Source organism: Molossus molossus, unplaced genomic scaffold (assembly GCF_014108415.1).
Source record: "Molossus molossus isolate mMolMol1 unplaced genomic scaffold, mMolMol1.p scaffold_m16_p_14, whole genome shotgun sequence".
NCBI classification, from domain to species: domain Eukaryota; kingdom Metazoa; phylum Chordata; class Mammalia; order Chiroptera; family Molossidae; genus Molossus; species Molossus molossus.
This window is the reverse complement of record NW_023425349.1, coordinates 30230526-30302614: the sequence shown is the minus strand read 5'-3', so window position 1 is coordinate 30302614 and position 72089 is coordinate 30230526. Positions and strand designations below refer to the sequence as shown.

At 39.8% G+C, this 72089-nt stretch overlaps 1 protein-coding gene across 1 annotated transcript; it reads left to right on the top strand.

Annotated features, from left to right (window-relative positions):
- Positions 1 to 13966: 13966 nt before the first annotated feature.
- Positions 13967 to 65572, top strand: TGFBR1 (transforming growth factor beta receptor 1). The gene is made up of 9 exons (XM_036260432.1): positions 13967 to 14058; positions 42237 to 42482; positions 45849 to 46079; positions 50674 to 50904; positions 53293 to 53460; positions 54126 to 54282; positions 56047 to 56171; positions 57668 to 57798; positions 61104 to 65572. The coding sequence occupies exons 1-9, from the start codon at positions 13974 to 13976 to the stop codon at positions 61227 to 61229; spliced, it is 1500 nt and encodes a 499-aa protein (XP_036116325.1). The 5' UTR covers positions 13967 to 13973; the 3' UTR covers positions 61230 to 65572.
- Positions 65573 to 72089: the final 6517 nt, after the last annotated feature.

The window sequence follows — 72089 nt, the reverse complement described above, 5'->3', positions numbered from 1 at the left end:
AGAGAAACCCTGACCCAAAGGATGGGCATCTGACCCCAGCTGGGCCAATCAGAGCTGATTCCTAGGATTTTGTTTAAGAATGTCTGGCAGGCCAGGGTGGTGTGGCTCAGCGGATTGAGCATCATCCCATGTACCAAGAGGTCTCCAGTTTGATTCCCACTCAGGGCACATGTCTGGGTTTCAGGCTTGGAACTCAGTAGGGGGCATGCAGGAGACAGCCGATTGATGTCTCTCACATTAATGTTTCTATCTCTCTCTCCTTCTCCTTTTCCCTCTCTCTAAAAAAAAAAAAAAAAAAAAAATGCAGCAAAAAAACTAAGATAATTAGGAGTAAACTTAAACAAAGAAGTAAAGGACCTGTTCTCGGAAAACTATAAGAAATTGAAAAAAAAAAATAGAGAAAGATATAAAAAAAAGTGGAAGCATATACCTTGTTCATGGATTGGAAGAATTAACATCATTAAAATGTCCATACTACCCAAAGCAATCTATAGATTCAATGCAATCTCCATTAAAATACCAATGACATATTTCATGGAATGAGAACAAATACGCCAAAAGTTTATAAAGAAACAAACAACAACAACAACAACAAAAAAAACAAACACACAAAAAACACCCGAATAGTCATAGCAATCTTGAAAAAGAACAAAGTAGGAGAGATCATAATACTGGATATCAGGTTATACTACAAAGCCATTGTAATCAAAACAGCCTGATACTGGCACAAGAACAGGCATATAGATCAATGGAACAGAACAGAGAACCCGGAAATTGACCCAAGACATTATGCTCCATTAATATTTGACAAAGGTGTCAAGAGCATACAATGGAGTAAAGACAGTCTCTTTAATAAATGGTGTTGGGAAAACTGGACAGCTACATGCAAAAAAATGAAGCTAGACCACCAACTTACACCATATATAAGAATAAACTCAAAATGGATAAAAGACTTAAATGTGACTCGTGAATCCATAAAAATCCCGGAAGAAATGTAGGCAACAAAATTTCAGACATCACATGCAGCAGAATTTTCACTGATACAATGCCTAAGGCAAGAGAAACAAAGGAAAAACATGAGTAAATTGGGACTACATCAAATTAAAAAGATTCTGCACAGCAAAAGAAACAACCATCAAAATAGAAAGAGAACTCACTATATGGGAGAACATAACTGTCAATGATATATCAGATAAGGGGCTAATCTCCAAAATATATAAAGTACTCATACAACTCAACAAAAGGAAGACGAAGAATCCAATTAAAAAATGGGCAGAGGACCTAAATGGACACTTCTCCAAACAGGATGTACAAATGGCCAAGAGACATATGGAGAAATGCTCAACATCACTAATCATCAGAGAGATGCAAATTAAAATGACTATGAGGTATCACCTCACACCTGTCAGAATGGCCGCCATCAACAAATCATCAAACAACAAGTGTTGGTGAGGGTGTGGAGAAAAGGGGACTCTAGTACACTGCTGGTGGGAATGCAGACTGGTGCAGCCACTATGGGAAACAATATGGTGTTACCTCAAAAAATTAAAAATTGAACTGCCATTTGACCTAGTGATCCCACTTCTAGGAATATATCCTAAGAAGCCTGAAACACCAATCAGAAAGAATATACGTACCCCTATGTTCATAGCAGCTCTATTTACAATAGCTAAGATCTGGAAACAGCCCAAGTGTTCATCAGTAGACGAATGGATAAAAAAGCTGTGGTACATATACACAATGGAGTACTATGTAGCTGTAAGAAAGAAAGATCTCTCATCCTTTGAGGAGACATGGAGGAACCTGGAGAGTATTATGCTAAGTGAAATAAGCCAAACAGAAAAGACAAATATCACATGATCTCACTTATTTGTGGAAAATAATGAACAAAATAAGCTGATGAACAAAATAGACCCAGAGACATAGAAGTAGAATACAGACTGACAAACCTCAGAAGAGGGGGTGGGGGTGGGGCAGAGGGAAGAAATTTTGGAAAGCAGCTTTAACTCTCTCTATTCTTCCCAAACATCTCTCCATATTTTCTACAAATAAGGAAACAGGTCCTGAGAAGGACCACAGAGCAACTTAGTGACAGAGACATACCAGATGTCAGGTCTCCTGTCTCAAAGCTCAGAATGAACAGCCTACTCTTATTTAGTTAGTTAGTTATTATTTATTGATTTTAGAGAGAGAGGAAGGGAGAAGGAGATAGAAACATCGATGAGAGAGAACATCGATTGGCCACCTCCTGCATGCCCCCCACTGGGGATTGGGCCCACAAACTGGGCATGTGCCCTGACCAGGAATCAAACTGGTAACCTCTTGGTGCATGGGTCAATGCTCAAGCATTGAGCCACACTGGCCAGGCAACAGCCTACTCTCATTTAATAAGCTCAAATGTATATTCTTTTAAAAATTTTTTAATTGATTTTTTTAGATAGAGAGAGATAGAAACATCAATGTGAGAGAAATATTGATCTGCTGCCTCCTGTACACCCCTCAACAGGGATTGAGCCTGCAACCTGGGCATGTGTCCTAATCAAACTAGGACGTCTCAGTTCATGGGATGATGCTGAATCCACTGAGCCATACTGGCTAGGCTAAGTTCTTTCTTTCTTTCTTTTTTTAAATATATGTTTTCATTGATTTTAGAAAGAGAGAGGAAGGGAGAAGGAGAGAGAAACACTGATGAGAGAGAAATATTGATCAGCTGCCTCCCCACCACCGCCACCACTGGGGATCAAGCTTGAGAACTGGGCATGTGCCCTAACCTAGAATCAAACCTGTGACCTCTCAGTACATGGGATAACACTCAACCAACTGAGCAACATTGGCCAGGGCCAAATGTAAGTTCTTGTCCTTGGGGGTAGGGGTGCACTTATGTCCTTAATATGACATTGGGCACTCAGGGGAATACTAAGTTACACAAAGAGGAGGTTCAGGTCCTCCTGGAATTTTCAAGCTGTTTGGGGCCATGCTGGATCCTGTCCGTATGGCTTTAAAGTGGGATATTCAGATGCAACTGGAGACACAGGCATCCAAGCTAGGGGCAGAGAGTGTCGAGCCTGTGAAGGTTCACCCTCTTTCTTCCTACTTCTTCCAGTTTAGGTAATGTAATGGCTTTCTAGGACCTCCCATTTCCTCTGCAAAAGACCATCAAGAGGCAGTTAGCAGCTCTCTTTGGCCCAGAGAATTTTTAGAGGCTCCCTGTGGTCCAGACACTATAATTAGATGGAGATGGGATCCTTTGCCCGTCCCCTATAGGTAGGAAGAATTTATGCAAGGCTGGGGCCTGCCTGACTTAGTTGGGTGGAGGCTGCACTGGGGGCAGTGGGAAGCCTGCTTGCTTTAAGAGCTATCCGTGATCTGGAGCTGTAGGGAGGTCTGGTCCTCTGTCCCCTCCACCTTCCCACTCTCCACCTCCACCCTGTTACACAGACAAACTGAAAAGTCACTGTCAGTTCTCTCTTGCAAAAGAATGCAGTCTTAATTGCTATAGATATCAAAGGGAATTCAAACAAAAGCTATTGGCAGTACTGTACAAGAGAAATTCAGCTTCTGATGTTATCTCAACTTCTCCAACTGTGAGAATATGCTCACAGGCTGTCTCTCTTCCTCCCTCTTTCAAGCTGATCTTTCCAAATGCTTGAGTTGCTTTAGGAAAATTTTAAGGTGCTTTTGAATATTTTATTTTGTTTTGTTTTCACTTAAACTTTTGTTAGGAATGTCCAACTTTAAACACACTAGGGACACAGGATTTATTCTCTCCTGTTTGTGCTTTGGAGGAATTTCTTCAAGTTTCTTAATTTATGATCAATTTTGTAACTATACCATGGATACCGGAAAACAGAGGTGGGCTCTGCTGGTTGCGCATGTGAACCTGTGTGTGTGTGTGTGTGTGTGTGTGTGTGTGTGCTTAATCTTGGTAGTTTTCCTTGCTTGTTTTTTAACTGCTAGATCTGCCAAATCAAGTTGTATTTAGCCCTCCCCAGTGATGCTGCTGTATTTCATTTTAATTCTCTCATCAAATGTGAACACTGTTGTTTTAGATGTATAGTTTTAAATGTGCATGTGAATTTGTGTGTGTGTGTGTGTGTGTGTGTGTGTGTGTATGTGCTTGTAAAATTAAACTTGTGCAGGTCTCCTACAAAGAGGCCACATGGGCATGCGTTTCATGTTATCTGGCCTTTTTCTTTCTTTGTACTTTTTCAAAACATATGATTAAAGGGAAATTTGAGCCGGGGGAAGGGGTAGTGGCGACCTACTGAATACCATCAATTTGTCTTGACCACAGGAAATCTTCCTGGCTGACCAGGAGGAAAGATAAGGCAGACCAACAGGAGGGAGGGTATAGGAAGGACCATTGTGAGACAATGAGACTAGTCAGGCTGCAACCAAAGAAAGAATGACAGATGACATGCAGGCAGTCAGCTCCAGAGATTCTAACAAGGAACAAGATGTTTAGATAGAGAACAGCAAAGGGTGCTTCAAAAGTAGAGACACCACATTAGGAGGCTGGTCTGCACAGAGCAAACAATCATCCACTGGTCTCAGTTCAGGCCAAAGATTCAGTCGTGCAGGGAGAATGATAAAAAGGAGGCTGGGCCAGATGGAGGCATTGTGGACAACATGGGACACAAGTGCTGAGGCCTAGACATGGGAACGTGGCAGAGACCTAGTTGTCAGCCCACAGTAGGGTGAGTCCCAGAGAGCGAGACTGGGATGGGTCAAGGTCAACTGTGAGGGCAGGGCTGGTGCAAACAGAGCCACAGACTGTAGCTGTGGGACTACTTCTCAAGGTCAGAGCCTGCTAGCCCTCAGCCCTAACTGACAGGACCAGGGAGTCGACATTACTCTTTAGTTCTATGATGATGTGAGGAGGGTGGTGAAGACCACAAGATGTGTCTCCGGGGAAACAGGGAAAGCAGTGGGGAGAGCTTAATGCACCTCTATCTGTCTTTATGATTGAGCAGTCAAAATTGAGCAAAGATTACCCACCAGGATTAAATACACGCACACACACTCACGAGTTTGCACTGTTTTCCAGTATCCATGGGACACTGATCAAATTAATCAAAAGCTAGTAAATAAATAAAATCCCCAAAGCAGACAAAGTATTTATCCATAATGTGTTTAAAATTAGACATTCATAACAAAAGTTTATGAGACAACAAAAACAATACAAAACACAAAACAAAACATTTTCTTAAATAACCCAAGCATTTGGGGAAACCAGCTTGACAGAGACAAGTGGGGATAGACAGCCTGCGAGCTGTTTTTAATGTATGAAAAGCAGCGGAGACAATGCCAGAAGCTGAGTTTCTCTTGTACTACATTGGCAAAACAGCTTTTGTTTTGATTCCTTTTGATACCTATAACAGTTACGGCAGTATTCTGCTGGAACAAAAAATTTGATAGTGATTTTTAAGACGTATGTGAATGGAGGAGGTTAGGTAGTAGAAGTTTCATTCCTGATAATTGGTGGATTGACCCTCCCACAGGAAAACAACAACAACAACAAAAACAACGAGAAATGCTGGGGAAATATATCTTTCTAAATGTACTTGTAAGCTGGCAAGAAAGTAAGAGATTCTCAGGCCAAAATACTAAGTGACAGAAGGAACTCAGCCGGGTGACTGGAGCACCACAGCTGGCTGTTGCTCTGGGGACATTTATTGAAGCAGATGAATGTGAGCTTCTGTTGTCTGGCCTCTGAGAGTACAGGGAATCACAGAGTACAAAGATCAGGGGCCATCCAAGGCCCCTGGACACCTCCCCCATAAAGTTGAGACTCCAAAGGTCTACACTCCCAGTAAAAGGGTGAATGAGAAATAAGTACTAACCCCATTACCCACCAGGGGATTGCAAGAACCTAGGTGCTGAGTAGGAAAGAAAAAATATCATCATTGAGAATCCAGAACCATAAACTATCCCTCATGTAATTTGAAGTCCAAATTCATGTTACCTGTGTGTTCTAAACAATAAACAAATTAAAAACCAAAAAACTCAAGCCAATAATTGAAGTTAGAGTAATCTGAAACTGGTAGTGGTATAGATTACAAGAACAAACGCAAATTATTTTTTTTCGGTGGTACGCGCCCTTAGTGGAAACCGAACCCAGGACTCTCTGGTCCGCAGGCCGATGCTCAACCGCTGAGCCAAACTGGCCAGGGCCCAAATGCAAATTCTTGATAGAGAACCCTACCTTTATCTCAGGCCTTAAAAAATTCCCACAAATAAAATCTCAAGACAAATGCACAGTTTTCAATAAGAAGTAACTATACTTACACAAAGGCACTGTAAATGAGAAATAATAGACAACAGAAATAGACCCACAGGAATTCAAGTGCTGGAATTTTTATATACAAATATGACTATGAAATAACAGGTTGATATGTTGTTTTTTAAACGGGACCAATTAAAATACACAAGTTGGAAACAGGAACTGTAAAGGAAGACCAAGCAGACTTTGAAAAGATCCAAAGAGAACTTCTACGAATGAAAACTAAAATAATTAAAATTAAAATGTAATGGAAGCAACAAACAATTAGAAAATAAAATTTAAAAATCAATTCCAATTCCAATACATTAAAATTTATCCAGAAATAAATTTTAAAATGTTGTGAAAGACTTCTACAGTAAACACTACAAAGTATTGTTGAGAGAAATTCAAGACCTGAATAGGTGGGAAAATATATCATTCTCATGGATTAGAATAATCAATATTATAAAGTTTTCAATTTCCCCCAAATTCTTGTAGATGTTGACAAACTATCAGTAAAATTTACTGAGAACTGTAAAGGTCTTAGAATAGGCAAAACAATGTTGAAGAAGAACAAATTTAGAGGGCTTACTCTACCTGATTTTAAGATTTACCATAAAATATAGTAATCAGGATAGTGATGTTGGCATTAAGATAGACAAATAGACCAATGTAAAGGAAAAGAGAGTCCAGAAATAAACCTACAAGTATACAGTCAATCATTTTTGACAAAGTTACCAATGTAGTTTAATGGAGAAAGAAAAGTTTTTTTCGACAAACTGTGCTAGATCAACTGAATGTCAGCATGGAAAAAATTGAACCTTGATTCATACCTCACATCCTACATAAGAGTTAATTCAAGATGGCTTTAAGAATTAAATGTAAAAGCTAAAACTACAGATCAGTTAGAAGACCATGTAGGAGAATATCTTTGTGATTGTGGGTAGGCAAATATTTTCTGGGCAGAACATAAAAAGAACTAACTATAAAATAAAAAATAAAACTACTGCTCTTTGAAAACAACATCATAAAATAACAGAACAAAAATATTTACCATATACACATCTGCAAAGAACTCAAATCCAGATTATATAGATAACGTGCCTATAAATCATTAATAGAAGACTAGAGCAAAATAACTGAATGGACACTCACAAAGTATGATACACAAATGAATAACAATGTTCATTATTTCTTCTGAGTTGAGAAGGTAGAGATCAATGCTCAGAGAGCCTGCAACTGCTAGAATTTGCAAGGCAGAGTTCTGGAGAAAAAGGAGCTATGCAGAGTTTTAGAAATCTGCATAGGAGTTCCTTTGAGTCTTTGGCTGAATACTAATCTATGCATGTATAGAGAGAAACACCATAAGGCCAGCAAGAACAACTTTGGAGGGAAAAAAATTACTGAGAAGCTATAAAATAGACAATTCTCAGAGTTCAGACTGGGTCAGGAATTATTTGAGTTCCCTCCAGCCAGAGTAGAGAGGCCCTGAATATACAGAGCATTTAAAAGAGATACCAGAAAGACCATATCTTGCAAGTAAGGCAAAATTAGTCTTAGAATAATGGCTTCCTTGGACTTGTCCTAAAGATTTTTAAAATAAGCATCAAATGGATTGAACTAATCTGAAATATCTAACTCACTGCCAGAAAACGTTTAAGACTCTTTAAAGGAATACAACAAAATCAAGCATTCTACACCCTATAATTTACAATGTCTGACATCCAATAAAAAATCACTAGGCATAAGAAGTAGCAGGAAAATGAGAATACAAAATATCAGTAAACAGAAGCAGACCCAGAAATCACAAAGATGATGAAGTTATCTGACAATTACATTGAAATAGCAAGTACAAATATGTTTCATGTGCTCAGGGATATAAAGAAAAATGTGGATCTAATGAGAGGACAAATATAAACTTTTGAAAAACCAAATGAATCTTTTAGAGATAAAAAATTGAATAAATAAAAGCAGCTAGATATGAAACAACAGGTACCCCTATTTATTGCTAGTGGGCATGTAAAATGATTCAGCCACTTTAGAGGATAATTTGATAGTTTTGTAGTTTCTCACAAAACTAAACATACTCCTATCAGATGATCCAGCAATCATGTTCCTTGACATGTACCCAAATGAGTTAAAAACGTATGTCCATACAAAAACCTGCACATAAATGTTTATAGCAGTTTTATAATGAAAACTTGGAAGCAACCAAGATGCCCTATAATAAGTGAATGGATAAGTAAACTTTAGTAAATCTATACAATGGAATATTATTTAGTACTAAAAAGAAATGAGCTATCAAGCCATAAAAAGCTACAGAGGAAGCTTAAATGTGTATTACTAAATGAAAGCAGTCGATCTTAGAAGGCTATATACAGTATGATTCTGACTATATGACATTCTGGAAAAGGTATAACTATGAAGACAGTGAAAAATCAGTGGTTTCCAAGGGTTAGGAGAGGGAGGCAAGAGTAGGCAGAGCACAGTGGATTTTTAGGGCAGTGAAACTACTCTGTATGATACTACGGATATAGCTACTTGTCATTATACACTTGTCCAAACTCATAGATTGCACACCAAGAGTGAATTCTAATGTAAACTATGGACTTTAGGTAATAATGATGTGTCAATATAGTTCATCAATTGTAACAGATGTACTACTGTGGTGAGGGATATTGATAAGGGGAGAGGGGCTGTGCATGAGTGGGGGCAGAGGCTATATGGGAACTCTATGAAATTTCTGTTCAATTTTGCTGTGAATCTAAAAAATAAATGTTTTTATTTATTATTTAAAATTTTAATTTATTTACTTATATTTTCTTTTAATTTTTCTTTATTGATTTTAGAGAGAGAGGAAGGGACAAAGAGATAGAAACATAGATGAGAGAGAACATCAACTGGCCGCCTCCTGCATGCCCCCCACTGGGGATTGGGCCCACAACCTGGGCATGTGCCCTGACCCGGAATTGAACCAGCGACCTCTTGGTGCGTGGGTCAACACTCAACCACTGAGCCACACCAGCCAGGCTTATATTTTCATTTCTACAAAATAAAATCTATTGTAAATAAAGCAGACAGAGAAAAGACAGATTATCTACAAAGGAGAAATAGATTAATATCTGATTTCACATAAATAACAATGGAAGCCAGAAACAGTGGAATGACATCTTCAATATTTGAGAAAAAACAATTATCAACCCAGAATTCTAAATCCAGTGGAAACACTGTCCAAAAATAAGGACTACATGTAAAAACTAAGATTGTTTGCCACCAGTTGACTCTCATTAAAGGGAACTCAAAAGGGTATATTTTAGGCAGAATGAAAGTGAATCGAGATGGAAAGTTTAGAGATTTTTTTTTTTTAATTAGAAAAAGTGGTAAAAATAGTTTGCAAACATGGCCACACTTACTAACTCTATTTGTCTCCGCACCCCTTTGCAATGTGCTTTTGTGAAGAGATAGAGCCTACTTCCCTACTCTTTGAATTTGGCCTTGACGCAACTCATGCCCAATCCAATGGCATGTGGCAGAAATGATGTTGTGCCAGTTGTAAACTTCTATTCATTATCTTGGCCCCCTAAACTATCATGTTAACAAGCCCAGGTTAGCCTGCTGGAAGATGAAAAACCACACAGAGGAAATGTCTAGACCATTATAGATCTGTTTAGTTCACAGTTGACTTGCCACCTAACTGCAGACTCATATGTGAGCCTAGCTGAGATCAACTTAAGTTATTCTAGACCAAAAAAACTGCTCAGCCTACCCACGGTCTCATGAGCAATAATATGTGGTTATTATTCTAAACCACTAAATTTTAAGGTGATTTTTCATTCAGTTAGGAGCACCAAGAGTTAACAATAGATAATAATGGTATAAATCAACAATACCCGTGGGTTAAAAAATAAGATTGAGCCCTGGCCAGTTTGGCTCAGCGGTTAGAGTGTCGGCCTGCGGTCCAGAGAGACCCGGGTTCGGTTCCCGCTAAGGGCACGTACTTTGGTTGCAGTTTGTCCCCAGCCCTGGTTGGTCGTGCGGGTGGCAGCCACTCGATGTGTCCCTTCACGTCGATGTTTCGCTCTCTCTCTCCCTTCCTCTCTCTCCCTCCCACTCTATCTGTACAAAAAATGGAAAAATATCCTGGGGTGAGGATAAAATAAATAAATAAATAAATAAATAAATAAGATTGAAATAAAATATACAACAATAACATATGGCCAGAATTGAAGTGTCTAAAGTAAAAACAAGAACATTTTTTTTTCTCATATAATAAGAACTCCAGGGGTAAGCATTTTAGAGCTGGTACAGTTGTTCAAGGAATTTATCAAGGCTCCAGACTCTATTTTTATCTCTGCTGTTTCTAGTTATGGTCATCATTATCCTTAAGTTCACAAGATAGCTGCTGCATCTCCAAGCATTGCAGTTGTGTTCCAGGCAGAAAGAAGGTGAGAAAGTGATGAGTCTCTCTTCTTTATGGGGAAAACAATATCTTTCCCACAAGCTCTACCTGATAAATTTCTACTTATATTTCACTAACCAGAACTCTGTCACATGGCCATATCTAGGTACCTGGAGCCTGGGAAATTGAGATTTTTATCTAGATGAACTACTTTCCCAAAGGAAATGAGGATTCTGTTACAAACTGAATGCACGAATGGATATAGGTTAGGGCAACTAGCAGTCTCTGCTCTCTAATTAGAAAAAAACATCTTATTTAAGAGAATAACCCAAAGGAAAAAGGAATCAACGTATAAAAGGGCATAAAGACTGAGAAGTAGTATTGTGCAGGGAGCAAGGCATTGGTGTGAGTCTCCTAATCCTGGCTCTTCAGCTGCTGAGCTGGGGTCTGGTTCTGTTTTTTCCCCTTTAAATCAAGATGTTGGAGTCAACATCTATAAGCCTTTTTGAGAGCCTGTAGAGACTGTGAAGGGAATTAACATTTATGATAGATTCTTCATGTGCAATAGCTCATTTAGTTCTTACAACAAATATATGAGCTTTACACTGGGGGATGTGAAATTTCAGAAAGATCAAGTAGCATGCACAAATTCCAGATCTAGTAAATGGCAGAGTTCCACTTGGGGTCTGCAGACCTCTAAGCCAAAAGCTTCTTCCATTGTCCAACCTTTCTCAAAAGGTGAAATAAGCACATGCATTTTTATTTACTGAATTTTAAGGTCACACTTTCTAAACTGTGCCTTTCAAAGTGTGGCCTGGTAACACCTGCAGCAGAATAACCAGGGATATTTATTACAAATGCAGACTCCTGGATCCGCTTCAGATGAACTGAAGCAGACTCTCTAGGGCTGACACCCAGGAATCTGCATTTTTAAAAGCTCCCCAGGAAATGTGAAGACATTTTGAAGTTTGAGAACCACAATTTTAAACTTACAATTTATTGTTCCTTTTAATGTAGCTTTTTTATGGGTCTGTGGCTCATGGAATTTCCAACTAATATTAGGAAAATAACATGTAAAAATAGTTTGTTTCTTTTTCCTGTTCCTCAGTTTCCTAATGAACACACTCAATTCCATGGAAAATGTTAAGGAACTAAAAGTGTGTCATAGAAGATGTCCTTACACTGATTAATTGAGGATCTGTAAGGAAAAGGCACAGATGACCATGAACATGAACACTGATTAGAATCGTGCAGAGCTGGAAGGGGATGGGCAAAGAAAATGACATTAACTAAATATTTGTTATGTTCCAGATACTTTTCCAGGCACATTATGTCACGTAAGTGGCCCAAGACATGTGATTCAATCCCTTTTATTTATAAATGGGGTAGGTTCTATTATATTTCTATTTTAGAGATGAAGAACCTAATGATGAGGAAAAAAAACAGTCACATGCCTGAGCTGAATCATTCATTCATTCATTCATTCATTCATTCAATAAATATCTCTTATGTAAGGTACTGAGAACAGAGCAGCGAGAAAACAGTCTAGAGACCTCAGGTGTCACAAGGCCCTGACTCACCCACCAAGTCTCCATTGAAGAAACTGGAAATGAAAGAGCAGATTGGGACTGGAGCCTGCCAGAAGTCCCTCCAGGTTTGGTCTGCCTGCTGCAAGGGGCAAGAGGAGAGCTTGCTGCTGGTGGTCTCCAGCAGCTGGAGAGCAGGAAGTGCTTGGTTTTAGCAGTAGGTGCATCTCTTGTTATTCAGTGTATACCAGGCCCTTACCTGTCCAGGGGAGAGGAACAGATCAGGGGTAGATATTATTTCCATTATTTAAATGAAGAAATGGATTCTCAGAAAGGTCAACTGACTTGATCAATAAGTGTCCTAGCCAAGAAGAGAATAGGGCAGGTTCCAGATTCTAGCTCCAACACCCCCACCCTTCCCCTCTACAGCTCAGGAGGGACGTCTTCACAGGCAGGTGAAAGTAATTTACAAGCCAACATTGGAGGCTGGTTCTGATTCCTACTATCAGGGTTTATTTCATGCCATGTTCGAATCACACAGAAAATAAAGTTTTCTCCTTTAAAGGTTCTGTGGAAAAATATTCTCCGTTCTATGTTACAGCCTCCTAGACTGTTGTTTGTGTCTGAAGAGAGGACTAGTCTGACAGGAAGAATTACAAATCTGGAGCTCATTTTGGCATCCCAGAGGGAAGGTGGGTGGAGCGTCTCACAGTCTCACAGTAAATTAGAAATTCAGAATGAAAACGTAGTCGAGTTTATTTGGGTTTCTAGTGACACCTCAGAATTATTGTGCAGGCTTGTCAGAGACAGCTCAAAGTAATGACTGCTCCCCCTCCGCCCCGGGGGTGCTGCATGCTATTAAGGGGAATCCTCCTAGTTTGAGGGTGGAGGTGGGACCTTCCCTTTTCCCACCTGAATCAGAAAGCGGTGAGAGGGAAGGAGCGTGGTTTAGAGTCCCGTTCTGGGTCAGCTCTGGCTATTCAGGGGTATGAGTGAGTTCAGGATCTTAAGTCTGAGGCTGGGATATAAGGCCAAGATTTGGGGACTTGCTGGACCTGAAATTGGGGGGGGGGGGTGAGGAGGGTGCCTAGGCTGGGGATAGACGCTGACCGCGGGAGGAAACAGGAGACAGAGTCGTATATGAAGGATCTTAGGAGGGATGGTGAGAGCTGAGGCTTGGATCTGGGATCTGGGGAGAGGAAGTTGAAGCCTGCCTGATACTGCGGATCTGGGCGAATGCATTGGAGATTGGTGGTGGCGGGGTCAGTACCAGACAGATCTTAGGTACCTAGAGAAGGCTAGAAAAAAAGAGCGTCCAGTGGCCACAGTCTTTTTCTTTTTCCGAAAGCGACACACATCCAGACACACCCATCGTTCAGCTCTGGCCCTCCGGGAGTGCGGGGTTGGCAGGATCCGGGCTCGTTTGGACCCTGCCCCCACCTGGTCTCCGGCGAGCGCGGAGCTGCTCTGGATGGGGCAGGGGTCTGGCTGCACAGCCCCCGGGGAGTCTGGGGGCGTGGCCAGCGGCTGGGCGCTCGTGGCTCTGGATTGGCCGCCCCGAGGACCCGCGGGCGGGGCTCCGGGCTGGGTCCCGCTCAGCGGCTCGCAGACGGGCGGGAGGCGGGGCCGGCGGGAGCCCGGCAGCCAATGGAGGCGCGGCCCCCGAGCAGTTACAAAGGGCCGGAGCGAGGCCGCCGCCGCCGCGGGGGAGGTGGGGCGAGGCCAGGCTTGCTAAGGCGAGGCGGCGGCCGGGCCGGGCCGGGCCACAGGCGGTGGCGGCGGGACCATGGAAGCGGCGGCCGCTGCTCCGTGTCCCCGGCTCTTCCTCCTCATGCTGACGGCCGCAGCGACGCTGGTTCCGGGAGCGACGGGTGAGCGGCGATGCGGCGGGGCTGGCAGGCGGCCGCGGGGCTGGCGGGCGGCCGCGGGGTGCGCGGGCCCGGCCCGGCCTCTGGCTCGCTCCTTCTCTTTCTCAAACATGGCGCGGGGCCGGGGGCGCAGGTGGCGGCGCCCAGGCCGGGGCCGGGCTTTCCCGGCGCGGCTGCCGCCACGCGAGCTGCGGGCGGGGTGGGGAGGCGGGGCGGGGGCGTGTGTCCGAGCGCGGGTGGACGTGCCTGGCGGCCAGCGGCCGACCCCGCTCTCGCTCCCCGGGGGCGGTGGCGTTGCGGGAGCCGTCCGAGGTCGGGGGCTGCCCTCTGGGGAGCGAGTGGGCGCGGGCCCGGGGTGCGAGGCCGGCCAGGCTGGCCTCTGCCAGAGCGCTGTGTGGCGGCGTCCCGGGCGCCCCACCCGGAGCGGGTCGGTGCGCGAGGCTCCCGGGGCTCGGGGCGGGGTTGGGGTCCGAGTTGGAGGAGGCTTCCCGCGCGGGCTGTGAGCGCTGAGCGGTGGAGGGGCGGCGTGTGGTGGGCCCGGGGTCAGCGGGGCCGCCCCGCCGAGAGGGGCCGCTTCTCCAGCCAGCGGTGCTTCGGAGGAGGAACTGCGGAGCTTTGTGTGCGGAGCCCGAGGCGCGGAGAGCGCGGAATGTCTCCTTCGTGCGCCTGGGAAGTGTTGAAGTGAATCCAGCCACCAGAAGGCTTCGGATTGTTTTCGTAGTAGAAACTTGAACTTTTGTTCACTCCGCTGGGTTTGGAATGTTTGAATGGGAATGGCTCTGTGAATTGATCACACGCTTTTATTTCCTCGAAGTAACATCGCTAGTGAGGTTCCTTTTCCTGAGTGACAGTTAGTTTGAATCAGTCGTCTGCGTAGCTGGTTTTCAAGGGAGAATGCTTTGCTCCGGTTTCCAAAATATTAAATCAGGAACGGAGTATGTGGTCATGGCCTACCACCGAGGAGTGAAAAACCGTGGTTAGCATCCACACTAAAATATTCACAACGAAATCGTAGAGCCTTAGTGTTAGCAGCTAAAATACAGTCAAATGACATTTCTTCTGCTTCTGAAATTGAATAACAGATGTTTTTAAAAACAAAAACTCAGGACCGAGGGGGCCAGTTATTAGTAATAGCTACTGTTTACCAAGAGCTTACTCTGATGTAGATGTGTAAAAAGTACACCAAAGTACGTTATCTGATCCTCATAACAATCAGGGCTCCTAGCATTTGCCCCATTTTATACGTGAAAAACTGAGGTATGGAGAGGTGGGGTTTTTTTTGTTTTGTTTTGTTTGTTTTTTAACTCAATTACCAAGAGCTGGAGTTAGAATTTGCACCCAGGGTTCAGTGTTTCCAAAGCCTGTACACCTGTCTGGTTTAGTCCATTTGTCTTTTCAGTCCTCTAATGAGCAATTGATCTTTATTATTCACTTTTAGATTTTGCCCTCACAGTTTGAAAACAAGATTGACTTTCTGACTCCTAGTACATTCCTGGAGTCCCCTCACATTAGGCCTACATTAGGGGAAACAAAATATTTTTGACGTTGGTCTAAGGAGGAGGGCAACATAAATGTGTGGACAGGTGGGAAAATCAATATAGTTATGCCTCAAGCGTAAGTTACATTTCCACACCACTGTTAACTCAAATAACAGTTCATTCCGTTCCATGTAGCCTAGCACACAAAGTTTTCATGGATTCAAGTAATAGTATTGGAATAATGCTCAATTACAGAGCATTGCTTAGTCCAGGCTCTGGAGTTTACAAACTACCCTGACATACATTATAATACAAATCTGATTCAGGTGCTAATACACCGAAGTATATACTACTTCAACTGGTCTTCCTGCCCTTGTTGGTTATGTTGATATTTTAGTCCATCCTTTTATACATGCTGAAAAAGCTCAATGCTTCTTCTGTTTATAATTTGTCTTCCTTTTTAAGAGCTCAAAGTTCCTTATTAACTGGGTATCAGTTTTGTTTTTCTCTGCCCAGCTTCTGCTATGTTCAACATAGATTTCTCTAGGGAAATTGGTTCCTGATCCCTAGTACACAGTTTAGTACCACTATCTCTATATGTGTATCTCATGTGAGAATGCTGTTTACTTCCTTTCTGCCATTTCATAACTTTTTTCTTTGAAAACATGCCTAAAACCCAACTCTTCTTTATATTAATACCTCTTGGATGTCTCTTTCTTTGTATGCATCTATCAGTTTAGTCCTTCCTGTTATCCCTCAAATCTAGTTGCTTTCCAGTGTTTCTTCTAGGCTTTTCTGTAGGCTACTGCTGAGCTAATCTTCTTCAGCCATCCTACAAAGGTTTTACAAGATTTCCCATTTGTGTTCAGCTCTTAGAGCAGCACTTAAGGCTTATGATTAGAGCCATTTCTGCTTATCCAACACTTCTCAAACTCTATTGCAAACCCTCAATTCCCACGATTTCTGTTTTCCCTGTGACTTGACTTTCAGTCTTTTCACTATATACTTAATTTTGCCCCTTTTGAGAGTGAGGAGAGAAGTTCTCAGTCCTGACTTCCTGTACTTCTTGTGCTCTATTCCTTGAACTGTACAGCACTTCAGTTTTTGTTGCCTATTTCTATCATCCTGCACTGCTATTTTAACTATATTCTTGAATGTGATATAGATAACCAGAGGGCCAGGGTTATGCCTTTTATTTTCGTTATGCTCTCAAAAGCTAGCACTGTGTTTTATATTCAGTTCCACTTAAATACTTGTTGATTAAATAAGTTCCATTTGACTGAGCATTCATGTAATATACTGGTATAGTAATAGTTATACAATATTAGTTGATAATTCTGTGTATATTCAGAACAATGTATATTCTGTGTATAGTGAAAGAAGCAGTTGACTATTAGATTTGATTTTTAGTCCCAACTTCACCTCTAGTTAAGCAGAAAATGGGGTGGATACCTACTTTTCCTAATTCATGAGATTGTGAACATCAAATGAGAAAGTTGTTTTAGAGTTTGAGGTTGCTATTTGGTATTGGTAGTAATAGATGTTCACGGAGCAGTTCCCAGTGGCCGTATATCCTTTCTGATTGGTTGGTACCATTGTGGTGCCAGTTGTTAAATATTTTTAATATCACTCCCTGCAGAGAGGCATCAGTATTCAAAGAAGGGAATGATTAATGTAGGCTGGAGTAATTGGGGGAGGTTTCCTGACCACTTTAGGACTTAAACTGATTTTGAAGGGTGGCTAGGATTTGGATGGGCAAAAAGGGGGATTTGATGAGTGCTAAGCTCTCTTTGCAAACTGTGTCCCCTAACTGTCCCAGGGCCTACGTCAGTGCAGAAACCAAAGCATTTATTGCCTGGCTGGCAGGTTACTCTTTAGAGTTAAGTTCCTTATTCTGTGCTGTGATTTGGATGTATTAACTACTATTATTTTTTTCTCAATTCTAAAACCTCTGTAATAAGTGGTTGGAAACAAATCAGAAAGGTATTGTGAGTGGGATAAGTGAGGGAGAATAATATTTTGGGATGCCCATCAGGATTAGGCATTTTAATGGTGAAAGTCATTAAGTCACTTCAGTTTATACATGGAAAACATGACAGAGAGGTAAGTAAATATCTCAGGGTCAGGCAAAACTGAGATAGGAACTTTGATTTTCTGATTCCAAATCATGTGTTCTATATGGCATTTTAAAATGTGAAGGACTTGAGGGAGGAGGGTGGTGGGAACAGGGTTAATGGAGTTGCTGGCAGCAACAACAGCACCGGGTGTTTGACTAGTGGAGTCAGACTGGACCTCTGTTCAGCAATCTCAACCAAGACTCAAACTATATAAGAAAGTTTATGAGAAAGTCACTGAAGTAGAAGAAGCGAGCCATAGAAGAAATGGGCTCAAGAAACAAGTTACCAAGGCAAAAGAGGTGGGGAGAGGGCCACTGGGTCCTCTGTCCTAAGGGCGTTTAAGGGTGGAGATTTTAGGGTGTCCTCTCAGGGTCATGGTCTCCACTGATTGGTCAGCACTAGGATAGGGGGTCATTAGTCAATGCATCTGTCCCTGAGCCTGCTATTCTGTCCCTGGAGCTGAAATACAACTGAGGCCTAGATGTAGTTGATGCTGGTCAGAACCTTGTTGTCCTGGGGGCTTAATGCTTAAGGGTTATTCTCTGGCCCCCTTGTTCATCCTCCCTCTAAGGGGATCTAATCCACATGTTAGTGACATGTCAGAGGTGGAGGTGTGGGATGGGGGGGGGTGTCCAAACTGCATAACCAGTGATAGGAAAGATCGGGGTTCTAAACTGAATGACCAGTAATACTCTAGGGAAGGAAAGGTTACCCTGGGGAGTAGGTCCTTGTTTTCCCAGTTTTGTCTGTTGCTAGGCACCTAGGGCTCATGTCTGTCTAACTGCCCATGCCAGAATGACTTTCCTAAATGAAGTTATCTTGAATTTTAGAAAACTTAAGAAAAGTGACTTCTGTAGGTGGGAGGGATAGAGAACGATTACAAGTTATAATGTCCTCAAGAGAACGTCAGTATCTTTTTTATATTGCTGATGAAAGAATCTGGTGTAGTGCTTATTGGTTGAGAAACTAGGCTTATCATACTTTGCAAGATGGTGAAACAGTTTTGAGGTTAATTGAAATGGGATGTCATTGAAAGGCCTTGCAGTACATGGTTAGGTTTAGAATTTTAGATGATCTACCTTGTTATTGAAATTAAATGGGGAACTGACATGATCAAAATAATCAAGAGGAAGACAGATCTTGTTCCTGTGGGGAGAGCCTTTTTTGAAAGGTTCTTCTAGGCTTCATTGAAACAGTTATCTGAATTCCACACCATTTTTGAACTGTTACGCTGCATCAGATATGTTCATGTCTAATGAAGTGGGTTCTGAAAATACCATTTTCCTGTAGAAGGCCCTTTTGATGTGAGAAAGGATGTGTCTCTCCAAACCACAGATCCCCTGAGCATGTTGACAAACCACGTGCCTTTTGCTGTTCTTTGTTGGTCATGTCTTACATAATACAAGTTTTCAGAACAGATGGACTATGGTTTGATATCATGTGATTGGGTCACATCTTTGCTTTCTGCTTCTGGAATTGAGGGCAGATACTGGCATGTTTCTCAGGGATTTTCATGCTTTGACCCACACAGAACTGGCTTAAGAAAACTTTTGAATCTTCTTAAAATTTATGGTCTATCTTGACCCAGCCTAACTCTAATACAGAGGATAACATTTAATCGTTTTTTTTACCTGAATTTTCTCAATATCAAATCCAAGTAGTCTTCATAAATATTAAGATTTACTGCTGCTCTGAATTAAATCCAGTATGATTTTGGCCCAGATAATGCAGGTAAGTTTCCTGCGGTTACCCCTTTTGGTATAAACTCGTGACTGGTCCACTTGTAGGTTTTTGCCTTTGATAAACATTTTCTCAAACACTAATGAGTGAAGTAAATTTGATTGGTTTTTGTGGGTCTAGTTCTGTAGATTAGATCTGGCTTTTTGTAAAGCCACTTTCTCATTTTGGTAGTCTGAGAGCGTTACACATTATAGAGCATGATTTCTAACTTTAAAAAAAATGTTTTTTTTTTACTTGCGGGGTGTACCCACAGGCTGCTCTGACGTTTCTTGAAGGTTCGGTGGTCCTTGCACCACTTTATCAATCTGAAAGGAATATATTATAAGAATGTGCCAGGCATTCTACCTGCTCTGTCTCATTTAATTCTCAGAGCCAACCCTGTATAGTAGCAGTAGAATAGCACAAAAGCTTTTTATTACTATGTACTAGTTAATTTCCAGAAGACTCTTTTTTAAAAAAATTAAAATATTTTTTCTTTTTAAATATGATCTTACTGATTTTTTTTAAAGAGTGAGGGAGGGAAAGAGAGATGGAAACACTGATGTGAGAGAGAAACATTTATCAGCTGCCTCCTGCTGGGAATTGAACCTGAAACCCAGGCACATACCCTGAACAGGAATCAAACTGGGACCTCTCAGTCCATGGGATGACGCTCAATCCACTGAGCCATACTGGCTGGGCCAAAAGACCTTTTAAGTCCATTTGTTCCTGGGTTCAGGTGAGCAGTGCTTAGGTGATAACTACATTTTGATGACATTGGTTCTAACCCAAGATTATTTTCAGCTCTCTTACATTATCCAAAGATGTTAAATTTTGTCTTTCATCTTTTAATTATAAATACATTTATAAAAGGAAGACAGTACTTCAGATTAAATGTCTAGACCAACCACTGAGACTCAAATGGTTGTGCATTACCATTCACTCCATCTACCTGGGTAAGCAGAGTTGGCAAGATTCTACTCAAATTGGAACATAAGTTTGCATTGGTGAAAGCTTGTAAATAGAAGAGCTTCTGTTTCCATTTTGCAGACCAGGAAACTGAGGTCATGGTATTAGTGAATGGTAGAGCCTATATTTGAGCATTCCAGAGTGTGTACTCTCCAGTATATCACACTGCTTTCATATATAGTAAATACCTTGTTATGGTTATTTCTTAATCAAGAAGGTTCTCTTTTTTCTTTAATTTTTTTTAAACCACAAGAATTTGCTTTAGCTGGTCTTAATTACAGTTTGCCTCTGCAACTGCAAGTTCCTCAGATGCTTGCAGTTTTTATTAGACATTATATTTTTAGGTAATTTGAATCTGATGTGTCTAATAATAGTTGATCACTCATTGTTTGTATTGATTTATGTAGATTCATAGCAACCTCCTTGCTTCTTAGAGCAATATAAGCACAGACCTGAAAATATGAATTAGAGAAAATAAAAAACATGTCACTATCCATGATTAACATTTTAGCTTATTTCACCCACCCCATGCATTTTTAATTAATATAAGCATTCTTTTTTTTTTTTTATCCTCACCCGAGGACATTTTTCAATATTTTGTTCAGATAGAGTGGGAGGCGAGAGAGAGAGAAACACCGACGTGAAAGGGACACATCGAGTGGTTGCCACCTGCACGACCCAACCAGGGCCAGGGACAAACTGCAACCGAGGTACATGCCCTTAGCGGGAACCGAACCCGGGTCTCTCTCCGGACCGCAGGCCGACGCTCTAACCTCTGAGCCAAACCGGCCAGGGCAATATAAGCATTCTTTAATCATTCTGTCTCAGTAGTTTATCAAAACTAATAAAAGTGTCTTTAAGTTGGTCAAGAGCTTCTGTTTATAGAAGAAATAGTTCATTTAATCTGAGTCAGCAAATATTCAGTAGTGATCAACACATGGGAAGTATAGAAAAAGAAGCCGACTTACTTTCAAGAACTATGAGGCTGGGGAACTATGAATACATAGCAACCATAGGAACTACTTTACAGAGGTGAGAGGACTTGATCTCCATGCCTTGCAGGATGGTTAGGGTTTATCATGGATGATGTGTGTGAAGAAGGATCATGCTAAGTTTCAAGAATTTTGGGAAATTCAGAATGTAAAGTGTGGGTTCAGAGAATTATGGGTCTTGAAAATCAGGAGGAGGTTTTAATGTGGAAAAAGAAGTCTAACTGTACCACAGAGGAAATAGAGCAGGGTGGCTACTAGGGGATGTAGAGGTTGGTATAATGGCACTAGGAATGGAATGGAAGGGTGGCTTTATGACATTTCAAAAAAGAAATTGGAAAAGCTGGTAGTAGTGCCTTTGCATGGCTGCTCCCTGGCCTGAGTACTCTTTCTCTACATATCTGCGTGGCCTCCTCCCTCACTTCTGTCACATCTTTGCTCAAATGTCACCTTTTTCTCAGTGAGGTTTACTCTGACCACCCTTTTAAAAATTTCATTATCTTACTTTGCTTTTTATTTTTGGAACATTTACTATCTTTTGAAATCCTGTATTTACTTACCATATTTACTGTGTTTATTGTCGCCTTCCTACTAGAGTATAAGGTTCATGAAAATGGATATTTTTGTTTTGTTCATCAGTATATCTCAAGTGCGTAGAAAGTGTCTGGTACACGATAGGTACTTATTAAATACTTGTTGAATGACAGCTCTTAGCTGTAAAAAGTGGAGTATAAAAATTGAGGACTCCATGAAATAAAAAAGAGAATGACTCCAGGATGTTTCCTCCTGGATAATACTTTTAAGTAGTAAGGAATTTGGCAAGAGAAAGATCAAGGGAAAATGAATTATAGTTTGAGCATGTTGAGGTTGACGTGATAGTATTGCCAAGTGAAATTGTTCAATAGGCAGCAAAGATACAAGACTGGAAATGGGAGAAAATCTTAGGCAAAGAAATGCTTATCATCATTCACCTTCTACCTCATTCCCTTGCTTTTGTATTCCAGGGCCCTGCCTGCTACCTTAAGTGGAGTGGTAGTTATTTTGGCCCCAAACTCCTATCTTAGATCTGGAGCCTTGCTTACTTCACTGTGATATTCTTCCCTCCTGGATTTCATGTCCCTGCTGCTGCCCCACCCCCAACCTCAACACCAAAAACATATTGTCAGAATTATTTGCGATCTTCTGGTTGTACTGAAATTAGCCTTTAGTCTGTGCTGCTTTCTCTGCAGTAATATGATTGACCTCTTGGGAATCTGCTCTGGTTTCTGGCCTGCATTAACACCACTGGCTTTAGGTCATGGTTGTGATTTCACAGGTCTCACCTTTACTGTCTCCTCGAGCTCCCTGTTAAATGCTATTTATGCTATTGTTTTTCTCCATGGACAGTTGTGTTTCTAGAGCATCTTTATTTTTCTCTTTGGATTGATTTAACTTGTTTTTCTTTCAGTTTCAATGGCATTCAAATCATGTGACTTGGTTGCCAGAAAGTTAAAATCTTTTTTTATGGGAGTAGATATAAGAACTCCCACATATTTGTCTGGAATTAGATTCTAATCAGTGTATCTCTGGGTCTCACTTCTCAAAGGAGGATAACACCTAACTTAAATGATAGTTGAGAAGAAAGTGCATGGCAGTGTTTATAAAGTACCTAGCACTGATACCAGAAATAATCAATAAATGGGAGTTACATATTTAAATAACTGAAGGACTGTCTTTGGAAGAGGAAATACACTTGTGTGTAATAAAGAACTATGATTAATTGGTAGACTGAGAGGCAGATTTCCCTCACTATAAGGAAGGACTTTCTGTAAGTGGGAACTGTCATAAAGTGGAGCATTATAACTGTCACTGGATACATTCAGACAGAGGCTGAATTACCTTCTGTCTGAGAAGAATTTCTTGTGTTAGGTGGGAGGTTGGAATTAACTCCAGTTTCTGTTTCTGCTCTAGAATTCTGTACTTGTAGGTATAATCCAAGCTTCTTTGTTCATTGTTTTTAACCTGCATTCAGGCTTTCAACCTCCCTAGCATTTATGGCTTTGAGATGACTACTATTTTGTAACTTTCTTAGTATATGGGAAAAATTTATTCCTTGATTAGCTGTGTACTCTGGCCATTTTTCAAAAATAGGATTTCGGAAGCTTGAAATAAAATGTAAGACCAAAACTAATGATCAAAAAGATAAGAACCAATAAGTAAAAGGAGGAAAGAAAGAGAACAATTATCTATAGCTTTTAGTTGAAGAAATCTTTAGAGGTTGAGCACAGTACTTGCTCTGAGTTTTCTAGCAGTGAAGGTAATAAGATAACCTGATAGTTTGCATAGAGCTCATTGCCTGTTACTGAGAATTCATGAGGAGGCTGCCATCTTCTTTAATTAATAATATGGGGCTCTAAACAGAAGATTTCAATGCAGGGAGAATTTCCAAATGGTAAGGGGTTCCTGGACCTGGCAGCCCTGACTCTTGTTTTCTCAGGCTTCGTCTTTAACATGTATTGAAGGTTCAATTTAGTACTGCTGCTACCATTTTTCTTCTCCACTCTAAGGCTCAGATCCAAGTATGAACACTCTAGTCTTAACCTAATGCCAACGAAACAGCTGATGTAAGGCTGGAACATTTAAATCAAGCTTTGCTAAAAGCAAAGGATAATGAGTAGAGAGCAACATGAAACTGTTCAACTTGGCTTACAAAGACATTTTCCTCATGTCTTTATCTTTTGGCCTGTTTCCATTTGGCAGACATCATCTGGGTACTGCAACCACAGGTGAACAGAGCCTCACATACACCTTTCAGCAAACAGGTACAAGACAGCAAGGTCCAGAAAGTGTTGATGCTTGGTTTTCCTGTTTGAAGAGCTACCTCCTGTATAGGTAATGGATATAGGGAATGATGACTTCCTTTACTCAAAAAGAGTGGCCCTACATATTTTTATTTTGTTTAATTTTTTTTATCCTCACTCGAGGACATTTATCCATTTTTTGTTCAGATAGAGTGGGAGGGAGGGGGAGAGAGAGACAGACAGACAGACAGACAGACATATCGACGTGAAAGGGACACATCCAGTGGTTGCCACCCACATGACCCAACCAGGGCTGGGGACAGACTGCAACCGAGGTACGTGCCCTTAGTGGGAACCGAACCTGGTTCTCTCTGGACCGCAGGCCGACGCTCTAACTGCTGAGCCAAACCGACCAGGGCGTAACCCCAACATTTATGTAAAAGACACACACACGTTACCATGAAGGACATTCTTTGGTTAGGGATAGGCTGATTTCATTGGGAAAATCAGGTTTCTCCCTGCTCTTGAACAGAATCTATTGTAAAAGTCTTTGTGTAAGGGGCATTGGGAAATAAAGTGAAGAATTCAGGTTTATCATGCTCCATGACTTGTGTGGATTCATTTTCCTTTCTTGTTCTGCAGTTACTGAGCTGCTTTAGGCCTGTTCCCATGTTTCCTTGTTCTAATTATCAGGGCTGAATCTCCTTAGTTTTGTTCACTTGCTTCAGGGTAACCATTCCATCTAGATTTCCTAGGTGTGAACCTCACTGATTACATAATAGTGTGTATTTATAGTTCTAGGACACCTTGTGCAGGCATCCTGTTACATTTCTACATTTCTTTAAATATGCATTGAAATACAAATAGCTCCCATGGAAAAAAGCAAAAACAAATAAATGACTTTTTTCTACCAGAAGTAAAGAGTGGTACACATATTTGGGAGCACTAAACATGGAGGAGATAGTTCAGCCTGAAGAGGAATATAGGGATAGAAAAGCAGTAACCATGGCTTTCCTTCTCTACACACACACACACACACACACACACACACACACACAATATATATGTATGGAGTTTTTTTCTTTTGCTTGATGTATTCATTTCCAAATTGAACCATAATGTGCTCTAATTGAGTCTCTTTGTTTAGCACATGGCTGTTGATTTGAGTACTTTCTCCAGTTGAAAAACTGACATTTTAATTTTGTTATTTAATATGCAACAGATTTAAATAAAAACACCAAGATTGTGTATTATAGATTTCCTTCAACAATAATTATATGTAATTATTTTACCAAAATAAACAAGTTAAAGTAGTTTTAGCTCTTTTATCTTATTCCACATTTGGAAAAAATTACAAACCAGAGGCCAGAGTTTGCTCATGTTTCTCAATGAGAAAGATAATTTCTAATTGCTAGTTCCATCTAGTTCCACCAAAGCAGTGTAAAATTGATGCTAGTGAAGAGGACTGAAAATGTAGAGAAGTGCAACTGGAAAGTGGCCACACACTATTAAAAACAGTTGATAGTTGTCATGTGTGTGGTTTTGCAAACATTTTTAAGGCACCTGTGGAGATTAAATGAGATGTGCACATAAAACTTGTGACATACTTCTGGCACATAGAAAACATGAAGTAAATGATAGTTGTTATGAAGAAACTAGTTTTTCATAGAATCATAGAATTTTTAGACTGGAAAGAATCATAACTAAGAGGACTATGATTATCGTTTCATCTGACTTGATTTTGCAGGTGAGAATATTGGGGCTCAGAAGTCATGTGGTATTTCAGGATAATAGTACAGCTAATGACTAAACAGGAATTGGGCTTCCTCCTCACTTTAGAACCTCATTTAGCATCTCTTTTCTGACTCAAGCCTCTTTTAGGAAGAATGATTTTTTTTTTAAAGTTTTGGAAGAATATTGTCAAGTCAGACCCCAACAGATGGATGCATGGATGAATAATAATGATATTGTTAATGTAGCAAAATAGTAACAATTACAGAATTTAGATGATAGGTGTTCACAGTTCTCCCAGGTTTTCTGAATGTTTGAGATGTTCATTATAAAATGTTGGGGGGGGGGACTGAAAAAAATCTCTTTACCCCAGAATGTTTCTATTACTGATCTAAACACAGACAAACCAACAGTACTTGCTACAGCTAAAAAAGAAGCAAAAAACCCGAGACCAGAGCCTTTTGCACATTTTGGGGCCTTTCCTTGACATTCTTTAGAAAGTGAGAACCACTGGTTTGCCTTGATTTTTTTTTCTTTCTTTTCTCTCTCCTTTAAAAAATTTTTTTTTACAAATGAACCCTGCCCAGTTTGGCTCAGTAGTGAAAGTGTCAGCCTGTGGACCAAAGGTTCTCGGGTTCGATTCTGGTCAAGGGCATGTACCTAGTTGCAGGTCTGATCCCTAGCCCTGGTTGGGGTCATGTGGGAGGCAGCTAGTCTATGTGTCTCTCTCACATGGATGTTTCTCTCTCTCTCTCCCTCTCTCTCTCTCTCTCTCTCTCTCTCTCTCTCCCCCTCCCTCCCTCCCTCCCTCCCTCTCTCCCCCTCTCTCTCTCTCCCTCTCTCCCTCTCTCCCCCTCCCTTCCTGCCTTCCACTCTATCTATGAAGCGATAGAAAAATATCCTTGGGTGAGGAAAACATAATTTTACAAATGATAGTTGTGCATTACAGATTTGAAATTCCCTAACCCATCAGCAAATAAGGCATTAGCACAATTAGCACTGTAGATTACATTCCTGTGAACAAGTGTTCTATTTTTTTACCCCTTTTTGTTGTTTTGCTTTCTATTTTCCCATGGTAAATTTTACTTTTGTTCTCTTCCTTCTTCTTCTTTTTTTTTTTTTTAAAATGCATTTCTAAGCTTGAGTCTTTCTGTTCTCACATAGTCTTTCTTCCTAAAATCACAATTGTTAATAATTTATTCCACCTAATCCTTAAAACAACAACAACAAAACAGGCCATTAGATATTTTTTTAGCTAGGGCCTTTCCACTCTTTCTCATTTATCATTTAAGTTTTGTCAGGTCCAACCTTTCCTTACCTTATGGTGGAGAAGGGGAAGGAGGGAGGAATTTTAATCAATTGGCTTTTAGGAGTCAAACAGAAACCTTAGGGGATACTCTTTAAGGACCACCAGACTCAGAATTAGCTGTGTGTTGCCAGCAGATGGTGTGCCCTAAGGAAATAGCTGCTTTGAGTGATTGGGTGTTTGCATCTAATTTAGCTTGGAGATCCTGAAACTGGGAAAAAAGTCTCATGTTGCAAATGGATGTAATTACCTATGAAACATTCTAAACCATAGCTAGGGCCTAGTAATTATTGTCTCGTGTATAGATGTCATAATTCCATGCTGTACATACATAGGCTGCATAAGTCTGTGCTTTGTTTTCAATTCTCTGAAAGATAAGTAATGTCAAGCCCTGGTAGACTATTATCTTTTACCCCCCCCCCCCGCCCCCACACACACACACACACACACTCACACTAGAGGCCTTCTTCAGTAACCAGAATGCTGCAAGCAATTTGAAACCTATGTTCCTAATGCTGTCTCAGTACATCTAGATTTTGAGGTCTGAAAATGTTATTAGGTTGGTTACCAAGCATCCCAAACTCCAGTTTTTATATACACAGTTTAGTCTTTAAGGGTAAATGTCCATTTGAAAGGATTTCAGACAACACTAGATGCATGCATACTTCTGCTCCAAGGGAGGCCATGTATTCAGTGGTTAGAAATTTTATAAAGTATCATTAAAGCCCCTCTGTTCTGGCTGGGCTTCAGTATCTTTGCTTGGTTTCATTCACCTATGTTCTTCTAGGTGACTGCAACCGGCATTGAACTCCTTGCTTCGACATATTGTTTGACAAGGAACATGAACATTTCAGACTAGGGAAGGCAAGACAATAAAGCTTGTGTAACTATATGTGTTGTTCACCAAGTCTCAGATTTCTGACAATACCTATCATCCCTCTTTTGGCTAAATTCAGTAATTTTTTCTTTATTCTACAAAGGGTTGGGAATAACATAAAGTTAAATACCAAGAGACTCAATTAAGAGTACAAAGTGTCATTGCTTCTGTGGAGCAGGAAATAGTAGTGTTGAGTAATGCTTTGAAACTTTCTCTGTGTAGATCTTATATATCTTGTTAGATTTATTGCTAGGTGTTTGATTTTTTGATGCTTTTGTAAATAATATAGTTTTGAATTTTTGTTTTCTATTTATTGCTTGTTTAAGAAAAGCTGATGACTTTTTGGTATAATGACTTTTTATTTTATCATGAATAGATGTTGAGTTTTGTCAGGTTTTTTTGTTGTTGTTGCTTACATCTAGATGATTATATGCCCTGGCTGGTTTTGCTCAGTGGTTAGAGCGTCGGCCTGTGGTCCAGAGAGACCTGGGTTCAGTTTCCGCTAAGGGCATATACCTCGGTTGCAGTTTTTCCCCCGCCCTGGTTGGGTTGTGTGGGTGGCAACCATTTGATGTGTCCCTTTCACATAGATGTTTCTCTCTCTTTCTCTCACCCTCCCACTCTATCTGAACAAAATATCGAAAAATGTCCTCGGGTGAGGATAAAAAAAAGAAAAGATGATTATATGATGTATTTATATTTTCCGAAACTGCCTCACTCTTATTCCTGAATCTGTGTACAATATCTTTGTTTATCATCCCCCCTTGAATGAACTTCCATTCTTTATTACCCTTCTTAAGCCTCATTGTAGGGTTAATCTTTAAGAGAGGTTTCTCTTTTCTGTGCTCTCTGCATTTTGTCTGCATTTCCTTTTATCAGTGGCATGCATGTTTATTTTCTGCATTACATTCTCAACTCTTTGAGAGTAGAAATCTCCTAATCATCTCTGTCCTCCTAAAGGTGTATTCTTTCTTTCTACACAGGGTATATACACTGTTCTTTTTTTTTTTTTTTTCATAAAAGATGTTCAGGCCTTGCTCACTGCTTCTAAAAGTACTAATTGCACAGCACTATCAGCTGATTTCTTCACCTGTGGCTCCAGTAGTTCTTTTGCTGTTTTTTAGCCCAGGTTAACTCTCCTCTGCCCTTAATTCAAAGGCAGCTAGCTGGTGGGTGGTTACTACTTCCTCTCTTACCACATTTTCTGTTTCATTCCCTTAGCCAGAATGACCTACCAGTTTCATTTAGTTTCATCAGTAGACCTCAGTATCTCAGCAACCAAGTCACAGCATCTGTAGCCACTCTTGCTTTCCCGAAGGGAAAGGGTTCAGTCCTTTTGTCTTGTCTTACTTAGGGTGATCATCAGAGATGATCAAATAATTCATTTTTTTCTTTCTGCTTTAAGAATAAAATCTAGATTATGTTGTTGTAACTCTTAGACAACCTCTGTTTTCTTATCTATAAAATAAGGGGTTAGGATCAGGTAATTACTAGGTTCCTTCCAGCAGTTTTATGGTTAAATGACTTATGATTCTTTATTAGTTAGGGTTATTACATATAAATGTACACATTGGATGTGTTCCAACACTTTGTTAATTTGGTTTGGAACTGAAAATCTACTTCCCTATATATACCTCCCATGCTACTTTAGTCAGTGAAGTTCTTGGCTAATGTTGTTCAGTCATATTGTTAGAAAATTCTGTATGGGTATCTATGAATAGAGAAAGAGATTAGCTACCGTGAATGTTCACTTCTTTATGTGCACACTGTTAACGTTATATGCTATGTCCATGTTGCCTCTTAGAGCTATATAAAGGGATTACTCTGATTCTCTGTCCAGCGCTAGAACAGGGACTAGCACAAAGTAGATGGTAAATAAATGATTGGCTTGTTGAATGAGTACATAAATAAATATTTGAGCATTTAATTATGTGCCAGACACTGTGCTAAGTATTCTCTCTACATTATTTAACCCTCAAAACTTCTGAGATAGCTATTGCTATAAATTTAGGAAACAAGCTCAAAAAAGTTAAGCAACTTCCTCAGGATTTCTTAGAAGCCAACTGGCAGAGATAGGAGTCAAACTGAAGTCTTTTTGTCTATGAATTCCATGAGACTATCATACTCTTGTAATATCTATTAATCAACGTAAAATCTAATAAGAAACTGTGTATAAGTGTGTTTAGATTGGAGAAAAAGAAATTCAGTTATTTTTATTTTTTTTTATTTTTAAAAATTAATTAATTTATTTTTCTTACAGATGTTTCAGTTATTGTTTTAGCCTCACCATCAGAAATAAAAGTTTCTTCATCTATTTTCAGAGGCTAGGGTAAGTCAGGGTACACACATATCCTCTATATATTAACATACACCCCTCAACTCAGTGAAGTGGAACAATAACAAGATCACTTGATAGGAATGGAATTATAATCACATTATATGAGCCTTCATAGTATGACAATTTTTCTTTTCTTAAACTGCCTTCTAAATTATCACTTTCATGGCTATATAGTATTTAGTTTATGATTGTATTATAATTTATTTGGTCATTGCCCTATTGTCGTTCATATAGGTAGTTTTTCAACCATAAAATACCTTAATGAATATCAGTGTGGGTATATGTTTGATCTCATCTCCTGTTGTTTTCTTAGACAAAATTCTAATAAGTAGAATTAATGGATTGAAAGATACAGACTTTCAATATAGTGTGACCTCTCACTGTATCTTGGCAAATTATCTACCAGAAAGAACAATAAAGTTTTGAAATCGGCATGAAGTGGCTGTATTCCATAGGGTAAAAATCCTGAGTTGGAGCTTTGAAGACAGTATAGGGAAAAGGGATGGAGAATAAAGAGGCATTTAAAAACATTTTTTGTAACTTTGAAAAGGTATAATGCACTCACATATTTCAAATTTCAAAAAGTACAAATGAGTATATAGTGAAAAGTCTCCCACCCCTATCCTCTGGGTACTTAGTTCCCTTCCTTGGAAGCCAGTGTGACCTATTTCTTTTGTATTCTTCCAGGAGATATTTGTAATATGTACAAGCCAATATGTGTGTGCATTTTACTTCCTTTCCTCCTCCTTCTCTTTCCTGCCCTTCCTTCTGTCCCTCCCTTCCTTAGCACAAATTTTACTATATCAAATACACTGTTCTGCACTCTGCACTTTGATTTAATACATCTCAGGAGGCGAAGTCTTCTACATTAGTATATAGAAAGCATCATCATTTTTTGGGTAGCTGTATGGTCTTCCATTTTATAGTGGTACATCATGTTATTTTAACAGTTCTAGTGGTAGATTAGATGCATAGGAAAGATTAGAAACAATCTAGTATAAACCATTAGGAAATTAATAACCATGTATGTAAGCCACTTTATCCATGTACAAGGATATCTATAGGCTATAGTCCCTTTGGGTCAGAGGTTATGTTCATTTGTAATTTTAAAAGTGTCGGGTTGGCCTCCATTTATATGGAGAGAGCTAGGTTATTCTGGACAATGGGATATTTTACATCAAATGGGCTTTTGAGGGATGTCTAAATGTGAATTTGTATAGTTGAAAGGGTGAACACTGAGAGATAGAAAAAAGTCTTTTAAAAAAATGAAGGTAGTAAAGGATAAAGAAAAAATGTGCTTGCTTGGCCATTTTATTTTTTTAAATATATTTCTATTGATTTTTTAGATAGAGCGGAAGGGAGAGGGGGAGAGAGATAGAAACATTGATGCGAGAGAAACATCGATTGGCTGCTTCCTGCACGCCTCCTACTGGGAATTGAGCCTGCAACCCCGGCAGGTGCCCTGACTGGGAATCTAACCAGCAACCTCTTCAGTGCATGGGACGATGCTCAGTCCACTGAACCATGCTGGCCGGGCTTGGCTATTTTATAGAGGACCCTGGGCAGCTATTCACACGCTAAAGAGATATTTCTTGAATATTTATATTTATTCAAGAAACACATACTGGATCTCCTGAGTGCCAGGGCCTAAGGATATAGAAATGCATGAAGCATTAATCTGGTCCCTGACTTGAAGTTCACAGTTTAATGGGGGAAATAGATAAATAAACAATCAGAAAATGAGGTGCTTTGCTGTAATTGTTGTACCTTGAAAATGTTAAGTTGAACTTTTCAGAAAATGAAAACATGGTTTAATATTTGATGTAATTTGTGAAATAGTAGAATCCTATTATTTAAAGGATTGTAGAGTTTTAGCCCAACCTTTCATTTAGTGCAGGACATCCCTACTTCATGAACTCTGATTATTGGTCATTCAACCTCTGCTTAAATATCTCTAATGACAGAAAAGTCATAACTTTCTGAGGCAGCCAATTCCATTGTAGGGAGGAGCTGTAGTTAGGAAATGATTTTTTATGAAACAAAATTTACTACTTCATGATTTGATTTGGTATAGGGTTAAGATAATTTACTCAGTTGCAACATCTATAAAATGAGGTGAATGTCTCCATGGCTAAGAGACCTTTCAGATCAGGCTTTGTTGAATTAGTTCTTAGAATCTCTGACTCAAATTTACATGGCAGATTGCTATTCAAGTAACACTTACTGATTACTTCTTATATTGGACATTTGTGGGATTTTGTGCCCAGTTCTCCCTCTGTCTCCCCCATCACCATGGCTACAATTAACAGTAAATGCTGTTGAGTTTTTAAAAAATCTGTTGTTAAACAGATTCCCCAAATCTGCTAAGCAAATCTTTACCCTGTGCTTGTGCAGTTTATTTGATAGTGAACCTAAATGAAGGCCTTTGTATTGATTGCCCCTATTAAATCTCATCTTGCCACTTAGGCAGCCTATTCTTAGTGTGCCTTGCTCTGGTAACAGTTAACATTCTATCAGCTAATTCATGAGCTTAGAAGACCAGAAAATGGAAGTATTGTGGATAAAGAAGTGATTGAGAATTTAGGAGTGTTCCCTGTTCTTCCAAGATAGAGTTCTGTGTTGAATTATAAATGATGCTTCTTAAGTGATTTAAAGGTAGAAGTAAATGGAATTTATTTGGAGAAATGTCTGGGTAAATCATATTTTGGGAGTGAAATGTTATCTAGACTACTGAAGAATTTTCTTTCATATTATATGGTGCAGGGTATTTTGACAAGCTCCTTTGACATTGCTGCTACAGGGTAACCCCAAGGGGGTAGAGTTGAGAAGAACCAGTGAGTCCTTTGAGAAACAAAATCAGGGCAGTAGGCTGGAGGGAGTTGGTGGTCAGGGTATTAGCCTTGTTTACAAATATGCAGCACATTTCCCCTCCCCCCACCATTTTATCCCCCCTGTACCCTCTTCCATCTCTACCCTTCCTTCCTCCCACACCCTACCGCAATCACCACACTGTTGTTCGCGTCCATGAATTCTTTCTCTCTTTTCTTCTTTTTTGCTCAATCCCTCCACCCCCCACACTAACACCACCAGAGCTGTCTGCCTGTTCTCTATCAATGAGACTGTCTGTATTTTGCTTATTAGTTCAATTTGTTCATTAAATTCCACATGTAAGTGAAATCATATGGTACTTGTCTTTCTCTGACTGGCTTATTTCACTTAGCTTACTGTTCTCCAGGTCCATCCATGCTGTCACAAAGGATAAATTCTTCTTCCTTTTTATGATCAAGTAGTATTTCATTGTGTAAATGTACATAGCTGTTTTGTCCACTCATCTACTAATGGACACTTGGGCTGCTTCCAAATCTTGGCTCTTGTAAATAATGCCGCAATGAACACAGGGGTGCCCATATTCTTTCTAATTAGTGTTTTGGGTTTCTTTGGATATTATGCAGCATATATTTTAAAAAGAAGAGGACCTATGTGGTATACTTTCCCCAGAGGTAGAAGAGGGAGAAAAGAAGGGAGGACAGGCCTCCTTGAGATGGGGCATGGTATTGGGAATTGAGAAAAGAAGGGAAGGCAGATTAATCAAAAGAGTGGAGGAATAGACTAGATGGTAACGAGTTGAAAGGATTTATTATAACTTCCAACTTTTTTTTTTATCCTCACCTGAGGACATTTTTGCATTCATCTTCAAATAGAGCGGGAGGGAGAGAGGGAGAGGAACATTGATGTGAGAGAAACACATTGAATGGTTGCCACCCACATGACCCCAACCAGGGCCAGGGGCAAACTGCAACCGAGGTACATGCCCTTAGTGGGAACTGAACCTGGGAGTCTCCAGTCCGTGGGCCGACGCTCTAACTGCTGAACCAAACTGGCCAGGGCCTAACTTTTTTTTTTTTTTGGTTAATCCTTACCTGAAGTTATTTTTTTATTGATTTTTAGATAGAGTGCAGAGAGAGAGAGAGAGAGAGAGAGAGAGAGAGAGAGAGAGAGATGGATTGGTTGCCTCCCACACAACCCCAACCGGGCCTGGGATTGAACCTGCAATCCAGATACATGCCCTTGACCAGGAATCGAACCTGCAACCTTTTGGTCTGCAGGCCAATGCTCTAACTGCTGAGCCAAACCGGCCAGAGCATAACTTCTAGCTTTTGCCTTCATCTTTTCCAACAGTGGTGTGATCTGCTTTTAACGGTAGCCAAGCAGACTGTGGCTAGGGCACTGTGCATGTTAGGCTCTTTACCTGCCAGTTGGCACATATTTAGAATATTTGGAAATACTCTCACTGTATAGTCCAGTATAATTGTGCTGTAATAGGCAGGATAAGGTGGTGAAAAGATTGGAATTGCATCTTTGGTGAGAGAAATCTTTCCCTTCTTCCTTTTTAACTGCTGCACTGTCTCAGCAAGAAGGAACCTAGGAGTCCTTTCAGGGGCTCCCCACCCTTAAATTACATATATCACTATTAAAAGAATAATACTGTATTTTATTTGAAAATGTTGCACTAAAAGGCAAGCCAAACAGTGTTTCCTGGAAGGCACATGAGCAAGGCCAGGAAATTTAGAGATGTAAATCTGAGATATAGCAAAGAAATGAGTGAGATGCAAGTAAGTTAGGAAAGGGTAGTGCCATGTGAACTAATAAAGAAAGGTGTGTCAATATGCCTCATATTCTTTTTTTTAGAATTAGAAAGAACACTGGATTGAACAGATGGGCATCACTAGTGAATTTCAATGAGATGTTTCAGTTAAAGTCTTGATAGGGGAAAGATGGGTGATGGAAGGATAGGGAGACCAAATAACACGAGTTGAAAAAGGAAAGAGTTTTGAAGCATATGCATAAAAACAGGCATGAGTTGTATAGACACAGTCACTCTAGGCTTGGAAAGACAATGTTTTGGGTACTAATTTTTATTTAAGCAACTAGGCTCATAGAAATGTCTGTTCCAGATATTGTTCACAGGCTGTCTACCTCTCCATTTCTCCAACCAGGTATATGGGCTTGTGAATCAACCCTTGTAGCCCTGGCACTAGATAGAAGTAATAATGTTTTGATGTGTGACCTTCAGACATGCTGAAATGAGGCAACGATGGGAATTCCCTTTATAGTTGGGACCAAGAGCCAGAATCTCAACTTGGGGTTTATTACTCTGATACCATAATAGAGTGAAGATAGTAACCCCAACGGTCCTGTTGTCTCTTTATATTGTCGTCACTTTCTTTGACAGCTAGACGTTTGGTTTATGATAGTCCTTAACATCACACCAACATATTCACACTTTGAAAATTCTGTGTGTTTTTTTCTGCAATCTGGACATTTTTACTGCTGGTAATTGTATTTCCTAGCATGAGACTGACAATTCTCTGTGAACACGGTAGCTTTTCATTGCAGTGCTGAGTCATAATGAAATCTTGTGAAGGCATTTTAATACAGATCAAGCTTAAGTTAAATTTCAGTTGCAGGAGAGGTACCAATGCAAATAATTAAAGTGATGATTAAATAAATAATAAACTTGGCTTTCTTTAATAGCCAAGTTTGTACATACATAAGTTGCAACATTACATCATGTCTTACCTTTCTGTCTGGAAGCTGGAGTTTTCTTTTGACCTTGATTGTGAAGTGTATGCAGACTTCAGAAATGTTCAAATATGGGAAAATGTGCATCTTAGAATTGAGAGAGCTATGGCTACTGGTAGAGATTGTGACAGAGAAGCAAACGATGGCCAAGGTACTAATAAACAGGGAGTGTGGTTCTTTGCTATCAAGCACAATAGTGAAACTCTAGGGGTCCAAAAAAGAAACTGTACTATTGAACCACCAGGGACTCTTGAAAGGCTTGCATTAGTTAACATAACATATGGTTACCAGTACAGAAAAGAGCCACATATGTTTTATTCGTGTTTATGATGGTAATATAGTGGAAATTTACATCCACTTATAGCCTGGGTAGAATATTATTGTAAATCATTTTGGTACTCTTAAATTTTGGTTTCTTCATTAATAAAGTAATAGAACTGAATTAGAACTAGATGATCTTAAAGGTTTCATGTGGTTCTAGGATTCTGTCTAGGATTCTGCAGTGGAATTTCAGGCACTACTTTGGGAAGAGATGTTTCCTTGGTGGCCTACAAATAAAAACCATGTTTGGAACAGTGCCATTTATTATCCGCGATAATTCTATGTTCGCATAATAATTTATATTAGTGGTTTCAAACTGTGTTAAGGTATGGTATCTCATTTGACTATCTCAATGGGATGATGAAATAGGTCAAGATGGTAGTGTGTTTATTTTGCTGATGAAATAAAACCATTGTGGTTAGCATCTTATATAATTATTTAAATTTCATGGTCTTATTAACACCTGGATGCTTGCCACCAAGGATGAAATCCTGCTACTGAGAAAAAATCCTGTCAAGGATAGCTTTCTCATCTTCATCTGTCTAGCAGATTTACATGTTTTCCAAGTTCTGACTCCCAGACTCTGACTTGAATGCCCTGTGAAGCTTTTCTTGATAGGTCTTCTGCCTCAGGGGAGTTGAAGCACTTGGATCAGTCTTCTCAGGACTGTGGATCTTAATGATTTGTTTAATGCCTTACTCCTTCACCTTAGTGAACTACGAAGTCCAGACTCCTTGTCTTGGTCATCCCTACTCCCGATAGTCCGAATGATACCTGGCATGTAGAGATGCTCAGTGAAAAATTGCAGAATTAAATGAGAGTCAGATTGATAGGCTGGAATTAAAGTGCTGTAGGGTAGGGATGATACTTAGGTTCTGGGGTAGGAAGAAGAAAACACCATTGTATACCTTTTTTAGATAGAAATTTTGCCCTGTACATGCATCATAAACAACAACTCTGGTTTAATAAAAGGGTGTTAGGTAGTAGTCAGGTCTGTTCTAGTAATAAAATAAATATGAATTTAAAAAAAATAGGAATTTACTGAGAATTTTTAGATTTCTGTTTCATTTTTTTCTACACTGTATTTCTATACCATATGCATTTAACAGCAGTCTTGTATTCAATCAAGACTGATTCAGAGTGGCAATATAGAATTTTAAAATTCCCTCAAGAAGTAAACCCTTACCTGGTTAAGCTTTGAGTTATATGGTGTTAATAGTGATCTGTTTTTATTGAAAGACTTGTTAAGAAAAGCCCTTTATGGCCAGTGTCACTCAGTGGTTCGAGTGTCAGCCCACGCACCAAATTCAATCCAGATTCAGTCCCCAGCCCCACACAGGGAGAGTGCAGGAGGCAACCAATTGATGTATCTCTCTCACGTTGATCTTTCTTCCTTTCTTCTTTCTTTCTTTCTTTCTTTCTTTCTTTCTTTCTTTCTTTCTTTCTTTCTTTCTTTCTTTCTTTCTCTCTCTCTCTCTCTCTCTCTCTCCCTTTTCCTCTCTCTTTCTTTCTTTCCCTCCCTTTCTTCCACTCTCTTTAGAAAATCGAAAAAATACCCTTGAGTGAGGATTAATCCCCCCCAAAAAACAGAAAGAAAATCCCTTTAGCACTGACTTTCTCAAATTTGCCATAATATAATGATCTTTTTGAAAGGAAAAGTATAGAATGTATCATCATGTTACTTAGATGTATAGACATGAAACTAGATATAAAACCTTTGTGTTCTGGCTCATTTACAAGTATAAACCAAGTCTGCAAATTAAATACAAAGTCAACTACAAAACCAGCAAAATTCAAATTAATACAATTATTAAGTATGACAGATGATGTTTAGATTTCACAGTAGAAAAAAATAGCCTTAGGTGTGATTCCATTTGAAATCTGTTTCTGTATTTTAACTTAAGTGATACTAAAAGCTGCAAGTGCCCATTCTCATAAGTTATGTTGTGTAAGGTGGCATCATGACTTCAAAGCTTTGTAAGTTTAGGATAATCAGACCACATACCTAAGTAAAACACTTGCCAGCAAGCATTCCTCAAATACCAGTTTTAATGAGCTGTCTGCTGTGTTGAAGATGAGGATAACATGGTGACATTACTGAAATCTTTATTAAATGGTTCTCTAAACCAATTAATACTAGAGTGAGAATGGAAAAATATTTCATACTTAAAAACCACATTTACTGCTAATGAACTTTTGCAAATTGTGCTACAGAGATAGGACCCATGTAATGCGTGTAGCATGTATATGGTATTGGCTGTTAACTGTTGGCTTTTGAATATACCACGCCTGTATTGCCATATGCCTTGATTTTTCACTCTTTCGATTATAATTACTATGAAACCTTTGCTTGTATGGTGTGCTGTGAGGATATTTGACCTGAAGGAGATCTTAACACAACTGAAGAAGTAGCAGGGAAAGCCTACTAGTGGTACTTGTTTAGGTGGTAGTTATTCATGATCCAGAATGTTTGTCATTCATTTTACATTACCCATTAAATTAAATATTTTTAAAAATTGTACACAATTCTTAGGCTTTTTCTCCTAACATATTTGTGACCTCCTGTTTAGGAAACACTGCTTTGGCAAATCTTTTTTGATCACTGTCTAGGAACCCAGGATTCAAAGATGAGGAAAACAACTACAAAAAACTTGGCCATTCTTATTTTTTATCATCACCCAAGGATATATTTCTTGATTTTTTTATTTTTATTTTTTAAGAAGAGAATGGAGGAAGGGACTGGGGGGTGGGGAGGGGGGAAGACATCAATGTGAGAAACATTGATGGGCTGCTTCCTGCATGCACCCCAATCAGGAATTAAACCTGAAACCCAGGTATGTGCCCTGACCAGGAATCGAACTTGCAACGTTTTGGTGCACAGGACTGTGCTCTAACCAGCTGAGCCACCTGGCCAGGGCAATGTGGCCATTCTTTTTTTTTTTTTTTTTTATCCTCGCCCGAGGACATTTTTTGTTCAGGTAGAGTGGGAGGGAGAGAGGAAGAGAGAGAAAGAGAGAAACATCGACGTGAAAGGGACACATCGAGTGGCTGCCACCCGCACGACCAACCAGGGCCGGGGACAAACTGCAACCGAGGTATATGCCCCTAGCGGGAACCAAACCCGGGTCTCTCTGGACCGCAGGCCGATGCTCTAACCGCTGAGCCAAACCGGCCAGGGCCAATGTGGCCATTCTTAATATAATGAGAGACACTTTAATAACAAGCTATAAATAGTTTTATTGGTGCTGTTCTAAGGGTATGTTTGCTAAGAGGGCTATTGAAATTATTGAAAGGAGCTGCCCCCTTACGGGTAGGGGAGGGGTTTAGAGCACATTATGGAAAAGATCTTGTTTGAACAGGGTCTTAAAGTTCAGAAGGTGGGTTTAAACTAGTCAGAGAAATAGAATGTGTAAAAACCAAGGTCATGAAAGACATGATTATCATAACGTGAGACATGTGTGGCCCTAGATAGCATTTGTATTGTGAGTGGTAAAGTGGAACCCAAAAGTAAAAGTTTTAATTGGTAGACAAAGTGTCTAACTGTTACTTCATATACTCTAAGGGAGCTGTGAAGATCTTAGAACTGGGAGAGTGTTCATGGCAGAATTTTTATATATAGCAATTACCACATTATATTGTAATGTTCTCCTTCACTAGTCTTTGGAGTTCTTCAAGGCTGTGGCCATGAGTCATTAATCTTTGTATACTAAGCTTTTGGTAGAGTAACTGATAAAAAAAACCTAATACTTAGAAAACCTTGGTCGAATGGCTACTTAAGAGGAAAGAGGATTGATTCAGCAAGAATGATGACAGTCTCCTATGGTGGTGGATTTAATCTTATGACTGACAGACCCCTTTGTAGTTCTGTTGAAAGCTATAAACCTTCTCCTTGAAAATGCAAATGCACACAACATTTGGCCTACAGTTCTGTGGGATTCATGTCCCTCTGAAGCCAGTCCATGGCTTCCTGGTTCAGAATCCCTCCTTAGGAAATTATACCCAAGGAACCTGTAATCACCACCAAACCTCACCACAGGTAATTACTGTATTTTAACAGCCTTTAAGTGTCAGATTATGATAGTGTCTCTTTCTTATACTTTTCTTGAGTTCTCTTCATTTTTTTTTTTTTTTTATCCTCACCCGAGGACATTTTTCGATATTTTGTTCAGATTGGGGGGGGGGGGGGGGATCCCGAACCTGGGTCTCTCAGGACCACAGGCTGATGCTCTAACCGCTGAGCCAAACTGGCCAGGGCATCTCTTCATTTTTGGGAAGAGATCATTGAAGTAGCTGAACTGTCTATGAAGAAAGAACAAAATTTTAAATAATGATTAAGGTAAAATCTTTCTGATCTAGAAAGATAATAGACAAGTATGCTAATTAAGCCAGCAACCACGAAGCAGCTGCTTGAGGAGATCCTGACATTCCTGAATTTGGGTTTAATAAGTGAGTTGGGGGTCTGTCTCCAAGACCACCGTGAGGCTCAATGATTTGCTAGAAGGACTCATAGGACTAAGAAAAGGTGTTATACTAATGGTTATGGTTTATTACAGTGGAAAGATACATATTAAAATCATCAAAAGGAAAAGGCACATGGGGCAACATCCAGGAGAAACTAGGTACAAGCTTCCGGGTGTCATCTCCCAGTGCAGTAGCAAAGTACACAGCATAACTCAGCAATGATGTGATAGCCCTTGCCAACCAGGGAAGCTCACCAGAGCCTCCATACACATACAAATCCAAGGTTTTTATTGGGGCCCATTCACAGAGGCTTGCAGCATTCTTATCAGGGAGAATATTTCAAGGGTTCAGAGCTCATTTGCTAAGAACTGGCCAAGGGCCAGTCCTGAATGAAGACAGCCTTTCTTGGGAATTCCTGCTGAGTTAACCCTTTCATATACAGCAAGTTAGCTGTTCAGAGACTTAGCTTCCTTCTGGCCTACCTGTCTGCCTAGCCACTCTTTCTAGATACAGTAGATTTCCTTGGTCTCATCATAGATGGCCATTCCGTATACCTGGACTCTTCCTTTTTTCTTGCCACCAATTAATTGGGAAGTTTGATTGGACTTAAGGAAGTAAATGTGCTTTGCAATTTCATGAGATCATAGTGAAGTGTTAGTGCCTATTCTGTCGTTCATTCGAAGAGTATTTTTTTAATGCTGCCATATACAAGACTCAATGCTAGATGTGGATTTACAGAAATGACTAATATGAGTCCTTGCTCTCAGGGAGCTTAGAGTTTCATAGGGGAGAGAAAAACAGAAGTAGCAATTCTGATAAGCAGCATTTGCTTTGGGGAACAGTTAACCATTGGAGAGCATGGTGGAAGGTATGTTTATGTGTGTATGGAAAGGTATTGGTGATAATTAGGGGAAGACTCGCCTAAAGGGGTCACTCCTTGAGTTGAGTCATAAAGATCAAACAGATACTAGTGGGCATGGAGCTGGTGTTTCTCCGGTCATTTCTGTAGTTAGGTTGCCTGTGTTGTTAGAGCATATGTATTGTTACTTGTCCAGTCTCCTTGGCTTACTGAAAAAGCACCATAATCCTGGCTAGAAGATAGATGTCTTTCTCACGGGTTGTACAAGAGAAACGAGTGGTGCAATACAAATCTGTTTCCATCACTCTATTACCATATGACATTTTCAATCTGCAGTGGAGGGTTGTAGTATTTTCGCACATTGCTCCCCAATGGGCACATGCTTGCCTTACCTTGATGAAATTGCACATAACAGTTCCTCTATACTTGGAAGCAAAAAGAGTTTTAGAAAAAAATCTTCGTTCAAATTTTATCATATTCAGCTCCTACATATATGAGCTTCTCAACTCTTCTAAGAGTAACAAAGAATTGTTTTTTGAATAGTGCAAAGAAATTACTATAATAGGATCAGGACTGTCTTATAGCAAATACAGGATAATTTCAGTGTTAACCTTGAGAATTTATTCTAATAACATCTTGTTCTCTTTTTCTAGCATTACAGTGTTTCTGCCACCTTTGCACAAAAGACAATTTTACTTGTGTCACAGATGGGCTTTGCTTTGTCTCTGTCACAGAGACCACAGATAAAATTATACACAATAGCATGTGTATAGCTGAAATCGACCTAATTCCTCGAGACAGGCCATTTGTATGTGCACCATCTTCAAAAACTGGGTCTGTTACTACAACATACTGCTGCAATCAGGACCACTGCAATAAAATAGAACCCCCAACTGGTGGTAAGTTATTGTGTAAGATGGTGGTTTTTTGCTACTACAAAGAAAAGCCTTAAACTATGATTTTAGAACTGGAAGGGATCTTAGAAATTGTCTACCCCAGCTTGTACAGTTTCAAGGCAAAAAGAAACATGTCCTTAGTGCAGAGTTATAAGAGTAGCCAAAATCCTGACTCCTGGGTGTGTGTCCAGAATTTGATTCCATAATAGACTTTCTCTATAGTCTGCTGTACCTGAATTAGTAGCCTCTTAAAAACGAATTCTGACAAAGCCCACTGCAGCAGTATGTCCTCAGAATGTCATACTTTATCTGCAAAGTGAATTTCTTCTTTCTTGTTTAATGCTCTAGACGTTTTTTTGTTTGTTTCTTTTTGTTTTAAAATAGTTTTTATTGATTTTCAGAGAGAGAGAGAGGAAGGGAGAGGGAGAGAAACATCTGTTGGCTGCCTCCTGCATGCCCCCTACAGGGGATCGAGCCTACATCCCAGGCATGTGTCCTGATCCGGAATCAAACCGGCAGCCTCTTAGTTTTTATGGGTCGATGCTCAACCACTGAGCCATACCAGCTGGCCAGGCTGCTCTGGCATTTTAAAGCATCAGTAGTGGGTTGGAATTGAAAGCAGCACTAAACAGTCCAGATGCCTTCATTTTGTAATTTCACTTTACCTTGTGGTCTTTATGTTTAGATTATTATATATGATGATATCTAGGTTTTCAGTCCTTCACCGAAGTTTACATTTTAAAATGTCCTGGCAAAGCCAGGACTTTCAAGGATAAACTCTTGGCATTAGATTAATTTTAAGGTTCTGGCTTAAGATGTCAGTCTGAGCACATTATTTAACTCTTTTGTCACTTTTCTTCAAATTCCAAATTCCTGCTGTAATAATCAAAGGAATATAAAAACAGGGGGACCTATGTGAATGCTAGCAGAATTAATGGAAGAATGCTACCCACACTTGTGAAGAACTTCGCAGTTTATAGTGCAGATGACCTCAGATTAGTGAAAAATTAACCATATGAAAAGAAGTGAAATGACCTCTTAGAAAATCCCACCAATACCATAAGCTGAGGGGCTTGGGTTAGGTGTTAGGGTCAAACTCAGTTCTCCTTTAGGAAGCACCTGGTTTCATTGCTCAGAGGGGCAGAACGCAGTGCTAATTTTCCACTCAGAGTTGGTCCAGGCATCATGCTAATTAAAGATGGAAGTACTGCTGGAGCTCAGAGGAAAGGGGCCAGTCCTACCAGTTGGAGAAGGGAGGCAGTCCTGCACCTGTGTGTGTGATAACAGCAAAGTACAACTGAGTCTGGAAGCTCCCTATGGCCAGGCTCTGCCAGACTCTAACTTTTCTAGCTTTTTTTGTAAGCATCTCCAATTCTGATATGACAACAATGATAGTTCCAGAATTTCCCATTTCCATTGTTTGGACATGAAATATTTAATTGGAAATTCACAAAACCTTGTGAAGGAGTCACTTCATTTCTAATGCTAAAAATACATAAATTCCTCATTCTCAGGTCCCTGATACGCAAACAACAAAAAATATTACCAAATGAAGTGCTTCAGGGTTTAAAAGAAGTGAACTGAACTGGATAAATCAGAGTAGATGTATCACCCTTTGAAATAGACTCACCACATGATAGGGAAGAACTTTCAGATAGACCAACGTCTGTTTTCAGCTGTTTACTATAAAATGAGGACCTTTCACAGTTGTTAACGATTGCTTTCAGATGAAAAGCTTGATTGATGAATTATTTTTTGAAAGCAATATTGAAGGTGAACAGCAGACTGGATACTGTGACTTAAAATTTTTTTTCTTTATTGATTTTAGAGAGAGAGGAAGGGAGAAGGAGAGAGAGACCGAAACATTGATGAAAGAGAACATTGATTGGCCGCCTCCTGCATGTCCCCCACTGGGGATTTGACCCACAACCTGGGCATGTGCCCAGACCTGGAATAGAACTGGCAACCTTTTGGTGCATGGGTCGATGCTCAACCACTGAGCCACACCGGCTGGGTGATACTGTGATTTTATAGTCTCAAGTGTGAGATAAACTTAAGGCAAGGCAAGCTTGTGAAACTGTTCTACAATTCAGAGAAAAGGGCAGTTGGTGAGCAAATTCAAGAGATACAGAAGACAGATCTAGGTGAGCCAATATGCTTAGTGTAAAAATTCCAGAAAAAGGCATTAAAAGCAGACAGAAGATATAAGAATGCTATGCAAAATTAATGAAAAAATGCTTACCCAATACATATAATAGAAGACATACCTATTTCACGAATGAAGAAAAAAAAAAAATGCATTCAGCACAAGTGAGCACTAACTAATTCACTATAAAAGGGAAAAAAGTTTAGGTTTTCTGCTTTTTTTAAATACCAGAGAGCAGTAGAACATCATTATAGTGATTGTTACTCAAAATTCTTTAGATAAGCCAAGATTTTTTCATATATAAAGGCAACAGGCATTTTTAGATAATTAAGTATTCAGTGTATAAGGGCATATATACTCTCTTCCTAAAAGAAATTACTAGAATTAAAATTCTGTGTCATAAGAAATCAATTCAAATAAGGCTGTGAGGAAGATGTGCTGGTAAAGAAATGGTGGTATGCAGTAAACCAGCAACGCTCAGGATGAATGCCACAATAATTATCATTAATATCTTTCAGAAACAATGTAAAACGGTCATTATTAAAAGAGATTATGAGAAAATATATGCTCTTGAATTGAAAGCCCAACTAATTAAAATAGACTGAAGTATACACATGAAAATTTTATTATAAAAAAACATAGTATTTTGCCTGAACAAAATTGGTGGATATATATACACACACACATACATACACTAAAATGTAAATTGTTTTGGGTGGTGAAGCTGTATATTATAAATATTATTTTTTTTAACTTTTGTTCCTCTGTTTTTATACATATCCCCACTCCTCCACCACCCCTCTACTAGCATATATACTGGCCTTGGAATAAGAACACAAACCAAAACTACTTTTAAGAAAAAGAAGATCTAAGAAGACATTCGTGAGAATTATTCCACATTATTGGTTCTTTTATTAGTGACCCTGAGAGTTATAACTAGGGAGGTCCTAAAATACTGATGGTAGCTGGCCTTGTTATTTATTTAGATGGCTGAAAAATGCAGGAAGAATAAGAGAATGTTGCCTGAGTTTGATCATGAAAGGGCCCATGAGAGAAGACTGAATGATTCACTTGTTCTGGTTTCCAGCCCTGTGAGCTGCCGTAAGGAGGCTCTATGACTAATGGCAGTAGTGGCCAGCTACAGAAAATGTGGAGAATTAGGAAATTGTGAATGCCACCTACAGTGTTTTTATTGTTGATGTTTATCATTTGCCCTTTTTCAGTAAAGCCATCACCTGGTCTTGGTCCCGTTGAACTGGCAGCTGTCATTGCTGTACCAGTCTGCTTCGTCTGCATCTCACTCATGTTGATGGTCTATATCTGCCATAACCGAACTGTCATTCACCACCGAGTGCCAAATGAAGAGGACCCTTCATTAGATCGCCCTTTTATTTCAGAGGGTACTACGTTAAAAGATTTAATTTATGATATGACAACATCGGGGTCTGGATCAGGTAATGTTTTTTGTTTTTCCTTTTTCCTGAAACACCGTGAGAAAAATTAACTGTTATTATTTAATTAATTGGTTAAGCCACTTGGCTTAGTTTGTTAAAACTTGGAATAGAGTGAATACTGTTCTAGCTTTGAGCCCCATAAAAGTCTTTAAGCTTGGTCTGTATCTAACTGTGACTAGTTTAGTATAGACAGATTAGAATTTACATTTACTGAAATAAGTCAGTATGTCAGCTTCATGTTTGTGTAAATTTCAAAGCATTCTCGCTCATGACTCCATGAGGTAGTAAGAATAAGGAGAATTATTCTCATATAGATGAGGCTGAAATTCAAAGATGTTCAAATGATATGTAACTACTCATTCTATTAGGACTGTTTAACAGCTTTATTTTTGTTTTTGAAGGGAGGCATGACAGAAAATGTGTTTCGAATTATGAAGGTTATCTGTTTTTTTTAACATAGGACACTGGTTTCTTTCACTGAGGCCTAATATTTTATTAAAATTATGAATTTTTTGTCATTTTCTTACTTCAGAAAAGTCTAACCACCTTGTTATTTAATATGACTTTATGGATCCATGACCCCTGTGATATTTGCTTTTCTCAGTTCTGGTGATTTTTTGGAATCAGAAGTAGACTAGGGAATTGGAAGAATTATCCCCAGAAGTGAGTTTTGAAATAGCAGTGCTTTATGTTTAAACCAAAGGGGATTTATTTTTTATTTTTTCTTACTCTGGAAGGATACTAAGAGGGGAAGACCCCTATCCTCCACAGTATTTTATTTGACAGTAGGTAGGAACCAAGAGATCAAGATTCCAGTGCAAGCTTTGTCACTGATTGGCTTGGTTAAATCATGTTTCCTCTTTGGGCAACAGATATTACTGATAATACTACTTAAAGTGGTTCGTTATGACTTTTAAATGAGATATGCTATCTAGTCTTTGAAAAATATAAATCAACTTCAAATAAGGCCATTTATGGATAAAATGAAGGTTTGAAAATATATAATGAAGGGGTAGAAGTGGGGGGGGAGAGAGTGTCAGTGGGGGGAAAATGAAGGACATCTGTAATACCTTAAACAACAAAGATACATTTATAAAAAGAAAATATATAATGAAAATTTCACTAATTTTATCATCAAATGACTAAAAGGAATGTTAAAGCAGAAATTGTGACTGGGGGAAAAATATGACTTTGAAGCACAAAATCACATGTGATGATAAAGTTCATATAATGACAAATGCTTGTTTATTTTAAGGAAATTAAATATGTTGATGTATATGCATATCTGTTTGTTTATTTAAGAACGAAGAAACTGATTTTATTACCTGAATTCCTCAGTAGAATTTGGCTATATATATTCAGTATGTGAGTTCCGTCCATGACTTCTAGGACACATGAAGGCTTGCACTGGAACCCAGGTCTCTTAGGGCAGACTTTAGGGACCCCTGAGGCCATTGTGAAGAAGGAGGCAATGAGAGATTGGATTAAGGTGGAGCAGTGTTAGTACTGAAGATGGGACCATCTTTGGGCAGGAGTGGAGATTGTTTTAGGGCTTTCCTGGGATTTCCCATTGATTCTGACTTAGTCCAAAGAGTTCCCAAAGAAGATCTGGCTTGTTCTAGAAATAATTCTGGACCAAAATACTATGATAAGCAAGGACCAAAAGTCACAGGAAATCAGGGTAGCTATAGATCATTTGGAATTAATCCCTTGGACCTGTTCTCTTACTGCCAAATTTACACCCAGGGAAATCAAAGCAGCTCATGCTACTTGGCACAGTGGTATGTGTCAGGCCTCCGGGCAACGAGCCTACCTAAAGGATCAAAAGGAGCTGCAGTCTGGATGACATTTGATTTTCCCCATAAGAATACATTTATTTACCTTAAAGATACAGACATGAAGTAAAGAATTGAATTATTCTTTTTTCCATTTTATCTATATTTCTAGATCCATCACAGGTCCCAGCTCTGTTGCTGAAAGTTTCTCTCTCCTTTTTACCTTACCCTGCCAAAACGTGTTTACATTGTTTGCTAGCTCTGTGGTTTGGAGCAGTTAGTTGGTATCTCATGTATGAGTTATTTCATCTTTAAAATGAAAGCAATTGAATTGCTGTGAGGTTCAAATGAGACAAATATGTTTGTGTGAAAGCATGTGGTAAATGGTAAAGCTATGTCCAAATGACAGATGTTACTCTTATTGAAAAGATATTTGGAAGAAAAATCTGACATACAGTATCCATTTCCTGCATTGTACAGAAAAGCTTAGTTTAAGACCTACTTTCCCTATCATAGTTCATTGGGTGCTGAATGGCCTCCAGGTTAATCCACACAGAAACTATCATCTGTTGAATGATAGCCATCTCTTTCCCTTCTATTCATTATAAAGCCTTAATGCCTGCTACCTCATACATGGGAATCATGCTTGTAAGTTAATAAAATGGGTATACATAATACCCTTTTTAGCCCTGGCCAGTTTGGCTCAGCGGTTAGAGCGTTGGCCCATGGACCAGAGAGTCCCGGGTTCGGTTCCCACTAAGGGCACGTACCTCGGTTGCAGTTTGTCCCTGGCCCCGGTTGGGGTTGTGTGGATGGCAACCACTTGATGTGTCTCTCTCACATTGATGTTTCTCTCTCTTTCTCCCTCTCTTCTTCCTGCTCTATCTGAAGATACATGCAAAAATGTCCTTGGGTGAGGATTAAAAATAAAATACCCTTTTTAGTTCTTTCACTTATTAAGGAAAAGGTAACACTAAACATCATATATTAACGAATTTATATATCTCAGTATCATGACCATAATTGAGGAAAGGCCCCATTTCTATTTCTCAAAGACTGCTTTTAACTTGGGAACTGCAGGGGAGACCGTGGAGAGCTGGGTTCTGCAGTTGTAACCTTAAAGCTAACCTACTCCCAGTTGCATTAACTTGAATCTCAGGTTGTGCATGTGCCCATATTTAAGCTGTCATTGGATCGATCGTAAAGTGTGTGTGAGCATGCTTGTGTATGTGAGCATGCTTATGTGTACCAGTGTTTGAAAGGGAGTGAATCTCATGCCAGTGTTTCTTATGTTTTGTTCATGCTTATGACCCCTTATAATGTATCTGTGCTACTCAGGTCTTATTTCTGTTCACTAATGTGAAGCCTTTTCCCTATTGCAGTTTACTCTTAAGACACAGAAGAGTAAAGCAGAGTATATGGAAATCTAAATTAGACTTGTTTACTTTTGTTTTTAGAAGAAAGTTATTACTTTTTTAAAATGCTCAGGTATTCATGTGGGTCATAGTAACTAAATATAAATAATATGATGAATCTAGATGTGGTTTTTAATTTTAGGTCTGCATCTAGAATCCAGGGGTGATGGGATGACAGCAACTTTTTCTTGTCCCATTAGCCTATCTTGACCATACCATTTATATGAGTTCTGACTTGTCAGGCATTTAAGTGAACCGGAATAGTTCCAAATATAGTGTTACTTAAATATTGTAGGTAGGTAGTAAATCCTTTTCTATAAGTGGAATATGTGTGGTAATATTTCAAAATACATGTTTTAGAGTAAGGCAAGTTCATTTGGTGAAAAAAATTACCAAAGTAAATTACTAGACACTTGTTTAAGATACTAGTGTTGTGTAGACAGCCAGTTCCTAGCAAGCAAATTGCCTGTCTTAAAATGATTTCTGTGATAATTTTTACCGATTTACTAAAAGTTAGACCAGAATTTACTTTTATGTGTCTTGTATTCACATACTTTTCTCCTCCCACAATGAAAACTGTTACCAGATTCTTTCTGAAATCATATATTTTTTTTTTTTTTTATCCTCACCCGAGGACATTTTTCCATTTTTTTGTTCAGATAGAGCGGGAGGGAGAGAGAGGAAGAGAGAGAGAGAAACATCGATGTGAAGGGACACATCGAGTGGCTGCCACCCGCACGACCAACCAGGGCCGGGGACAAACTGCAACCGAGGTACGTGCCCTTAGCGGGAACCGAACCCGGGTCTCTCTGTACCGCAGGCCGACACTCCAACCGCTGAGCCAAACCGGCCAGGGCTGAAATCATATTTTTAAATTATTTCTCCCCATACATGTCTCTCTTCAGAAATCTATAATAGTTCTTTGCTTATGCACAGCTCTCTCTGGTCACGTTGAGCTTGGCATCTAGTACTCGTCATATACTGGTGACAGCTTACCTTCTCTTCCACTGCTTTAACACATGCATCTCCTTTCTGTTTAAGCTAGTTCCCTAACCATGTGTCATTCATTTCCTCCTCCTACCTCTGCTTGCATATGCCTCTTACCTGAATACCTTACCTCTTTTCTCCTTTGGTCCAGTCCCTCTGTAAATGCCAGTCTAAATTCAACTTAATTTACAAAGCCTACCTTGACACTTTAGGCAGGAGTTTCTGGATTCTTTTATTGTACTTATTAATTGCCTTTTATCATGAATTATTGTGTTTGCAAATGTGGTCTTTATCTCATTGAGATTGTAAGTTCATTAGAAGTAGAGCTTAAAAGAGTTACTCCTTTCCTTTTGTGGTGTTGGAAACCCATACTATTGTTGATTGTTTGTACTGAATACTATTTATTTTTATCTTCAGGTTTACCATTGCTTGTTCAGAGAACAATTGCAAGAACTATTGTGTTACAAGAAAGTATTGGCAAAGGTCGATTTGGAGAAGTTTGGCGAGGAAAGTGGAGAGGAGAAGAAGTTGCTGTTAAAATATTCTCCTCTAGAGAAGAACGTTCATGGTTCCGTGAAGCAGAGATTTATCAAACTGTAATGTTGCGTCATGAAAACATCTTGGGATTTATAGCAGCAGACAATAAAGGTCAGTAACATTTTCTCCTTTGAGTGTAACAAAATCTATTTAATTAAGCCCTTTTACCGATATGGCTACTAAACATTGTCAAATTTAATGAGAAAAATAGATGTGTATCAAATAGTAATTGCTCCCTTAAAGAACTTACCCACAGTTTTTAAAAAATTTTTTTTTCCTTTATTGATTTTTAGAGAGAGAGGAAGTGAGAGGGAGAGAGAGATAGAAATGTCCATGAGAGAGCATCGACTGGCCGCCTCCTGCATGTCCCGCACTGGGGATCGGGCCCACCACCAGAGCATGTGTCCTGACTGGGAATCGAACTGGCGACCTCTTGGTGCATGGGTTGATGTTCAACCACTGAGCCATACTGGCCGGACGAACTTACCCACATTTCTAGTTTCAAACTCTCTTGTGGTGGTGACTTTCAAATCTGCATTTTGGGCTCAAACCTCACTCAAGCCCAGTATGTTTTAGGCATGTTCCAAGTCACAAACATTGGCACAAAACGCTCCTGCTGCTGTGCCCTGAACTTTCTCTTTGCAATTGCTCAAGCAGCAACCAAGCTAGTGCTGTCATCTGGTGGTCACCATGGGAACTGACTCACCTTGCTGGCTCTTCCCTTGCCCCCCCTCTACCCCAGTTCCCTTCTCCTCTATCTTCATCTTCCTGATTTAGTTCATTCTTTCCAGACACCCCTTTATATATGCACATCCTCTTACATATCCTTCTTCCTTCTGCTCTTGTTGTCAATTTCCTCAGAAAAATCTTTCTGTCTTCCTTCTGCTTGTGTTCCTATTTCTTGTACTTGTGAGCCTTTCAGAATTCAGTCATGGTTAATAAGCAGGCAGATAAAACTAGTGATGCATCTGTATAAAGCAGTGGTTCTCAGCCTGTGGGTTGTGACCCCTTTGGGGGTTGAATGACCCTTTCACAGGGGTCACCTAAGACATAACAGTAGCAAAATTACAGTTATGAAGTAGCAACGAAAACAATTTTATGGTTGGGGGTCACCACAACATGAGGAACTGTAAGGGTCGTGGCATTAGGAAGGTTGAGAACCACAAAGGGAAAGAAAACGTACTAGTTTGAACAGAATCAGTTTACAAAGGACAGGTTTATAAATAACTAGTGTCATGAATCTCTAAATCCTTTTGAAAATACTCAGACATCCCCTCCAGAATCTTCTGAATACATTTTTCTTAATATCTTCTAATTAGAGTCGCTTTCCTTCAGATAATAAGCTTCAAAATACAGAGGTTGTATTATGTCAATTTGGGTTTTGTCTTTTGTTTTAAAACTAATGAAGAAATGGTACATTTTAATGTTCCATGCATTGTACTAAATGCTTTAAAAAAAACTGTTATCCTATTTTAAAATCTTCTTAATAGTCTTGCAAAGTAAAGTATTCTTGTGTAAAAGGAGACACCGAGGCTCAGTGGTTAAAAACGAATCTGAGGTCACTTAATAACAGCCCGTGGATTTTAACTCAGGTTACAGTGACTTCAGGTGTGTATCTTCTACTGAATCGTACTGCCTCCTAGTATTGTAATACTTCCCCCCCACACACACACAATTTCATGCAATGTGGGTTTTCTTATATTTCTAGCTGCTTCTTGGATAAATAGGCTTTTGTGGACCAGCCTAGCCAGAACTTTTACCTTGATTCCCATGGGAAAACTGTGCAAATTCATGTATCAGCTTACAAATGAACTTTTGGCACATACATTCCTAGTTCTTGAGGTTCAGAATCACCTTGTGTGTGTAAAACTGGGTTCAGTCCCAGCTTTTTCTCCTCCTGACATTTCAGTTCCTGTCTCAGCTTCCCCACGTGTCAGCGATAGTACTATTTTTATGAAACCTTGGAGTCGTATCATCTCGTCTGGCTTCTTTGTGAGCTATATTCAGAGTCTGTCATTAAAGATTGCATTTCTTCATTTAACCTCACTTTGAGTTTTATTCCGTACCATTCCATTCCCACTTTGGCCACACTGGGGTCCTGTTACTTCTCATTTCCCTGCCTCCCTTCTTCCAGAAACAACCATGGAGCACCTAACCTGAACCTGGCATTTTTCTAGGCACTGAAGAGTTCCCAGCTCTGCCACTGTCTGTGTAGACTCAAGATTACTGTCTTTGAACTATGATTCCTTGTCTCTTAAGGGGGATTACTTATCCAGCCTTATCTCAAAAATGAGGGCTTACTCTGAGGATCTAAAGGATACATATGTAAAAGTATAAGACAAACTGAATACATGAAAATATGAAGGAAATATTTACAAACTTAAAGTACCATCATGTTGCAATTGTGGGATTTGGGATAGAGAGTAAAGTGATAACTTTTGAACAAATACATTGTAAATGTTCTACAGCCCATTGAAATATTGTTGTTGTACTTCGCAGACAATGGTACATGGACTCAGCTCTGGTTGGTGTCAGATTATCATGAGCATGGATCCCTTTTTGATTATTTGAACAGATACACAGTTACTGTGGAAGGAATGATAAAACTCGCTCTGTCCACAGCAAGTGGACTTGCCCATCTTCATATGGAGATTGTTGGTACCCAAGGTAACCTGAAGCAAGCCTGTTATTTAAGCTTTAAATTCCCATGGATCTAGTGTCTAGAACATTTTTGCAAGAAGTCAATCTAATTGGAGATGTTATCTTTGTTGAAAATCTCAAATGGAGTTAGGAATCTGGAAATTTGTTTAGAGATTCTGTAGTCCTTATAACATACTGATATTTTTGTGAGTTCTTAATACTAACATTCAGTTTCCTACTTGTGATTTTTGAAGATCTTGATTTTAGAATTCAAGTCTAAGAGATGTATTTTTTATGTGTGTATCAAAAGAAAGGTGAAAATGCTTTGTAAATATCAACACACTATATAAATGTTATCTTGCCATCTAACAAAACTGTATTTGGCTTTGAAATAAGGGGACTGCATGAGACCCTTTTACAGTTGAAAAATTAAATACTAAGCTTTAGTTATGAAATTTTTATGCTTTGATTTTTGTGCTGTGTAGGCTGTCAGACACCAACACATCTCCATACTCTATTTATCATTCACTGCTACCTGATTCACTTGAGATTGTTAAGTAATGACCCAGGTATTGTGGGTGATGTGGGCTAAAGTGCTTTACACTGGACGGGGCAGAGACTTTTGAGTCTAAAGGTAAGAATTGTGATTGGCATTACCTTATAAGCAGTTACGTTTAATTTTTTTTCTTTAGGAAAACCAGCCATTGCTCACAGAGATTTGAAATCAAAAAATATCTTGGTGAAAAAGAATGGAACGTGCTGTATTGCGGACTTGGGACTGGCAGTAAGACATGATTCTGCCACAGATACAATTGATATTGCCCCAAACCATAGAGTGGGGACAAAAAGGTACACTTGTGAATAAACAGTATTTAATATGTTCTGAAAACAATTTCTTTTTCTTTTCTTTCTCATCTGTATGTACATATCCTCTCTGAAACTCAGACTTTGTTAGATTGGCCACAGGTAGAAGATCTTATGGTTTTGCCTGCTCTGAAACCAAGGTTACTTGGCTTAAAAAGATGCCTGTTGATGAAAGATAGTCCTTCTAGAAGATATTTATCATTAGTTATGTTAATTATAATAGCAATAGGAGCTAACATTTTTAGGGTACCTGCTGTATGCCAATCTTTTTTTTTTTATCCTCACCCGAGGACATTTTTCCATTTTTTGTTCAGATAGAGTGGGAGAGAGAGAGAGAAACATCGATGTGAAAGGAACACATTGAGTGGCTGCCACCCGCATGACCAACCAGGGCCGGGGACAAACTGTAACCGAGGTACGTGCCCTTAGCGGGAACTGAAACTCTGGTCTCTCTGGGCCACAGGCCGATGCTCTAACCGCTGAGCCAAACTGGCCAGGGCTGTGTGCCAATCATTTTAATGAGTCTTTTTTACATATTTTCTCATTTGATGCCCTCCTCAAATGCTATATTATAGATGTCCCAACTATTTTCAGTTCCTGAAAACATGCCTTCTTTCTTCCTTAGAACTTTTGCATGTGCTCTATCCCAGAGCCTACTTACCCCTACTGCTTTCCTAACTTGTACTCACCCTTTCTTCCTCATAGGAAGCCTTTTCTGGACTGTTAGGTGTTCTTTCCAGGAGCTCTCATAGCATGCTGAAATTGGACCATTGACATACTTAACACATTATGGTGTAACTGTCCATTTATTTGTCTGTATATTCCAAAGGATTATGGGCTGCTTGAAAGCAGTCTGTATTCCCAGCATTCATCACAGTTCCTAATACATAGTAGGTCCTCAGTAAATATTTGTTGAATCCACAAGTCCTCAAAAGAATCTAACTAGGTAGGCGTTATTATTCTCAGTTCACAGATGAGAAATGTACCTCATGAAGATTACTTAATGTGGCCAACCTTTCATATGGATGGTAAGCTGAAGAGCCAAGATTTGAACCTGTGAACACAAGCTTGCTCTGTATCACAGCATGTTGTCACAATATATCTTCAGACTACCACCTTGGCCTTGGATAGAGCCAAGCTACATTCTATCTAAGTTGTGTTTATGATTTCTGGATTCAACAGGGACTCTCAGAACTTTCAACTCTGGTTCCAGGACAGTGGTTGCTGTAGGTCTTTGTAGTTCCTGATTCGTAACCTTAGTAGGGTTGTTGAAACTTTGAGATTCCAATGTGGCATCAATAAGAGGACTGGCATTCATTTTTATCTGTTACTTTCTCCCCTGGAGTATGTTCCATCCTATTTTAGTGAGGAGACTTCTAGATTAAAACATATAGCCCCTGCAAAGTACATGACAAATGTGGTATGCTTTAGAACATTTGTTAACAGCCACGGTTACCTGTACCTGGAAACTAAGATCATAAGACAGACAGCAGTTAGGATTTAGTTGACATCATTAATTTGGAAAACAGTATAGTTATATAATACTTTTCTTGAGTCAAATATTATCTCAGTTATATGATATTATATCTCTATGAATAGAGAGGTGTCAGAAAGCATTTACACTGTGTGGTAGTAATGGAATGATTTTTTACTTTTTTTTAATTTTCAGGGGTAAAAGAAAATTTACAAAACAGGCCAAGAGTAATATGGCCACTATTCAATTAAATAAAATGCTGACTTCTTTTTTAGGTACATGGCCCCTGAAGTTCTAGATGATTCTATAAATATGAAACACTTTGAATCCTTCAAGCGTGCCGACATCTATGCAATGGGTTTAGTATTCTGGGAAATAGCTCGAAGATGTTCCATTGGTGGTAAGTTCTCCTCGTTTCCTCAACAGTTTGTTTTGAACAGAAGTTGTTTAAGAATTGCCTTCTCTTTTATTGAATGAAATTATACACATCAGCAGTTTGAAATTATGCTCACCAGGTGATCAGGGGACTGCCAAGAAAATAAAGGAGCTAAAACCTGTAGTGAGAGGATAACAACGTGACATGCTTTATTTAATGTACAGCTTTTTCCTAGTATATTCTTTTTCTGTTTCCGCTTGAGTGTTGGAAAGCATCACTAACCCTTTCTTGTCTTGAAATAGAGGTGTGTAGAATGGGGCCACCCAGTAAGCTGTTTCTAGCATGCATCTGGGTCAAACTGATTCCCCCTGAGACTGCGGTTGTTTTCTCCAACTTGGAAATTAGATATACAATTACATAGCCATTACATTACTTTTTAAAGTAAGTGTGTTTTAACTTTTTTTAGATAGAGTGGGAGGGAGGGGGAGAGAGAAAGAAAGAGAGAGAGAAACAAATAAACATAGATGTGAGAGAGAGACATTGATTGGTTGCCTCCCACACAACCCCGGCCAGGGCCTGGGATTGAACCTGCAACCAAGGTACATGCCCTTGATCAGGAATTGAACCTGCGACTCTTCGGTCCATGGGCCGATGCTCTAACTTTGGAGCCAAATTGGCCAGGGCTGTTTTAACTTTTAAATTTAGTTTTAGATTGAGCACTTTTTTTTTTCTTTCTTATTTTTAACGCGCGAGATAGGGAGAGGGGGAGAGAGATAGAAACATTGAAGAGAGAGAACATCAATTGGCTGCCTCCTGCATTCCCCCTACTGGGGATCGGGACCACAACCTGGGCATGTGTCTTGACTGAAAATCAAACTGGTGACCTCTTGGTGCATGGGTTGACACTCAACCACTGAACCACACCAGCTGGGCAGATTGAGTACCTTTGATGTTAACCTCCAGAAAGGCTCTTACCTGGAGCCTAAGCTTGGCTGAGACTAGGGTATCAGGTTTAGGCAGTGATGTGTAGAGTGTGTCTCTACATTGTAGCAAAGAGGACCTGTAAATGGACAGATGCAAGTAGAGGAAGGGATTTGCACCTGAGCCTCATCTTGTAGGCTTCACATCTCTGACATAGAAGGTATGGCCCCATACCACGATACCACGTGAGAGGCTCTGCACTCACAGAATGAACACTCATTTCTTGCACACTAGAGTTCTAGGGGTCGATCTGGTCCTCACAGTTCATAGTTCATCTCCAATCAAATGGCCTTTTTGATCCCACAGTAATACTTAGTTTCAAGGTGTGGGCCCAGTACCAACTTGAGTTGTTGATACAGGTGTGGATGAGATAGAGCAAACTGTGAGCCCCGTTCCACTTACCTAGTTTAATAAAGGGACCCTGTAATAACACACACAGGTGGTCCTTTCCTGTCTGGTCAGAAAATGGTCTGGCATTATCTGAGTAAATTCTTTAAAGTAGATTATTTATTTATTTATTTTTATGTTTACCAATATAGGAATTCATGAAGATTACCAGCTGCCTTATTATGATCTTGTACCTTCTGATCCATCAGTTGAAGAAATGAGAAAAGTTGTTTGTGAACAGAAGTTGAGGCCAAATATTCCAAACAGATGGCAGAGCTGTGAAGTGAGTATTTCTTTTAGATATTATGCAGTTTTCCAAACTGCTTCTGCTTATTTAATAAGTGGAAATTTGCTACTTTCCTTTAAGGAAAAGACACGAGAATTCTCTTTTTTTTTCTTTTTCAGGGCAATTAAACTAACGAGTAAAACCAGAATAATCTTTTTCATGTTCATTTTTTAAGCACATTGAAAGAGTCATGTAGTATTGGCTGTGGCCATCAGAACAATGTTTAGATCTGCCAGAAACCAAAGCACCTGCATTTTATTTGTTTGTTTGTTTGTTTGTTTGTTTTGGTACGTGCCCCTAGCGGGAACCGAACCCGGACTCTCTGGTCCGCAGGTCGACGCTCCAACCACTGAGCCAAACTGGCCAGGGCAGCACCTGCATTTTAAATGAATGCTTCCCTTCAATCAGGGCAGCCCAGAGTAGTGGGATGAATGTTGACTGCAATTGGGAGACCTCTATTCTGTATCTTGTTTGGATACCATTTCAGAGTCACACTGGGCAATGAGGAACTTGGGTAAGATGATTATGAAGGTGGTTCAGATGATTTTGTATCTTATTCATCTGATTGCCCATATGATCATTCACTAGGAATTTGATGGAAATGCTTCCCGGCAGTGTCTAAGCTTCTCAACCCCAGCTCTTACAACAAGTTTTAGAAATCTTTTTGCAGTTGTAAATTTAAAGAATTCCTAAGACAAATTTTATGTAATCTATCTTTAATTGCTGGCTCTTACTAATTATAATGTAGATGAGGCAGAGCATTTCCCTCTAGACTGGGAGTTTTGTAGTTTAGGAGAATTAAAAGCTGGCCACTAATTAGTTGATTTTACATCTCAAAATAATGTAGGACTCAGTATATATAATCTTTGACATCAACAGAGATCCTCACTACCTCCAACAAGATCATGTGCTTAGGCCCAGATACAATACATCTCATGTTGACAAATAAAATTGGGCTAGATTTTGTCTTTTAAAAATTTCGATCTTTGCTTGCAGGGGGGTGGAGGTGGAAGAGGGTCTAGGGGGCATAAATGGTGATGAAAAACTTTTTGATCTTAATATAAGATCAAAATATAAGAGTACAAACTTGAGTATTTGTGCACTCACTCAATAATTGGAGCAATTTGCCTGGCCGGTGTGGCTCAGTGATTGAGCAACGACCCATGCACTAAGAGGTCGCAGGTTCGATTCCCGGTCAGGGCACACGCCCAGGTTGTGGGCCTGATCCCCAGTGAGGGGCATGCAGGAAGGCGGCCAGTCGATGTTCTCTCTCATCAATTCTATCTCTCCCTCTCCTTTCTTCTCTCTCTAAAATCAATAAAGAAAAAACTTTTCAAACAATAATTAGAGCAATTACTCTTGAACAGATAGATGGCTTTTATGCATTAAGAAAAGTTAGCAGGTAACGTTAAGATCATACATGAACTTGCAGTGACTATCACATCATGCTGAATTAATGCCGTCATTTTTGTTTTGTCTAGTTAGTTTGCTAGGTACTTAGCACTAATTCAATTTTTCACTTTTCTAGCGTTTTGTAAATTTCTCTATAGTTGAAACACTTTTTTTTTTTTTTTTTTTTTTTTAAGATATGAAACTGACTAAAGTGCCTTTCAGAACCTTCTGACCTTTTCCAGTCTGGACTGTTGCCCTCTAGCCCTGCTGTACAGCTTCATCCTGGGACACCCCTCACTTTTCATCCTGGGATTCCCTTTGCCTCTTGTGGTGAATCCTCCTTCTTGGATCTCACATCTTTCTATTCCTTGGTTTGCTCATTCTTCCCCTCCTTCAGGTCCTTGCTTAGATGTTACCTTGTCAATGAGACGTTACCTCTCCATCTATTTAAAATAGCATCCTCCTTGCCTAACATATTTTATCTCCTTCCCTAAATGATGTTTCTTCTTAGCACTTACCACTGGCAGTCCATGTATTTTGCTACCTATTAATTTTATGCTTTAGTCCTGTAGATTTTAAGCTTTATGAGGGCAGGGATTTTGTCTGTGTCCACTGTTGTATCCCCTGCACCAACGATGGTATCTGGTAAATGGTAGACACTCAATAAATAATTGTTGAATGAATATATGTCTGTGATAGGCACTTGGTCCTTTTAAATCTGGAAACAGACATTGACTTTTAGGAAATGTTTTGGAAATATTTTTTTGATTTGTTCTCTTTCAGGTTCCTCTCTTTTCTTTCTTCAACTCTGATTATGAATGTTAGACTTCCTTCCAATTTGCTTATGTTTTCCCTCCTGTTATCCATCTCTGTCTTTTTTCTCCTCTTTCTGGGAGGTTGATCAGCTGTTATCTTTTTTAAAAAAAATCAAGTTTATCTTACACCTTTTTTGTGAAGTTTTTCCAAAGCAGAACAAGAAACAAAAATCTGTCAATGATAAATCCAGTACCATATTTTTTTGGATCTCTTTGAGGATGTTAATGATAGATTGTTGATATTTTTTTTTCCATGTACAGCTTCTGTTTTCTCCATGCTGCTTTTTCTGTTTGTGTCAGCTGCATTTTAGATCCTTTTCTCAGATGTTTGATCAAACTCATACTCTCTTTAAGAGCAGGGCTCTGAAAGCTGATAGGAAGCTTTGGGCACAGGAATGGAGCTTTTTGACTGATCGATCGTTAAGGGTCTGACAGGGTTGCTTCCTTGAGGAACCACTCGTGTCTGTCCCTTTAGGCCTCCTCTTGGGCTGCTCACGCCCCAGGAAACTCTCCCAGTCTGTGGCCTGGAGGAGCATGTACATGTTGCTGCCTGTGTTGGGGGAGAAAGCCTGTGCTCTTAGCATTTAGTTTGTTGTCAGTATGTAACTTTCTCGTCTGTTTCCCAAGTCAGAAATTTCTGTTTTACCTTCTCGGGTGCAAACCTCCAGTCTATTCCTGGGGTGAGATAGTGGGAGGGACAGGTATCTGGGGTTCCAGCTCTTTTGACTAATGCTTCTATTTTTCACCCGAACCTAGAGGTACTTGACATAGTTAATTCCTCAGTTTAAGGTGGGGTGTCAGTGTGAGTCAAGTTACCTCTTTGCCTTGCATAGCTCTGGTTTAGGATTCAGCTTTTTCAGGTCTGCTGAGTGAGTCATCCATCCCGTCTCTCTCCCTCTGCTTTCCAGCTGTTGGCACCAGGACCTTATCGATGGGAATTTAGGTTATTTCTATTCATGTGGTATGACAAATAATGCTCAAACACAAAAACTTGTACACACCTCATTTAGAAAGAAAACTTACAGGTAAAGATTCTTATCCAAATCAATGGAAAGTGCTGCATTCATTAATTATTTTTCTTGTATTTTCTTGTAGGCCTTGAGAGTAATGGCTAAAATTATGAGAGAATGTTGGTATGCCAATGGAGCAGCTAGGCTTACAGCTCTGCGGATAAAGAAAACTTTGTCACAACTCAGTCAACAGGAAGGCATCAAAATGTAATTCTGCGGCTTTGCCTGAACTCTGCTTTTCTTCAGATCTGCTCCTGGGTTTTCATTTGGGAGGTCAATTGTTCTACCTCACTGAGAGGGAACAGAAGGATATTGCTTCCTTTTGCAACAATGTAATAAGGTCAATTTAAAACTTCCCAGGATTTCTTTGGACCCAGGGAACAGCCATGTGGGTCCTTTCTGTGCACTATGAACTCTTTTTTCCCAGGACAGTTACAAAATGTTGTGTAGTCTACCTTTATTTTTTATTAATACAAGGTTTGTGTGTGTGTGTGTGTGTGTGTGTGTGTGTGTGTGTGTGTGTTTAAAGATAATTGCTGGTCTTAATTTTAGGTAACTGCTGTGCTGAAGATCATCTTTAAGGGCAAAGGAGCTGGATTGCTGAGTTATACGAAGCATTTCTTATTTTTAAAGAAAATGATTTACTCCTGGTTAGTACATTCTCAGAGGATTCTGAACCACTAAAGAGTTTCCTTGATTCAGACTTTGAATGTACTGTTCTATAAATTTCAGGATCTTAAAACTAACACTTATAAAACTCTTAAATCTAAAAATGACCTCATATAGTAGTGAAGAACATAATTTATGCAATTTTATTTTGTATACTGTTATCGTTCTTTCACATATTCAGAATACTACATGCCTTCAAAATGGGATTGTACTACACCAGTAAGTGCCACTTCTGTGTCTTACTAATGGAAAGAGTAGAATTGCTTAAAGTCTGTGCGTGTTGAAACCTGTAGTGTTTCAATTCAGAACGTTTATTATCTGGGTAACCCAGACATTTTCTATTTTGTTTTTTTGAAGTGTTTTTGTGGTATGTCATTTGGTATTCCATTTTGAAAATGCCTTTCTTCTACCAGAATGTGCTTAAACCACTGAAGAAATGAGGTGGAATTAATTGGTAAATTGTTGTCATGGTCATGTTTGAATAGTATCACATCAAGTTTTTACATTTTAGTTGTGTCATCTAAGTATACTTTAAAAAACATTGAGTGGCACTCTAGATGCTTATAGGACATTAATTTAAAATTTGTAGCCTACAGACTCATTTTTCTAAAAGGGAAAATTTGTCTAGCTGCTTGTGGAAAGTTGTGTGGCATTCTGTAAGCCATTTTGTTCTTTATCTGATCAAAGACAGTGTTATTTTTTTAAGAAATGAATTATGTTTAAAGTTAGAATATGGTTAATGTTAAATGATAGGCCTTTTTCTAGGAAGGTAATGGTAGTTAATAATTTGATTAGATAACAGGTGTGCGAAAGCCTCACATTTGTTATGTAGGAGTTATTGTTCGGTGGATTTTCTGTCTGTAACAGGTTCGAGTTAGTGTGGTTTTGAGGTCTCACTACTTTTTGAGGAAGGCAGCTTTTAATTCAGTCTTTCCTTCTGTGTGCAGATATTTTGACTGCTTAATTTACATGGTTATGCAATAGATTCCGTACACTCTTGATATTTGGGAGAGTGGTAGCTAAAGCATTTTCTGAGTATAGGTTCTACATTTACAGATGTTTTTGGTCAGGTTAAATGTTTAAAATAAACCAGTCATGATCTCACATTAAGTTGAAACTATCTTAAAATAACTGGTTTTACTTCCAGTGCTAAAAGTCTTTGCAGGGCTTTTACAGTTTTCAAAGTTTTCTTTATCACTGTGATCTTTTCTGAGGGGGCAAAACTATCTTAGCTGTGAGGCAAGACACTGACTTTGTAGTGCTGTCAATTTCCAAATGAAAGGGTTAGAACAACCTTCACAGTATTTGGGTCAGTAAGAGGTGGTGGCCACTGAGCTAACTGAGCTGCATTCTGATAATGTCTTATCTCCTATACATAGAATACATTTGAAAGACTATTTGATCTTAAAACCAAAGTAATTTTAGCAAGATTGACATTACATAGGAATTTAGTGTCAGTTTCATGTGTTTAAAAACATGGGGAAAATGCGCTTAGAGGTTAATATTTTGACTCTAAATTTGCATTTTTTTCTGTAGTTACTGATTTTATCAAAGCAAATGTATGAGTTTGAGAAATTTGTTTTTATATTCATGTTCTATTTCCTGTTTAATAATCTCTAGCTCTGTGATTAGGAACTCTTTTTTTTCTTTCTTTTTTCTGCCATTTCTAATCCTACCAGATCTGCTTTATGAAATCCAGGGGACCAATGCATTTTATCACTAAAACTATTTTTATATAATTTTAAGAACATACCAAAAGTTCTTATCTGATTTAAAGTTGTGATATATTACTTCTCACTTTCATTTAAGGTAATCAATTTTTGCTGAACATACTCTATATTAAATTAAATATTGAGTTACAGTTATACTTTTCTTAAGTGGACAAAATGTACTTTTGATGAATCAGGGAATTTTTTAAAAGTTGGAATTTAGTTCTAAATTGGGTTTACATATTACTGCAGCTAGTTCCTTTTTTGGCTATTGACGGTTTGATAAACCTCAATTGGCTAATATTGAAAATTAAAGTAATTTAAAAGATGAAATAGATCAACCGCAGTTAAGTTTGACTAGTGTATTAATTTTGTCATTTTGAAACCCAGGCCTTTGTTTATACTGCTGTCTTCAGATGCTTATGTTCCAAGATTCAATGTTGCTAAAATATGCCTTCAGGCAAATTACCTGTCCACATCCATTTTGTCAATACTGGAGGAATGGAGGTGGGGGAGGTGTGACCTAGGGGGGCACAGACACCCCTGGTCCTTTCTTTTTAATAACTTCAGCTCTGTTTCTCCCAACCTGCCTTCCTGCTGATCCTGACTCAGAGACCAGAGCCTGCCAGCCTCCCCGCCCCCACAGCAGCCTTTCGACCGAAGAGCTGCCTTTGATATCTATAGCAAAATGGTTAATGGACGTCGTGGGGCATACTTTCATTTTCATTTCCTTGAATCATTCGTTGGATGTTGCTGGGAGGGGTCTTTAAGTTTGGAGATTGGGCAGATGATGGCCCTGCTGGCTGCCCTCCTTTGACTTCAGCCGTGGCCAAGCAGTGGCAGCTCTGGCAGTGGAGGAGGTACCAGTTGTGTCTCCTGTGGGACAGGGTGTGGCCCAGAGAGCTGAACCTGTAGTTCTGCTGTAATGATAGTGCTCAAGAAGTGCCTTGAGTCGGTGTGCAGTGCCATGGCCATTAAGAATTCCATATTTCAGTTCTTACTACAGAATGTAAGTGGTCACTTGGCCATTTTGCAGCTTATGCATGAGTTACCATTTTTTCCCCTACGTCTGAGAACTCACACACAGAATATTTGGTAAAACAAGAAGGCAAAGTGCTAATTAAAATGCACAACAAAATCAGTATCCCATTAGACATGTCATATCAAGAATTTATTTTTATCCTTGCACCGAAAGAGCAATTGTAACTCACCTATTTCTTTTGTTGACTGGGGCAGTGTTCTGGCTCCAGATAATGGAGATTCCAAATTATCGTTCTGTTAGAACTTGGCAAAAAATGCTAATTTAAATAGTTTTGAAATCCTTAAGGATAGATCTGAACATGTACTGCAGCTTCTTGTGTCTGCTTGGGAATGTTGGCATACCCATGGCCCCTGTCTAGGAATGCCGGACTTCTAGGACGGACATTCTGAGGATTGCCAGTACATTTAAATCTTCAGTCCCATTATACAATCTTATTTGTAATTGTAAACTTTATAAATGTGGTTAATACATTCAACCTGTTTCTTAAAGTTTAAAAAGAACTTCAGTGAATTTGTTTTTATTTTTTTAACAAGATTTGTGAATGAATACCATGATGTTTTGATATCCCTTTTTCACATTGTGCCAATGGAGTGGGGTGTTTGCTATTTCTTTATATGTCAAGGAGATGCTTCAAAATGTCAATTGCTTTAAACTTAAATTACCTCTCAAGAGACCAAGGTACACTTACCTCATTGTGTATATATGTTTAATATTTGTCAGAGCATTCTCCAGGTTTGCAGTTTTATTTCTATAAAGTATGAGTGTTATGTTGTTACATTACTCAAATGGTACTGTATTGTTTATATTTGTACCCCAAATAACACCATCTTTACTTTCTGTATTTTATTGTGCAAAATCCTTTTGGCTTTATCGGTGTAATCTCTGCCCTTTCAGATGTGTACAGAAAATGTCCATATGAATTTTCCTTTAAGTTGAATGATTTTGAGAAACTTGTAAAGAGGAGAGAAAAACAAAAACTGCAGTTCCTCATAAGTTTTTAAACGATGTATATTGTATTTGTAGTAATATTCTGAATGAACTGTAAATAGGAAGTAGAAGAGTGATACTTATGTCAAGTCCTAACACTACAGTAGAAAAATGGAAGCAATGCAAATAAATTACTTTTTTCCCCAAGTGCTAGTGGCATAATTTAAAATAAAGTACGTCTCTCAGAGTGAGCCATGCTGTTATGAGACTTTGGATTACTCCCCGGTACAAATTATAATATCGAAGCATGTTGGAGAAGTGCTCGCCTGCCCAAGGAGCATCTCTTGCTGGCTGCTTCCCATGCGCTGGGTACCAGTGGTCAGGATGACAAAGATATCCTGAAACTGGGTTTTTGGTGATGGATGCACAACTATCAATTTACTAAATCATTCATTGTACACATACAGTGGGTGAACTATATCGTGTGTAAATTAGATCTCAAGTCTGCTAGACACCTCACTTAGGCCGCTCCGCCCACCCAGCACATTTACTGCGCCAGTCACACTGAATCGCTCTCCTTCCTGTTCCCCGTGCACCCCTTGCCCTTTGCTCAGGCTCTGCTGGCTGCCAGACCACTCCTGCCCTCAGCCTTGCTAGTTGAATCAGATGGCACTTCTCCTCCGCTCACTCATCCTGCCTGTTGGTAGATCTCTGATCCCCTGCAGTGTTTCCAGGTGACTTTAGCACAGCCTCAAATTACACTTCATTCCCATTTTAACCCCCTTTGGGTTTTTAGGACCCTCTGTGTTCACCTTGAAGGAAGCGAGTGGTTTCACACCTTTCCAAATATCTCAAGTGAGAACTAAACAAAATAAGTTCCAAGACTGGATGCTAACCCTGCTGGATCCTTGTCTTCTAGGGACCGAGGCATGCCCGGGGTGCCCTGTCAGAGCACAGTGCCACGTCTGGGTGGAGTCTTCTGTTAGCTCTGAAGCCATGTCATAGTGTATGCATGCTGCCTTTTAAGCCCTGTGTGTATTCTGTGTCCTTGAATGGTTCTGGGGCCTGCCTCTGCAGCTGGAAATGAACACCCCAGAAGTAGGTACCACCTGTCATTTCTGTGAACCTCTTACCGAGCCCAAGGTTCGGCTCGGAGCAGGCCCCAGGAGTCTGTTGAAGGAAGCTCATCTGGTTGAAGGAATCCCAAATGAGCCGGAACTGATCTGACAGTGCAGGTGCGGAGCTGCGAGCTTTTCAAAGGCATTCCAGCCCCCGCTCCCCTTGGGTCTAAGATCTGTCTGGTCTCGACTCTGCCCCAGCAATCTCTGGCTTCCCTCTGGACACTCCTTTTTACTTTTCCATCTATTACTTGTACTGTCCTTTTATTAGTTTGTATTTTTCGCATAGCTGATGTTTTCTTTACAACAATGGGCTCGCCTTAGAACCCAGCACCTTTTAGTAAAATGGAAGTTTGGAGCTTGAGGTTGAAATTATTTAATGTGAAAGAACATTTTTACATTCTCAATACATACTTATTGATCATTGACTATGTAACAAAGCTTGTACATATCACTCACCTCTTCCTGTGTCTTGTACTGTCCTTCCCAATTAAACAACAACAACATTGAGAACTCTTATTGACAGCATTCCAGACCTCAGCCCAGTCTCTGCTGCGTGAAGCGGACGATTGTGGAAGTCTTTTCAGTTTTTCTACATTTGTAATTCTAGTATCGTTTTTTGCTTTGTGTTCCTTTTTAAAACTATGAAGTAAATGAAGTCTGCTTTGGTCTTACTGGGACATTGCTATTTTCACCCTTTACATTAAAAGGGAACAAGAGTTTGGTTTATTAGATTTCAGGGCCTGGGTTTTTAGGGAATGTGTCCTAAAGGTGCGTGTGATGCACAATAGTCTGGCAGGCTGGCTCACCAGATACAGCTTGGTTCCTCTTGGACTCCAGTGCCTTGGTGTATTTGAGTCATTCCAAAACATTCGTTGATTGCCCCGGCCATGCAGTCTAACCCAGAAACACATTCTTCTGTAGCTTCCAGGATAGAGGTTACACTGCCCATCGACCATCTTCAGAGACCAGGGATGTGTTCACTATTTCACAGGACAAGTTATTTGGGGAAAGCAGTACTTACTAAAAGGTTCTTTCTGGTGCCCTGCCCCTCCTGTTCACTGGCCCACACACTTCTGAGGCCTTACCCCGAGTCAGTTCTTTGCTGGGGTGAACAAGCTCCCTGTCTTCCACAGTCACTCGTGCTTTGCCGAGCATCTCTCCGAACCATCCTGATTTTGTGTGTGTATTGCTAGTAATCCCTGCTCCTGGTAGACGATAAACCAGACTGCAGGTCTGTGCAGGTCTCAAAAGGCAATATTATTTATAAAACAAAAAGCCTTCCTAACAGCCGATTCTCCAAGTAATCCTCAGTAGATGGCAGTGTTGATCTTCCATTGATTTTTTTTTTTTTTTGGTCTGGAGGAGGTGTTTTTTAATTTTTTTTAATCAGATTTTGAACAGGTGAGGTTTTTGCCTAACTTTAAATTGGGGGCTTCACAAAATGTAGTTCTTTTTACTCAATCAATCTTTGTTGTTCAGGGCCTTACCAAAAACCCTAAGTCCCCTCGGCAGGCTAATAAGTAAATTTTTAAACAGTATTCTAAAGTTTTTTTATTACAAAAGTCATGCCTTGGCTAGTGTGGCTCAGCTGGTTGAGCATCGCCCGGTTCACCAAAAGGTTGCCAGGTCTATCCTAGGTCAGGGCACATGCCCAGGTTGCGGGTTTGGTCCTCAGTCAGGGTGCGTACAGAGGAGACCGATCGATGTTTCTCACATCCATGTTTCTCTCCCTTCCCCTTTCTCCCTCTCTCTCAAATAATAAAAACATTTTTTAAATTTTAAATGTCAATGTAAATGCTTGTAAAAATAAAAAAAATATTTGGAAGTGTAAAAAGTGAATGAAAGTTTCTCAGCTGTTTTCCTATGCGTATAAAATATATAGAAAATACATATAAATGGGGTCATAGTACTCATATTGTTCTACAACTTACCTGGACTTATTTCCATCACATGCGTTCCTCCACATCGACGGATATGCTCTCCATTCGCACAGTTTATAATATCTACATTCTGTTCTGGAACCATAGCCAAGTCTTCTAGGTGAACTTCTGATACTTAAACCTAATCAAAATAGCATTTACCATATTGAGGTTATGTAAATAACCACTGCGGAACAAAATGTGGTCAGATCTGTAGAGAAATAAAGATAATCCCATGTGCTTAACCCCTACCTCTCAACTGTCAAGGTTCAACGCTGTCTCTTCATTTCATTTTTATTTTCCTCAGGTTCACTCGGCTATCACTGTTTTTTATTAGTTTGCTTTAATCCCAACTTTCTTGAAATCTCATTCTCAGATTCCTGTTGCTTTGCTCAAGTACATTTGTAAATTTGAGTGCATTGCTTTTCTTGCATGACTGAAAATATCTTCTGCTGCTGATTGCTGGTTTGGCTTGGAGTATAATTTAGGCTCAAGTTCTATTCCAGGTTAGATGGTTGGAATTTAAAGGCATGACTTAAAGTGTTTCTGCTGGGAAGTTGTGTGAGTCAGGTTCCCATTCCTTTGTAGCTGACCTATTTTCTTTCTGTCTCTCTCTCTCTCTCTCTCTCTGGAAGCTTTTTAAGACTCTCATTGTTCCTGGGGTTCTGAAATTTCTACGGTGTCTAGGTATGGATCTTGTTTTTATTTATCCTGCTTGGTACCTGGTGGGCTTGTCTGAAGATCTGTGTTTTCCCCTAGCTCGGAAGGAAAATGTTTCTATTATGTCTGATCCCCATCCCCTCTCTTTTTGTTCTTTCTCAAACTCCCAAATGAATGAGTGTTGACCTCTTGGGTATTTCTTATGTTTCTGGACTTTAATTTTTCACTGCTTTGTGCTTTTCCTGTGCTTTAGGAGATTCCATTGACTTACAGATAACCAGTCTGGTTTTAGTCTTGACCATTGTATTCTGCCTTCTGTTTGCTGATTTTTTTTTTTTTACAAACATTTTAAATGTCCAGAAATGAGTTTTTGTTCTATGACGGCTTCCTTTTTAAGGGCTACTAACTCTTTTTTTTTTTTTTTTTTATGTTTTTATTGATTTTTTTAGAGAGGGAAGGGAGAAAAAAAGAAAGAGAAACATTGATGTGAGAGAGAAACATCCATGGGCTGCCTCCTGCTGCACACCCCCTACTGGGGATCGAGCCTGCAACCCGGACATGCACCCTCACCAGGAACTGATCTGGGACCTCCCAGTCCGTGGGACGACACTCAAGCCACCCAGCCACACCAGCCAGGCAAGAGCAGCTAGCTCTTGTTTTAGAGTCTTAACACTCAAATCTCTCCAAAGATAGAGTTTTTTCCCTGAATATTACCCATTGTGTCTTGTTTTTCCAGGATGGCTCCTTTTGTTTATTCATCTCTGTTTAGCTCGTTCATGTTATTGGGTTTCCCCAAGTGTTTGGCCATCCATGGCCGTTCATCCGCTTTCATAAATGAAGGACTTGATTAATATGTCTCGATGGCTGGTACAGCCTGTTTCCTGGGGAGACCTCCCCTGGAAGAGGGCTCACAGCAGGTCCCTATAGGCTTGTTGGGCCATGTTGTCAGCAGGCTCACCTCTAGCTTGCAGCCTGAGGATGCCCACACTTGCTGATGCAGAAAAAGGCTTAAATAATGGACTAGAGCACTTACTATGCTGTCCTCCTGGGCACAGCCACCACACACACACACACACACACACACACACACACACACCCCATACATGTCTATCATGAATGTCTAGAGTAGTTTTAAGCTCTGTTCCACTTCTCTCTTGAGTTTCAACACCCATGTTAGGATCCCTTCCTAGGTAGATCACCCATATTTTTGGAGAATAATTTTGGGGTCCTAGGCAAAGTTGCTCCTTGTAGGTTGAGGCTATGTTAGGGGGTAGGGGTGGAGAAAGGTGGGAGCCCCTCTGGCCCAGCTGCTGTGAATATAGTTTTTTGCTCGGTTATCCTGATGACTGCCCTGTGGCTATTGTCGCTTTCTGCTTCTTGGCTCTGAGTTTGGGGTTTTTCTGGAGTTACCTTGAAAAGGGAAGTTCTTGGTGCTGGCATTTGGGGCTGTGGTTTATCTTTGGTCCCTCTCAATCTGATCTCGTCTACTTCCTAGTTTCCTGTATTTTCTCAGACTTTCTGATCTGCTGGTACCTTTTCTTGTTTTCTAGCACTGATACAATTTAATTCTTCTAAAAATACCTTATATTTTATTCTCAGGGGTCCATGTTATAGTGGAGAGGTGGATGTATGTGCCCCGTTTGTGACTTCCAGTAGAGTATATTTTTAAACTCAAAATTTTTCCTAATTCATTGGTTCAAAAGGTGTAAGACAGATCTATAAAGGAAAATATCCCTTTCATCCTATTCCAGATCAAGACTACTCATTGTCCGCTTATATTTATTTTCCCCTTCTTCCTTTAAAAATAAAGTCCCGAACTTTAACTGGGCTCACGACTGCTCAGCTAGGGCACTTCTAGGTGAGGCCAAGTGATGGAGTTCTGGCCAGTGGCAGGTGAGCAGAAGCAGCTTGCTCAGCATCTAAAGGGCAAGGATGTGCCATCCTCTGCTTCCTGGGTTTCCCCTTTTCTGTTGGCTAGAATGCAGTTGTGGGGGTGGCAGGGGGTGGGCATCCTTGTCTATCCTGAGGAGGGCAACACTCTAGGGGTGGCTGAGCAACAAAAGAGAAGGAGCCTGGGTCCTGACATTTGGTCACCATTATACCAGCCCTGATAAATGAAAGAGAAATGAAATGTATCTTGTTTAAGCCTTGGATTCCAGGGTCACTTCTTACAGCAGCCTATCCTGTCTCTACCTGATCCAGTCTCTGGGCTACTCCATTCTCTTCCCTGGGAGTAACCGATGAGAACACATTACTGGATCCTTCCAGGGATATTTCAAGCACAGATGAACAAATATGTAGGAATGCACACACACACACACACACACACACACGTGTGCGTATAACACCCCCTTCATTGTTACCTAAATGGTGCTGTGCCAAACAGCTATTCTCTAAAGACGTGGCTAGGCCCTGTTTGAGAAGAAGGGTTGCTGGTGCCAGCCCTCAACTCAGCTTCCCCTCTTCTGAGCTGACAAATCGAGCTCTGTCCCCAAATGTGTGCACTGCCCCCAGTGAAAACAGAAGTCAACCCACTGCACTCTGAGACAGTTTCCTACTCAAGCAAGTCCCTCAGGGGACTCAGGTCTCCTTCCCCTACAAAAGAGATTTATTGAAACGTGGCAGCCACACAGCATAATCTCCTTGTGAGAAGGTCCAGTAAATTCATTCTTTTCCCATCTTGCGTCTCTCTGGGGTCTTTGCATGACGGGGTTGGTGTTGGGTGGATGCCCAGTGGGCCCGCCTGTTTCCCAGCCCCGTGCCAATGCCCTGAGTGTAGATGTCCCGGCTGAAGAATGCAGCAGATGGTGAAGGCCTTGGTGAATGGTCTCTGTCCCCTGCCCGTCTCCCCCTCCCACCGCGTGTCCCCGTGCTGGGGCAGTGCCCTGGCTGATCTTGTGAGAGAAAGCACTGGAGATTGGACAGTGTCTCCTCTGACCTGTCTGCCCTTCCTGAAAGGAAGGGAGAAGTCAGGAACCCACCCAGGTTGGTGGGGGGAAGGGAAAGGTGTGTGTGTGTGAGGAC

Excerpts from the sequence above, each read along its gene's own strand:
- TGFBR1 (XM_036260432.1), top strand. The coding sequence starts at position 13,974 with ATGGAAGCGGCGGCCGCTGCTCCGTGTCCCCGGCTCTTCCTCCTCATG. Across the intron at positions 14,059-42,236 it reads GCTGGTTCCGGGAGCGACGG|CATTACAGTGTTTCTGCCAC; the intron begins GTGAGCGGCGAT and ends CTCTTTTTCTAG. Across the intron at positions 54,283-56,046 it reads CATAGAGTGGGGACAAAAAG|GTACATGGCCCCTGAAGTTC; the intron begins GTACACTTGTGA and ends CTTCTTTTTTAG.